We start from the raw sequence: 72,089 nt of genomic DNA, 5'->3' as shown, positions 1-72,089 counted from the left end.
AGCCGTAATCATGCACGTCGGGTAAGTCATCGACAGTGGCTATGAAGTGGGTGGCGGGTGGGAAGCGAAATTTCCCATCATCAGCCTCTGGCTCGAACAGAACATAGTTCGGCTGTGAGTCCTTCTCCAAGGACAAGTTCTTTAAAGAGTTTAGCACATCACCCAAAGGTGAGTGCTGAAAGATGTCTGCGGCGCTAAATTCGAAAATCGATAACCGATCCAGCTCGGTGTCCGCAGGCGTACCCGGTCCGGGACTTATAGCCGGAGACGAGTCCGGAGTTCCATTGCCGCAAATGTTGCGGGGTGCCGAGTCAGTGTGCGGCTCCAAAGCCGCGGACTTGGTGGCCCCAGATGGCACGATCTGCTCCGGTTCTAAGGCCGTTGCAGCAACTGGGACCATCTTCTGGATGTGATCCGATGACAGATTTAAGTCATGTTCATCGGGGCGAGGGGGAGCGATCGCTGCGGTCTCAAATCCATTGAAGATGAAGTCTCCACGGATATCCGCGACGTAGTTCAAGCTTCCGAATCTGACCTGGTGGCCAGGGGCGTAGCTATCGATCTGCTCAAGATGGCCAAGCGAGTTGGCCCGCAGTACGAAGCCACCGAACATGAAAATCTGTCCGAGGAGGAAGGTTTCTCCTTGGACAGCGTCGCTATAGACGATTGAAGTGGCCATCGAACCTTTCGTTGACGGCACAGTGGAACTCTCAATGAAAGCACAATGTTGGTGTCAAAACCAGCGGATCTCGGGTAGGGGGTCCCGAACTGTGCGTCTAGGATCGATGGTAACAGGAGGCGGGGGACACGATCTTTACCCAGGTTCGGGCCCTCTCTATGGAGGTAATACCCTACGTCCTGCTTGATTGATCTTGATGAATATGAGTGTTACAAGAGTTGATCTACCACGAGATCGTAATGGCTAAACCCTAGAAGCCTAGCCTGTATGACTATGGTAATGAGTATATATCCTTTCCGGACTAACCCCTCCAGTTTATATAGACACCGGGGGGGGGGGGGAGGAATCTAGGGTTACATAGAGTTGGTTACATAAGAAGGAATGTTCATAGTCGGTCGCCAAGCTTGCCTTCCACGCCAAGGAGAGTCCAACCCAGACACAGGTACATTCTTCGGCCTTCATGTCTTCACAGCCCCTCAGTCCGGCCCATGGACAACAGGTTGGACGCCCGAGGACCCCTTAGTCCAGGAGTCCCTCAGTGCCCGGTAGTGGGTTCGATCTTACGGTGCTTGATCCCAGTGACAGAAAAGGGAACCGACACATAAGTATCGTTGCTACTAAAGATAAAAATACGGGATCTATATCTACGCAATAGATAAACGGATCTTGTCTACATCACGTCATCGTTCTTGTTGCATTACTCCATTTTTCCATGAACTTAATACACTAGATGCATGCTGGATAGCGGTCGATGTGTGGAGTAATAGTAGTAGTTGCAGGCAGGAGTCGGTCTACTAATCTTGGACGTGATGCCTATGTAATGATCATTGCCTGGATATCGTCATAATTATTTGAGGTTCTATCAATTGCCCAACAGTAATTCGTTTACCCACCGTTTGCTATTTTCTCGAGAGAAGCCACTAGTGAAACCTACGGCCCCCGGGTCTTCTTCCTCATATATTTGCTTGCGATCTACTTTTCCTTTGCATTTTTATTCAGATCTATTAAACCAAAATACAAAAAGACTTTGCTGCAATTTATTTTATTTGAGATCTATTATTCCAATCTACTACAATTTTCTGGCATCGTTACCTGAAAGGGATTGACACCCCCTTTAACACGTCCGGTTGCGAGGTGTTGTTATTTGTGTGCAGGTGCTGTTTACGTTGTGTTGCTTGGTTCTCCTACTGGTTCGATAACCTTGGTTTCTTCACTGAGGGAAATACCTACCGTCGCTGTGCTGCATCATCCCTTCCTCTTTGGGAAAATACTGACGTAGTCCTAGCAGACATGAGCTTTTCTGGCGCTATAACCAGAGAGCAATCAGTAATACATGGACTTATGTGACGATAGGAATTCTTGGACTAGCACGCGACGGTAGAGCACCCACGATAAACATTCTGAAGTCATCTAAGCTACAACATTTGGCAAGAACGAGCTACCTACAAATGAACATGAAACATAGTAAAAATGGTGCTCCATTGCACTGAGTCAATTTAGCAAACACATGGCATGCACCTCATGAGCCGCTGGTTGAAGTTGATGGAGCAGAGCAGCGTCGAATGGCGCCAGTCACTAGCTTCCATGTGCGGGGCAGGGGAGGAAGAGGTGCCGGGGGGCATATCCAGTCCCGTGCATGACAGACGTAGCCGATGGGCGATGTTGGTGGTAGGCGGGTGGCGCGACTGGAGGAAGGCCGGCGGGAACGTGGGATAGAGGGTGGCCGGGGGCGCGTGATACGTCTCCAACGTATCTATAATTTTGATTGTTCCATGCTATTATATTATCTGTTTTAGATGTTTAATGAGCTTTATTATGCACTTTTATATTATTTTTGGGACTAACCTATTAACCGAAGGCCCAGTGCAAATTGCTGTTTTTTTGCCTATTTTAGTGTTTCGCAGAAAAGGAATATCAAACGGCATCCAAACGGAATGAAACCTTCACGAGGATCTTTTTTTGGAACAAACGCAATCTAGGAGACTTGGAGTGGACGTCAAGGAAGCAGCGAGGCGGGCACGAGGTAGGGCGGCGCGCCTAGGGGGGCCAGGCGTGCTCCCCACCCTCGTGGGCCCCTCGCAGCTCCACCGACCTACTTCTTTCGCCTATATATACTCTTATACCCTGAAAACATCCAGGGGAGCCAGGAAACCACTTTTCCACCGCCGCAACTTCTGTACCCATGAGATCCCATTTGGGGACCTTTTCCGGCGATCTGCCGGAGGGGGATTCGATCATGGAGGGCTTCTACATCAACACCATAGCCTCTCCGATGATGTGTGAGTAGTTTACCACAGACCTTCAGGTCCATAGTTATTAGCTAGATGGCTTCTTCTCTCTCTTTGGATCTCAATACAAAGTTCTCCTCGATGTTCTTGGAGATCTATTCGATGTAATTCTTTTTGCGGTGTGTTTGCCGAGATCAGATGAATTGTGGGTTTATGATTAAGATTATCTATGAACAATATTTGATTCTTCTCTGAATTCTTATATGCATGATTTGATATCTTTGCAAGTCTCTCCGAATTATCAGTTTGGTTTGGCCTACTAGATTGATCTTTCTTGCAATGGGGGAAGTGCTTAGCTTTGGGTTCAATCTTGTGGTGTCCTTTCCCAGTGCCAGCAGGGGCAGCAAGGCACACATTGTATTGTTGCCATCGAGGATAAAAAGATGGGGTTTATATCATATTGCTTGTGTTTATCCCTCTACATCATGTCATCTTCCCTAATGCGTTACTCTGTTCTTATGAACTTAATACTCTAGATGCATGCTGGATAGCGGTCGACGTGTGGAGTAATAGTAGTAGATGCAGAATCGTTTCGGTCTACTTGACACGGACGTGAAGCCTATGTTCATGATCATGCCTAGATATCATCATAACTATGCGCTTTTCTAACAATTGCTCGACAGTAATTTGTTCACCCACCATAATATATGCTATCTTGAGAGAAGCCACTAGTGAAACCTATGGCCCCCGGGTCTACTTTACATCATATAAGTTTCCGATCTACAATTCTAGTTTACTATTTATTTTGCAATCTTTACCTTTCAATCTATACAGCAAAAACACCAAAAATATTTATCTTATTATCTCTATCAGATCTCACTTTCGTAAATGACCGTGAAGGGATTGACAACCCCTTTATCGTGTTGGTTGCAAGGTTCTTGTTTGTTTGTGCAGGTACCACTACAAAAAAAGACACATCCGTGACATTTTGGGCCAAACGAATTTTGTTTGTCATACTTATGACACTTCTGTGACAATAATTGTGACAAAACCCGGTATCATCATATATGTGGTGGGGTCGTACTTCTATGACAAAAAATCATGACATAAAATGAGCTTTTCGTCCTGGGCGGGCGGGAGACGCAGCTGCATGACATTCTTTGGGCCGTCCATGACAGAAAAAACCGTGGTAGAAGCGAGGGTGAGGAAAATATCGGGGAGTTCCCGGTTACGATTGGTGGTCGGGGGCCGAGCGATGCGCGTTTCTCTCGTACGTACGCGCGTGTGTGCGAGGCGTTGCGCTCTAACTGAACCCAAGCGAGGTGTTGGGCTCTAACTGAACCCGAGCGATTGCACTGCAGGCTAGGCGTTACTGAACCCGAGCGATCGATCGATGGCTGTTAAGTGAACCCGATGGAGCGATTCCTTCGCCACTGCTGCTAACTGAAGCCGATTGATGCTGCCTCTGGATGAACAGTGAGCGTTGTTTGGGGGTTTGGATGAATAGTTCCCGGTGGGGGTTGGATGAACAGGAACCCGTGGTAGTGGAGGCCGTTGCCACTGGATGAACAGTACCTCGATCGATCGAGCCGGTGGATGAACAGGATCCGGTGGAGGGCTAGATGAATAGGACCCCGTGGAGGGCTGGTTGAACAGTAGCCAGTGGAGGGCTGGTTGAACAGTAGCTGGTGGAGGGCTGGATGAATAGTAGCCCATGGAGGGGTGGTTGAACATGACCCCGTGGAGAGGGCTGGTTGAACAGTAGCCGGTGGAGGCTGCATGAACAGGAGCCAGTGGATGAACATCGCAGGTGGAGGCTGGAGGAGGTCGACGGTGGATGAACAGTAGCCCGTGGAGGCTGGAGGAGGTCAACGGTGGAGATGAACAGTATCCCGTGGAGTCCCATTTTGCGGTACGCCACACCCCTCCCGATGAACATGACCCCCGTTTCGACCGTAGCGCTCCAACACAAGTCCGTTTCCTCCGTTTTGCGGTACGCCACACCCCTCCCGATCAACAAGACCCCATTTCAACCGTAGGATGTCCGTTTCATCTGTTCTGCGGTACGCCAGACCCCTCCCGATGAACAGGATCCCGTTTCCATCGTGGCCGGTCGAACGCAAGTAGGGATGGCAATGGGGACAATCCCCTATGGTAATACCTACAACATCCCCATCCCCATCTATTCCCTATCATCCCATCCCCATCCCTGTTTACATGACTGGGGATGAAATTTCCCCTACCCATGCCCCACTGGGGAACGGGGCCCCATTAGGGTCCCTATCCCCATAAACAAATACTCATATACATAATATGACACCCTATAATCAACATACATAAATGGTGTTGTCCTTGTCCTGCTAATGCCTATCTAGGTCGTACTTATTCTTGGTCATGGTGGCAGCTGAGGTGAGGACGTGAGATAGGTTTAAGGTTTTTTTCCAGAGCTTTTTGTTTTGTTTTTGCAAGTTTGTTCGTGAGTATTTTAAGGTTGACCGCTGTGTCACCGTTACTAACCAGGTCCCCGATGGGTATTGGGTCTGGGGAATAGGATATCGTCCCCATCACCGTTGTACCCTATGGGGAATAAATTAGTTTTGCAAATATCCCCATGGGGATGTTTTTCGCCCATCCCCACCCCCTAATAGATGAAATCCCCATGGGTTTGGCGGGTATGGGGCCCCATTGCCACCCCTAAACGCAAGGCCATTTCCTCCGTTCTGCGGTACGCCAGGCCTCGTTTCCATCGGCTGTTCCGTCCAAGCCGGTTGGCTCCCGATGAACAGCACACGTTCCGTTGCCTCCCGATGAACACGACGCATTCCGTTGCCTCCCCATGAACACGACGACGACGCAGTTTCTCCGTTCCGACCCAGCCACAACCATGTACACGAGCCCTGGCCGTACGTATGCACGAGTAGGCGTTCGAGACCCCGCCCGTATGTACGTACGTGGCCGTATTTACTTTCTTGCACCCTGGCCGCTGTAGGTACGTGTACATGCTACGTGCGCATTTCTACAACGACCAGTATGTACGTACACGTTCGTGACCAGAATGACAACGCTACATACGCTTCGACCAGGTGGGTCCCGACTGTCAAGCACTTGCTTGTGTGTGAAGATGTAGCTGGTGGGTCCCAGCAGTCAGGGGAAACGTTTTTTCGCAAAATACGGTGGCCCATCCGGCGGGTCCCTGCTGTCAGGTGGAGGAATAATTATTTTGCACGTAATAAGGAGGCACTTCCTTGCTGCGGCCGTGGACCCAGCTGTCAGCCTCTCCATGTACAGTACTCTTATGATGGAAGTCGTTCCTTGACCACGTTGACCATGTCGCACCGAGAGCACCACGGCGGTGGACGATGGTGAGGCCTAGGAAGGGGACAACGCGGAGCCGGGGAAGACACGGCAGTGGAAGCCCACGCGGAGAGGAGTATGAGGGTTCACTGGTTCGGATGAGGTGTGAGGCTGCCGTCGCCGCAGAATAACAAGGGGTCTGGGTGACTAGAGGCGGATGGCCTGGCCAGCAGTGGGAGTAGTAGGGGGCAATGAGGCCTCCGTGGCATCACGGCCGACCACGGGAGGCAGGAGCACGCGGCACGACCGACGCTGGTTTGGGCGGCTGGAGCAAGAAGACCAGAGGTTGAAGAAGCACTACGGCCATTGGATGGACATCGTACGGTCAATGGAGCTAGAATCGTTCATATTGACTAAGTTGACAAAGCTCTTCGTCCCCGTCAACTTAGTAGGCCCACAAGTCAGCCTCCCACGCAGGGGGTATTCATTTTTTTGTGCGTAATAAGGAAACGCTTCCTTGCGTGCGAAGATATAGCTGGTGGGTCCGAGTTGTTAGCGGGGGGAACATTTTTTTTTGTGAAATACAAAGGCCCTTCCGGTGGGTCCCAGATGTCAGGTGGAGGAATCATTATTTTGCGCGTAATAAGGAGGCATTTCCTTGTGTGCGGCAGTGGACCCAGCTGTCAGCCTCTCCACATACAGTCCACTTTCGGTGGATGTCGTTCGTTGACCACGTTGACCACGCCGCGCCGAGAGCACCGGGGCGGTGGAAGACGGCGAGGCCTACGAAGGGAATGATAGGGAGCCGGGGAAGACACGACAGTGGCTTCCCACGCCGTGGGGAGTACGAGGGTTGACTAGTTCGGCTGCCATCGCTGGAAAATAACAGGAGGTGTGGGTGAGTAGAGGGATAGACAGGCCAGGGATGCGAGTATGGTGGGGCTGTGAGGCCTGCCCGGCAGCATAGCCGGCCACGGGAGGCGGGAGCAGGCAGTTCCGCCGGCGCTGGTTTCGGCGGCTGGAGCAGGAAGACCAGAGACTGAAGAAGCAACGATTGCCGTTAGATTGACATCTAACGGTCTGACGCTGGTAGAGTCGATTATTGACTAAGTTTCTTTTTGTAACATCCCAAATTTTCAATTTTGTATGTTATACATAGATCATCATTGCATATCATATTTTATTGCATTTTGACAAATCCTCGATAAATCGTAAGCAACTCAAGGACCCTCGGAGAGAGTTGGGGATTTTCTCAAATTTTCATATTTGATTTTCATCAAATAATAAGACGAGGATTTTGGTTTTAATTATTTTCTCTCCGGAAAAATATTTCATTTTTAAAAATAAATGAGAGGAGAAAATATGACTTCTCAAAAACAATTGAAATACTGGAGGGAAAATGTTAAAATCATTTATTAGAATTTATTCGGATTTTATTTGCAATTTGATTGCATTATAAAAATATGCATGTTTTCAAAAATTTATTTTTGTGTTAAAACAATGTTCACCCTATTCTAGATTTTCTAACTAGACGGGGAAAATTTATTTTATATTTTTTGGACTTTTATTTATTTTCCTACGAATTATTTTCCGTGGAACGTTTAAAAGAAAACTACGCGACGCCCGACTGGGCCGAAGCCCAGCCGAGCGCCGGCCCACCCCGTGCCTCTCCTTATCCAGCACGCGCCGCCGCCGCCGGTGTCCATGGCGGACACGGGAGCCCCGCCGCTCGGCTTGCCCCTCCCCCAAGCCACCGGACGCCCCCCTCCTATTTATACCCCCGGACCCCCTCCCTCTTCTCTCACCTCGCCCGCCGCCGCCCGCACTTGCCCGCCCCGCCGCCGCCGGAGCCCTCGCACTCCCCCCGAGCCCCGCACCCCCGCTGCCCCACCGGAGCAGCCGGAGCCCGCCGGAGCACGCCCCCGACGAGGTACTGCCTCGCCTCGTTCGTCGCCGGTTTTCGTTAAAAAAAACCGTTCGTTAAAAAAACCCTAGATTGGTTTTTTTTCGGTTTTGTTATTTTGCGAGCGTTCACCGAACCGTTCATTTTAACGAACGCGTTCGTCAGTTTTTCTCTGAGAACGAACGTCCGTTCTTTAAGCGTTCGTCCGTTTTTCTTTTTCGTCGAATTTTTCTGCGATTATCTCAGATTCGATTTCTGATCGAATCTTCGTTTCTGTTTAACTTCTCGCTCGTTTATCGGAATCAGGCGATTCAAGCGCCTAGAGTTTCGTCTCGAAATTCTCTTTCCGTTTAACCTACTCAAACAAGTTTTTGCTACAGTAAAATTTGACCTAGATCCAGATTAGTAAATGAAGCTTCTTTCTTTCGCAGTTTGACTTTCGTTGCTTCTTTCGAGTTGATTCTTTTTGCAAACCGGAGTTCTTAAGTTGAACTTTCTGGTTGGATCTTTTATTCGAGTTTTATCTGTGCATTAGATGAGTACTGATTGTATGCTTGTTTGTTTGCGATAGAGTACCCGGAGTGTGCCGCTTGTTACTTCGAATCGCTAGGTTTTGCGGATCATCGGCAAGGCAAGTAACACTTTGATCATATACCTTCCATACCCAGTTTTTATTGCATTAGTTCTATTCCTCAAACATTGCATGATTAGGATCTGATTAAATTGTGGGAACTGGGAAGTAGTTGAGGTAGTACCTATTACCTGTTTTATTTATCAAACCCTTGGGAGTTACTTCTACGTTGCTATTATATTGCCATGCTATGCTCGTAGACGTGGATTGGGTTTGAGAGATGTTCATGACAGATGTGAGATGTTTATTAATGGTTCAACTTAAGGTGGCAACTAAAACTCACATCTGGGTGGATTGAGGCACCTGGAGAACCCAGTGTTGTCTGATTTTATAAGGTCCGCCACCCAGGCTCAAAGGGATCATAAGATTGTTCATGCTAGAAACTTCCGTGTGCAGACACAAGCTATTATGGGCTCTAGCATAGTTGAGTAGGTTACATGATCTCTTGAAGAGGTGGGCTAGCAGATGTAGGGGAAAGTAGGTGTACCGGTCCATCCAGAGTAAAGAGTGATTGTTTCTGAAAGACTGTGTCTCGGTCATACGTTTCTCAAACATCATGCAGTGCGAGAATCAAGCGGAGGCGATCGAGTCTTGTGGGGAAAAGTGCGCAAACCTCTGCAGAGTGTACAAACTAATCATGGTTAGCCGTGTCCCCGGTTATGGACAACTTGAGTATCTAGTACCTGGATTATCATTTGAATCTCATCACCATGTTACTTTTAATTAATTTTGTTGCGTTAATGATGACACTTAATTGGGATTGAGTTGGAGGTACCTTCTCAATGTTTAACAACCACCATGATAGTTAAATAAAATTTATTCCTTTGAAGTAGGATAAAATTGGCTTTTCGCAAAATTGTAACCATAGAGCTTTCCACCAGCCATATATGCATGTAGTATAGCCTTATTACTGTTCATTATTCTCTATGTGTTACTCTGATAGCATATTCTATGTGCTGACCCGTTTTCGGGCTGCAACGTTTCATGTTGCAGACTTTTCAGACGACGAGTAAGGTGCCTTAGGTCGTGGTCTTATACTCAGTGATGCCGCTGGAGTTGATGGACTCACTTATCTTCCAAGTCTTCCGCTGTTATCGATTTTAGATGGCCTTAAGCCATGTTTATCATACTTATTCTCTTTGGAGATATTCGATGTAATAAGTGTGTGATTGCTACTCTGTTATAAATCCTCCATTTGTACTATGCGTGTCAGCATTACTGATCCAGGGATGACACTGGTGCACAGCAGCACAGACCATTTGACGTCTGGTCGCTACAAAGTTGGTACCAGAGCACACGCTGACTGTAGGACACGACCACTAAGCTTAAGCCCTAGAAAGCTTCTCTCTTCTCATTTCTGACCCCTCTCCACTTTCTACTCTTTTAGGAATGGCGAATGCAAGGAGCAAGTTCATGCAACCAGATGAAGACACGCCGTTTGGTCGACACTTGAAGGAAGTCACCAAGTACTTGAACATAGGAATACCAAGCATCACCGGAACCTACAATGCCACATTACCCGAAGAGGAGAGCTGGAAGATTCAAGTTCTCATTCCAGGAAGGATGTTTGTGCCAGTTACTGAACCCATAAGATTGGTTTTTGAAGCACCAACCTGGAGTTTAGGGAAGAGCATGGCCGCACACATCGCCATGGGACGTATTGGAGAAGTCTACCACTAGGAGCTTAAGGATACAATTTACCAAATTTGTGGACGCCGAGACGCGCAATGGGAGATGATCAGAACCAAGAAGGATGGATCAATTGGAGCTTTCATCCAGGAGCAGAACCAACATATTCGTCGCCAGGAGAACCAGATGTGGACGGACAAGGAAGAACTGAAGAAGGCGTTAACGAAGATCAACGAGCTCCAAGAAGAACTCAAGGCTACACGCGAGGATTATTTGGAGGAAATCAACGCACTAGTAGGGAAGAATGACGACCTGGAGAAGAAGATTGGAGTATTCATGGGAAATCCAGTGCCAAAAGCAGAAGTCGACGAATGCACTTGCCCGGATAACTACATCATCATCGACGACACCGACTCCGAACCAAGTGAAGATGACCGGGTTGACGAAGCTGGAGCAGACATCATGGAGTCTTCAACGGAGTAGAATTTTATTAGACCACCATATCAGTAGTAGTTTTCCCCCATTTAATAGTATAGTTCAAGCACTTTGTAACGCTAGTTAGATCGATTGTTATGCCTTGTTTGAATTGATTGAGTGATATTGATTGTATTTGTCTCATGAGCATATGGGTAGTGTTTTCTCTCTAGACCTCATTCTATTCTAAACTCTCATCTTTTCTAAACCTATCAGATGCCTCCGAGACGCGACACCGGATTTGTTTTTCCGCCAGAGATCACCCAGTTGATTCAGCAACAGAATGCCCTGATGCAAGTGTTAGTGCAGAACCAAGGCAACAACAACAACAACCCACCGCCACCACCACCTCTTGATCACTTAGCCCGTTTCTTAAGGCTAAACCCGCCGGTGTTTTCCAGTAGCACCGAGCCGATTGTTGCAGATGATTGGCTCCGCAAAGTTGGAAGGGAGTTGACCACTGCAGGATGCACAGATGCGGAAAGAGTGCGTTTTGCCGCACATCAGCTTGATGGACCCGCAGCATCATGGTGGGAAAATTATACAGCCACGCACCCTATTGACACTGTCACATGGGACCAGTTTCAGCAAGCTTTCCGTACAACACATGTTTCAGCAGGAGCTATGGCTATGAAGAAGCGTGAGTTTCGTAACCTACGCCGCGCTGGTGTCGACCAGGAGCGCCGGGACGGTGAGGGCGGAGAAGCGCGGGGGCTCGACGATGCGCACGGACGCGCCGAGTGCTGCCGACTCGGTGGCCGTTGTCGCCTAGTCGACCAAGATCCAGGGAGGGCGGGAGGAGGCGGCCGTGGAGGTGGAGAGGGAGCGGCTTAGGCGGCCGGACACGGCGGCGGGGAGGCCTAGGAGGCGCCGCAGCGGCATGGTGGAGAGAGAGAGAGCACAATGATTTCCGATGGTAAAGGGGCCTCGGTTCACGTGGACTCGGTGCACACAGTTGGGAGAGATATGGGGCTGGTGGTGGCAGCCATGGATGGAAGCTGCGTGGGGTTGTTCCACTGCGTGCTCACGTTAGAGTTCTTTCAGGCCCACCGGTCGGTGACGCCGATCTACATGGGCCTGGTCTATGCATATATGGCTTTGGACCGCGTTGCCCCATTGGCTGCGCAGCCTGCGCTGAGCACACGTCATCATTTTTCCCGCCAAAATTTCCTGCGCTAGCAGGAGGTACCGCTAAAAAAAAACAGGAGGTGGCTTTAAGGTCTATTATACGGTTGTCCGCTAGAAGCCTAGAACCGGAAGTGTGCCCAATCATATTCCACCGTCCCGATTCCGATCCAACACACTCAAAACATAAGTTGGTAGTCCCAAAAATAAAAATCAACAGGAGAGATTCAGCCTGTGATTTTTCAGAAACTTCAGTGAGCGAGGATGGTGAGTCTGGTGAAGAACATGGGATCGTCAAGGTGGAAATATGTGTTTGGTGACGACGCCCTTCACTTGTCCAGGTTCATGAACTAGATGAGGCCTCACGGGTGAAAGATCATGAATGTCGCCTAGAGGGGGAGGATGAATAGACGCTTTAAAATAATTACGGTTTAGGCTTGAACAAATGCGAAATAAAACTAACGTTTAATTTGTCAAGCACAAAACCTAAAACAAACTAGTCTCACCTTTGTGCACCAACAACTTATACTAAGTCAAAAGAATGTTGCAGAGAGAGTGGAAAGGAATGCATCATACTAAGACAAACTGCTCAAACAAAAAAGCACTTAATAGTAAAACAAACTAAAATGTCACATACAAAAGTAAAAGCAAGGTAGCATATGACACGTCGAAGGAAAACCAAAACATAACAAGTGCGAGAGAGTGGAAAGGAATGCATCATAGTCTTCGCAGAGGATAACATAGAGGGAGTAAGAACTTCACAATACAAAGTACGACAGTAAATTCAGAGCGAGGAAGTAGAACCCAAAGGCTTGGTGAAGACAATGATTTGTTCACCTAGTTCAAGTTGTTGGCATAGCTCTACGTCTGGATGGAAAGACTGAGATTTAACTCGGAAGACAAAGTCTTCGCCCTATTCTCCTTTAGCTACGGTCAACTATGACTACGCCAATCACTCATGGTAAATCTTCAAGACCTTCACAGACTTGTTTTTTAGGCAGTCCACAATTACTCTTAGATGTTGTCACTGCCGAGAATAATTTAGTTATTATATTTGCCTATTTTTATTTGTGCATCATCATGAAGTCATCATCATTGCAGCGTTAGCACGTCGCCTTCATGTCAGATTATCCGGATGTTTTTTTATTAAACTTATAGGCCTATTTTGTTTTTCGTTGTTCTTTGGAAAGGTGAATAGTACTCTTGAAATTTTTCCTTTCTGCTCGGAGACCAACCAGACACTTGCACATGGCCACGAGACACTAATTGAAATTATTTTATAAATGTAAAATAAATATTATTGAAATTAGTTAGAAGGTTGCGTGTGATCTTGTTATGTTATATTTCAGCTGCACGTCGAATCTCGTCCAATTCGGAGTCTGTTTGCTACACGAACATTTGAATATGCGAGGCGTAGTACCGTTTAAATAATAAATGCTTTTTGAAAGAAAAAATTGCTGTCAGGCCAACCACTTTCCCTCTTTTTTTGTAAGCCCAAGAGCCTCTAAAATTAAAATCGGCCCAACCACTTCCCTCTTTTCTCTAAGCCCAAGAGCCTCTAAAATCAGCCCAAAAACCCTCCTACCCCCTCTATTTAAGAGGTAGCCAAACCCTACAAAAAATGGACAAACCCTAGCCTCCTACCCCCTCTATTTAAGGTAGCCACCCCCTACAAGAAATGGACAAACCCTAGCCTCCTACCCCCTCTATATAAGGTAGCCAAACCCCTACAAAAAATGGAAAAACCCTAGCCTCCTAACCCTAATCCCCAACCCTAGCGGCCACCAGGTCGTCTCCCACCTCAGGATCTCCCCAACGAGATGAAACCCTAACCCAGTCCAGCCCCCACTGGGCAGCACCCAATGCCCTAGTTCACCCCCAGCAACCTCCCACCAGCGCCGCAACCCGCCTGGCACGAGGAGGCCCCTTAATGCCCATTTAGCACCCAGAAGTAGCCCGTAGCCGCGCAACCCGCTTGGTTCCCAATCGCCAGGAGAGGAGCTCCTGATCGCTGTCCGGCAGCGATGACGAGCAGCCTCTACCCTCCCTCCTCCCTCCTTCCCCATTCTCTTTTTCACCTCCCTACCTCGCTAAGGACCGCCGTCGCACGCTCCTGTAGGTCAAGCGGAGATCCATGGAGGGCCAACCGCCGCGTCCTTCGAGTTCGACCCAACGTTGGTCTACTACACGCCGTTGTTGGCCACCCAAGATGTTCGACGCCGCCCTCCCCGTCTCCCCATCGTCCAACGGCAGTAGCGGTCCCGCCTATGCATGTCCTCGGGGTCTGCTCTCATTTCGCGGAGTCGTGTCGCCACCGGCTTCGTCCTCCTTTGCAGAGGTCAGTTTGTTGTTGGCGTCCTCTTGATCGGATATCGATAATAGGTCTGCCATGTCGATGTTGCAGTATGAAATTGTTTTGTCGAGGAAACAGTCCTCTGGCGTGTGGTCGATATGGCAGTTGTCGCAAACCATGGCGACGAACTATACATTTTTCTGCAGTTGTTGATGAAGCATGTGCCGATAAGTAGCCCCACGTTCCATAATCCAAACGAGAAGGGCTTGTCAAGGCCGAATGGGGAGGTCGCTGATATCGAAACCTCATCACATGTTTCGTGCCGAATATGTGGTAGGCACAGTCGGAGATCACCGCAAGCGTTTGTGATGAAAGCGATGTTGCCGATGTAGATGGTTTGTGCGGGGCGAGTCGGCGGGTTGATGTCGACCCGGACTGCCCCATCAGTGATGAACATGAAGGAGCCAAAGGTCGGGCTCTCACCCGGTGAAAGGCTGACTGAAGTAGAAAAAGATCTGATCCAAGACCGGTCTCCAGCCGGCTTGGTGCTACTTCTTGAGCTTGCGTTGGTTTTTCCCTTGAAGAGAAAAGGGTGATGCGGCAAAGTAGAGATAAGAGCATCTCCAGTCGTTGGCCCCCCAGGCGGCGATTTTACGTGCCCCCTGGGGGCGAGCCGGCGCTAAAATCGGCGGGGGGGGCGAGCGGGTTCCCAGCCGCTCGCCCCAGACGCATTTTTTTTAGTTTAAAAAATCTGAATTCGGCAAAGTTCGGCTAAAATTTGGCAAACTTGACATTCATATTCAACATGTTCGGCGTTTACATAGATTATTAAAAAAACATCTACGGGGTGAAGAAGTCGATGAGCGCGGTGAAGTTGCCGACATTGCCGTCGTCCTCGTCGGCGTCATCGTCCGCCTTCTCCTTCTTGATGGCGTGGCCGCCCCTGCTGGACCCCTGCCCGGCGTCTCCATGGCGGACCGGCGGCGGCGGCGTGTCATCGTCGTCGTCACTGTCGTCGAGGACGACGATGCCTCCCATGGAGACGAGCTTCAAACCGCGTGAAGGAGGCGCACTGGCGCTCCATCTCTGTGTGCGCCCAGTCGTCGCGCGCCCATTTGAGGGCCGCTTCGTCGTCGAGCTCCTCCTCCTTGACGCCGCCGGCGAGCCCGGGCTCCGTCTTCACGACGGGGAGCCCTGGCTCCGGCTTGACGGCGGCGAGCCCCGGCTCCGTCTTTGGCTTGACGAAGCGCGGAGGAGCTGAGGAGGAGGCGTGCCGGCCGCCCTCGTTGATGAAGATGCCAGCGCTGCGGGTGCGTCGGCCGAGCGGTGTCTCCATGACGGGCTCGGCCTTGACGCCAAGGAGCTCCGGCGAGCCGTAAGAGTGGGAGGAGGAGCGGGAGGAGGAGGAAGAGTGGGAGGAGGAGGAGGAGGAGCCGGCGAACCTCCTGGGCACCCATGGCCCGGCGCTCCGGCGGGGGGTCGGGACGGCCGCCGCGGTATGGTATGCCAGCGGCGAGTTATTGCCGCCCTCGAGGTATTCCATCACCTCGAGTAGGGTGCGGCCGGGGACGCCCCAACAGACGCGGCGGTCGTCGCTGTTCTTGAGGCCGCCGACCACCGACGCCCCGTTCGTGGATGCCAGCCGCTGCGCCTGCCGCCGCTGGAAATAGTCCGCCCACGCCGTGTGGTTGTCGGCGGCGTACTGGGGGAAGGCGCGCTGCTCCTCCGTCAGGGACGACCGCACGCGGTCGACCTCGGCGGTGAAGAGGCCGGGGCGCGCGTCGACGTCAGGCACCGGGGGGTGGGGACGCCACCGTTGCTGAGCCTCCACCCCGTCGGCCCGGCGCGCATGTCCGGCAGCGCCAGGATGTTGGCCTCGAAGAGAAGCCATGCCTCGCCCTCCTGGAGCGAGCGGCGGCCGAAGCCGTTGGCCGCCGCGGCATCGTCGGGGAAGCGTTCGGCCATGGAAAGGGGAAGGGGAAGGGGAGGAAGGGGAGAGCGGCAGAGCTCAACGGCGAACGGGAGGGACGACGGCTGGTTTGGGCTCGGCGGACTCGGGCTGGTGTGGCCAGCGGCGAGGGGAAGCCTCTGGTTTTATAGCCCAGGTCGTGTGAACGCATGGCGGAAGGGGAGGCGTCGCCGCGCCTGCCAGCCCGTGACGCGCCGCCCGTGAGGAATCAATGGCAAGGCTGACCGGCGGCATCTTTGCCATTGATTCCCCGTGGGAAACCGAGGCGTTCTAGGGAAGACGAGGCGCGTGCCGCTGACTCGGCGGGCCAGCCGCGCTTTCGCGCCAAAACCCTCGCCCGACGTCCCCGAGCGCCCCCAGCGCGCCGGGTTCGACCTGAGGCCGCCGGCGCCGATTTCGGCCCAAGCCGACGAAAGACAGGCTCCGGGAGCGCGACTGGGCTGATTTTTGGGCGCCGGCGTGGCAAAAATGCCTGGGGAGGGCCTGTTGGGGGCGCGGCTGGAGATGCTCTAAGTATTTCCCTCAGTTAAGAACCAAGGTATCAATCCAGTAGGAGATACACGCAAGTCTCCAATCTATGCACCTGCACAAACAAACAAACACTTACACCCAACGCGATAAAAGGGGTTGTCAATCCCTTCACGGTAACTTGCAAAGGTGAGATCTAATAGAGATAGATATAAAAGATTACTAAAACATAAAACAAAATAAAAGTAAATAAATTGCAACAAGGTATTTTTGGTTTATAAATCTGAAAATATATGATGGAAAATAGACCCGGGTCCATAGGTTTCACTAGAGGCTTCTCTCTTGAAGGAAAATAATACGGTGGGTGAACAAATTATTGTCGAGCAATTGATACAAAAGCGCAAAGCTATGACGATATCCAAGGCAATGATTATGAATATAGGCATCACGTCCGTGTCAAGTAGACTGAAACGATTCTGACTACTACTATTACTCCACAAATCGACCGCTATCCAGCATGCACCTAGAGTATTAAGTTCATAAGAATGGAGTAATGCCTTAAGCAAGATGACATGTAGAGGGATAAACTCAAGCAATATGATGAAAACCCCATCTTTTTACACTTGAGGGCAACAATACAGTGCCTGATACGTCTCCAATGTATCTATAATTTTTGATTATTCCATGCTGTTATATTATCATTCTTGGATGTTTTATAATCATTTTATATCATTTTTTGGTACAAACCTATTGACATAGTGCCAAGTGCCAGTTGCTGTTTTCTGCATGTTTTTTACATCGCAGGAAATCAATACCAAACGGAGTCCAAACGCAGCGAAACTTTTATGGATTTTTTTTGGACCAGAAGACATCCAGTGGGCCGGAGAAGCACCTGGGGGTGCTTTGAGGGGAGCACAACCCACCAGGGCGCGCCCAGGTGGGTTGTGCCCACCTCGGGTGCCACACCTACCTAGCAGTAGCGTGTGTTCAACCAGCACTACTGCTAAAATTTCCTGTATTTTTATTTTCTTTTGCGTATTGACGTTGTATTTGTATAGGTTTTATACATTAGTCTCATCCTATAATTTTATGATCATGATGAGTTATTATATCAGTGGGTGAAAGAGACGTGGTTAGATCATGTAGTCTGATCATATGATTTTATGATCATGATTGGTAGTACTTTGGATCTGCACCATGATGCCTCCACTTGGATCTAACCACGTCTCTTTCACCCACTGATATAATAACTCATCATGCTCATAATGATATAACAATTCAGCATCATCATCATCATAATAACTCATCATCATTATCATAAGAACAAGTCATACTCATCATCATAATAGGCATCTAACAACTCATCATTATAGCACATCACTCATCAGCATAATCATAATAACAACTCCTTCTCACATGATCATGAGTACTAGCTAGCTAGGATCTGCTACCCTCTCTAAGGTAAAATAGCATAAAACAGGATAGCTCCCGACTCTCCATTATGTTGAATGGACATTATCCTGTCTCCAATTCGTGGGCTTCACACCATCTTGCCTCCAAGTAGCTCCCTGTGATTATTCATAACTTTTTTCCATTCTTTGATTGTGAGGTCTTCATCTCTTTTAGAAATCATGTATGCACAATGGAGAACCATAGGCAGACTTGGCCGTAAACTCATAATATCACTGTGACCTTTCGTATGCATCATATGAGGCACATAATCCTTCGGGATTTTCTATTGAAGAGCATAATAATAACGTAGTAAGCATAGTTTAGCTTTAATCAGAAGGATGCAGTAGTGTCATAATAGTAAAAAATCTTACCATGCCATTTCCATGGATGTTTCCGTAGTTCAACACGTGGACTAGTGGCACGTATTGACCATAATGTGGAGGAATTTCATAATTATTATTGAAAGTCTCAACATCAATAATAAATAAGACAAGATGATCTTTCTCCTCATAAGTTAGTTCAAAGCCATCAGTGTAGTAGGTTTTGTATACTATCTTTCGCACATTTCTTGAAGAATGGAAATAAGTTGTCAATGAAAATGTGCCGTCAATGATTTTTTAAATAAACAATATAAATTACTTAACACATTTATTTGACAAGCCCACAAAGAGGTGGAATTGGAAGTGTGTCCACATCCACCCAAATGTTGATATTATCGTCAATTTCCTCTTCGAGTCGAATATCGAAGGTTATTTTCATATCCTCCTTCAATTCAAGGCCTTGAAAATTCCTCTAGAAGTAGATTAACCAGAAAAGTGAAACCATGCTTTGTCCTAAGGTGAGCTCTCTTCGTCTCTGTTCTCTCCCTATCTCCGAAACCCAGCTGTTCCAAGACATACGGTCTTGCATGGCATGGGATGAACTATTCGAATTGTAAAAAATGGAAATTACACGTTGAAGCCAAAAATCACAAGTCTTGCTTAATTATGGAAAATACTTGTCGTTGTTACGTACCGTGAAAACGTCGAGAGTCTCCTTCAGCATGATGGTGAAGCACCTACCATTTTGCAGATGAGGCATCCTATCGCACATACCCCATGCGTCTTTGTAGTAGTCATACTCAGGGGTCATATCGTCATCAGATATTTCCTGTGTTCACAAGTCAAAGATTACAAATCAACGGCAAACAACATGAACTCAACACACAGATCATTAATATTCATCACGGGTTGACTGTCGGTCTGTCGAGACTTTTGTTGAAAACTCTTATCTCACGTGGTGTATATGGTGGGCACTCCCTCACTGATATATTCGACCATCGATGATGGTCGCTCCTCCGTTCATCCCCAAGTGCATTACACGAAAATGTCTAGCACACGGGAACGAAGGAGAAGCGACCCCCACGATAACAGTCGGGATTCTTCCTCTCTGACATTTGCGACCGTCGGTGGTGGTAGATCATCCTTTTCATTCCAACGTGCATTACACCAAAATGTCTAGCACCTTGGAATGAAGAAGAAGCTACCCCACTACAACAGTCGGGATTATTTGTCCTCTCTCATATATGGTGGACACCCCCTCACTGATTTTTTGACCATCGGTGATGGTCGCTCTTCTCTTCCTTCCCGTTCATTACCAAAAGGTCGTCTATCATGAGAAGGAAGAGGAAGAGCGACCCCCATGAAAATAGTCGTCATTCTTCTTCTTTCATATATGGTGGACACTCTCCCTCACTGATATTTTGACTGTCATGTAAGGAGCCCCGACAGACTTAAAGTCAACCCAAAATGTCCTTTAATTCTCTTTCCGACAAATCCAAGGCACTCAATATTTCCTACATTCTAGCACAAGTCATGCTAAAATTCACGGAAAAATCCGGCATGACCTTTGCTAAGGACATATATATCGAGCGCCTGAAATTTGCCGGAACAAAAATGAATCAACATTCCGGTAAAACATAGGCCATTCGGAGGTGTTCCCTGCAAACAATAAAAGCGAAGATAACACATACACTTGTAGTAGACATATCCATCATATCATATTTCCAAAATATCAATGTGTGACAACACTAGTACTACACAACACTATTCCATGTATCACATGTCCAAATAGACAACCTTTACTCACTAGATGTCTGTCGAGGATGCGGGTGTCGTCAGTCATCTTCTCGGCGTCGTCGAGCGGCTCGGCGGTGATCTACCCTGCACCACATGAGCACTCAACATTCCTCTCCATGTAGAACTAGCAAATGCGAAAATGTGATTCCAACTCAAAATTGTGATTTTGTTTTAATTTCCTTCCCACCATTTTTTCAACTTCTATATCGTATCACAAGAGAGCGAGAAATTGTAATGCCTATTCTCCCATGTTTCAAAATCATTCAAAGGACCTACTATAGTCAACTATTGTTGCTCCTTTCTAATGTCAAAAATACTAGCTTCAATTTTTCATTTAAAAAAATACTAGCTTCACATTTTCATGTCAAAAGAATACTAGCTTCACATTTTTATTTCAAAAAATAATAACTTCACATTTTGAAAGCTACTTATCTACTACTACTGCATCTATGAAAACCTATAAAAACATGCATATAGCAGGACCATTTAGAAATTCATTTCCATTTAGACCTACAACTCGAAGAAATGCTAGAACTTAAAAAAATCTATGGGGACCATTTAGAAGTTCATTTCCATTTAGACCAACGTAGTGGGTTTAGAAGTAGCGCTAGTCCACGACACGCGCTGCTACTTTGGCCAGCCCGTGCGGACACAACGGGGCCAACATAGTAGTAGCGCTGGAACCGGCGTCCCGCGCTACTGCTAAATCGCACCTGCAGCGCCGGTTCGAGGCCCGCGCTACTGCTAAATAGTAGTAGCGCGGCCCATTATCCCTGCGCTACTGTTAACCCTCTACCTATAAGGTATTTCCTAGTAGTGCGTGTTGATCCCACATCTCCTAGCGCCTCCCTCGCGTCACCGAGACCACCAACGCTGCCAACTTGCTCTTCCATGTGTTCCTTGCCCCAAATGTCATGGGGGGGGGAGAGGGGGGAGTACGAGAGAGACGGGAGGGGGAGAGGGATCGAGAGGTCAATTTGGGGGCCTTTTTTGCCATGTTAGCATGAAGCGTTCAAAACCAGCGCGAGTCAACACCAATCGGTCAAAACCGAGAGGAGGCATGAGTCAACACCAATCGGTCAAAATCGAGAGGAGGCATGAAACTTGTCCGGTTTCAATATTTGGGGGTGCAAGTTGTCCGGTATAGTAGTTGAGGGACGAAATCTAGACTCCATGAAGAGTTGAGGGACGAAAAGCATAGTTTATCTTAAAATAATTTTCACGTGTTTCAAAAGAATGTACATGATATCTTTTAAAATGTTTTTACAATGTAAAAAATGTTCATATTTTTTTAAATTAGTGCCACTAAAAATGTATGCTACACTAAAAATCATGTTTCAAAAAATTGTTCGTGAAATTTTCTAAAAATGTTTATATGATGTAAAAAATATATTTGCATAGTTTAAAAGTTTCATGTCATTCAAAAATTGTTATAGTGTGTATTTGATCTTTTTAACACTTATTCAAAGCATATATTTGAAAAATATTAATCACGTACTATTTGACACATGTCAGTGTGCATAAAAAATGTTTCCGGTGTACATGAAAAATGTACAACGGTCTGCTGAAACAATTAGACATGGAGTATTAAGAAGAAAGAAAAAAAAGAAAGGGAAAAGGAAAATAAAAACGGAAAAGAAAATAGGAAATCGCCGATTTGGCCCACTTAGCCCTATCTGGCCCAGCAACCCACGGTAGAAGGCGTTAGGGTAGGAATCGCACCGGATCTCCTCCCTCTTCAGTCTTCCTTGCGCCGCCACTAGTATAAAACAGCGCTCCTCCCCAAGCATCCCCAATTCTTCGCCAACAAAATATCGATCTTGTTCTTGGCTGCGTGGTTGAGAGCTGATAGTCTCCATTCCAGAAATTGTCGGGTTCAATTGGATCCCATCCCCACTCCTCAGGTACTCGGTGAATCTCTGATGATAATCTCCGTGTCTGTACTGTACATGGTTCTTTGATATTACGAAGAGAAGAAACGAGAATCATCATCACAAACATTCAACGAGTTCCTTGTTCTTTCTTCTGATTATCAGGAGGTCCGCCCGCCATCGCCATGGGTAGCTGGTTTGTGAATCTGTTGGCCATGAGCTGCAACGGCGGCCCCAGACACTTCAGCCTTCACTGCTTGAACCCGGCAAACTTATTTCGCCCAGCCCGGTCACGGCCAGCGGTTCGAGCAGTTCATCGACGGCCAGCGGACGCCCCGCTGCCTCCGCCGTCCCTGTCATTCGACTGGCCCTGCAGGAAGGGCGAACAGGCGTGGATGAATTTCATGGCTTTCGACCCCGGCCGGGAAAACCTCCTCGCCGTGGACCAAATCGGCAGGAGCTTCTTGTACAACCACGACTCGCGCTTGCTCCGCACTAGGATGCCCAAGATGCGCAAGCCCATTATCGACCCCATCTCCGTTGCCGTGGGCGACAGCCTATACGTCATGAGCGGCAACCCTGGCCGGCTGCCCGATCGGGACTGCTTCCAGGCTCTCCTCCACACCCGCCTACCTGCTAGCTACGCCCAAGACTGGTGCTGGTATTCCCTCCAGCCACCGCCTTTCTTTGCCGCCGACGACGACGGGGTGGATCGATCCAGCTGCCGCGATGCCCCAATGCCCTTTGAAATCAGTGCCTACGCCGTGGTTGACGATTCACAGATCTGGATATCCACATCTGGCGCCAGCACATACTCGTATGACATCGCGAGTGGCGCGTGGAGCAAACTAGGCAACTGGGCACTGCCGTTGAGAGGTCGCGCCGAGTACATCCCTGAGCACAACTGTGAGACCCAAAATTTTTATTTTGGGTTTATCAAAATCTTTTATTTGATTTGAGGAGGGTATTTAAACTTTCTTCTAAAGAACTCTCCCTCTCAAAAAAAAACTTTCTTTTATGACAAATGTTTTGTTTGGTTTCATCCTATACTTGATTGTTGGTCTTGGAGGTTTTTCATCTCATGTTGGCTCAAATGTTTTTCATTTGGAAAAAATATATTTGAAAATCTTTTAAATAGCCCTATGGCATTTGGAGTGATCTTTTCCCCTTTCAAAAAAATCCCTCTTGCCATGACCCAAGTGGAAACCACCTCCCATAAGCCATCTCCCATCTTGTGTCAAGATATACTTCAAATCCAGCAAGTTGAACCTCCCCATAATTTCTCTTCCATTTATTTCTTATCAAAAATAATTTCTGCCCTCTACTTTGGCTCTTGGAGATTTACAAAGGAGCTACCATTTCTACTTTGAGTTTGGCCTCCAAACAAATTTCCCTAGTTAGTCCTTAGAGCCCTCAACCAAGATCCATGAAGATCCACTGGCCTCCAGTTCAAATATTTCAAATTGTGCTTGCTGCAAGTTTGGACCATGTTTGCCAAATTTGATGAAATTCAATTGTTTTCTCGTCCTAAAAATCTGACAAAATTCAGGCAACCTCTGGATGCATTGAGAGGTCACCTCACCAAGTCCCAGCTCCAGAATTTTTTTTCTTCATGCCAAATCATTTCGTCGAACACCTGATGGACACTGTTGCTGCCAATGTTCAGAGTTCAGATAAACAGTTTCAGAAAGCACTGTCGTTTTCTTTAGAGCTCGTTCTCGATCTCGCCAGTACCACGGTGGCGCCTTGCTCCCTGTTCCCTCCTTGTTATCCCTGCGCCGCACGATCGCCTGGAAGTTTGCGGGCATCGGCGACGAGCAGGAGGAGGCGCGCCACCCCGTGAGCGACGGCAGCAGCGGCTTTGCGGCTGCCAGAGAGAGGCGCAGTGTTGGACGGCGCCGTCTAGCGCCGCCCAAGCCACCGGAGGCCGCTGCGTGGCAACCCACTCACCCGTGCACGCTGCCATCCGTCGTCGTGAACTGCTAGGCGCGGAGCGCGCTCTCTGCCGCCGCCGTGCCCGTACGGCCGCCCTGTCGAGGATCTGCGCATTACGCCAAGCCCGACCAAGGTTTAGCGGGGGAACGGCACCAGTGATCCTCCCTGATGGTGCCTAGCCACTTAAACTCCCTGCCCAACCCATGCCTCGCCGTAATCGCTCGCCGGAGCTACCCCGTTCACGGCCACCCCCTCGGATCGCCTATAAAAGGGCGCCCCGAGCTCGAACTCGAACCCACACCACCTCTGCACTCCACCAATACCACGCCAAGCCACTGGAAGAGCCCCGAGGGAGCCTTCTTCCCCAACTCCGGCCGCCTCGACCCGCCACGGGATCCAGCGCGATTCACTCCCGTGCGTGCACCCCTACCCCTCAGCTCTTGCCAGTAGCTTCCTAATGCATCCACTCTTCTGACCCGCGCTTCAATTTGGAGTTTGCAGCGCCCACCGGAGTACTCCACCATCGCCCGAACCACCGTCCGCCGGACAAAGTGTCGCCGTTGACGTGGTGCTCTCCGACGTCCAAGTCCACCACCCACCGACGCGGAAGAATACCCTGAACCTCTTGGTACCCTCCGATCTCCCTGCCTCGCCGTGGTTCGACGCCGGCGACCACCGCAGCCTTCGGGCGCCGGCGAGCTCCTTTGGAGCTTTAAACCTGACGGGTGGGACCCCCCCGTCAGCCTCTCTTCTTTCCCCCCCTCGAACCGTTTTCTAATGGCGCCTTCGGGCAAATGCGTTTTCTCCTTGGGCTGGCGCATTTCATACTGAACCGTTTTCTGTTTTCTCAAACAAGCCCCTGGATCTTTTCTGTTTCATCACAGATTGGTCCTTGGACTAAAATCCTTATATCTTTTTAATAAAAGGTGCTTTTTGATTGATTCTTTTTCTGTCAGTCTTGTATTTGTGCCTAGTTTTTTATAGTATTTATTTGGAAATTTTTTGGAACAATTTTTATGCACGCTAAGATGTTCACGTTAGTATACGATTTCGTTATGCCGTAGGTTCCGGAGGAGGTGACGGAGCCACGAACTTCGCCGAGCTAGAGTCCGACTTCTCCGAACCAGGCAAGCAATGTTTGAACCTTTGATATGATAGGTGTTTTGCATGTTTGCTTGAATGGTTTGTGCATGGCATATGAGCATCGGTGAGTATTACGTTGCATGCAAGGCAACGGACCGTGTGTTTTCGAAGTTACCGTGATCTTTGATGAGAGATGACCTGATCATGTGGTGACATGAAAGGTAGTAAGATGGTATTGTTGTAGCATGCCAGTCTTACGTCATCCGATAAACTCCGACGTTAACGTGGACTGAGTCACGTTACCGTTCTTCCCCTTTCGTGCTGCGACATGTTTTCTGCAAAGAATACGGTTTAGTAAGTTGTTAACCTCTTTCCGTGTACACACCAAACAGAGGGGCCGGGATGAGGGTTCCATGGCCCTGGATTAAAGCCAGTCATCCGGTCAGGGGGCATGGGTGTTTCCGGTTGGGACCGAGAAGGGGGCACCCCTTAGAGCGCGCGTATATAAATTTGATCCCATGCTACGCGAGGTTGTAGCCTCCCCGTCTCAAAGTTTTTCTTGAACGTTGCCGAGGGTGATTCCTGGCATCGGAATGTTGAATGGGTGTGTACTGGTTAGATGTGTTTCTCCTAAAACACCGTAAACGGAACTAGTCCCTGTGACTACTGAAATCCGTTGGTTGTGGTTAAAGTACAAACTCTGCAGAGTCAAATCCTTCCGAGTCATCGTGTCCATGGTCACGGACCATGGCTAGTATATCCATATCTATGACAGTCCCCGTGGTAAATCCCCGGTGAACAAGCTTGAGTGGTATACCCGTTTGAATTGTTATTCCTGTGGATGGACTAACCTTTTGTTTATCTCGTACTTAAATATTCCCTTGAAATGAATTAAATTCATGAGCTACTGAATTATTAAGTTGTGAAATATAAGCCCTTTATGTGATGTCGCTCAGACGTCCGACTGTGGCATTCTTGTCATTTACTTTTAAATATGGGCCCTTTATGTGATGTCGCTCAGACGTCCGACTGTGGCATTCTTTTCATTTACTTTTAAATATAAGCCCTTTATGTGATGTCGCTCAGACGTCCGACTGTGGCATTCTTGTCATTTACTTTTAAATATAAGCCCTTTATGTGATGTCGCTCAGACGTCCGACTGTGGCACGCTCGTTATTTACTTTTGATATAAGCCCTTTCTGTGATGTCGCTCAGACGTCCGACTGTGGCACGCACTGTCATTTATTTTCCATTATAAGCCCTTTATGTGGTGTCGCCTTGACGCTCGACTGCGGCATTATTATTTCATTTGTATCCTTTCGAGGAGTCATTCAGACACTCGATTGGCCTTCAGCATTACTTTGGGATTTCGGGAGGACTACCGCCCGACTTCCCTTTTATTTCCCATGCATTGCCATCTCGTTGTTTGAGTGCGCTCTATTAATCTGTTCATATGCATCATGTTTACATTTGTTATATCTTATGTCCGAACTGTCTTGCGAGTACTTTCATAGTACTCACCTGGCTTGTTGATTTGGCCAGATGTTGACGAAGGCGATCTCATGGATGAAGAGTTTGATAGTGAGTCCGACGCCTAGAGGAATCCCAGGCAGTCCCGTGCGATCCTGGATATTGGTCACTTGTTTTACATACGCTTCCGCCACCCACAATAAGTATCCTCGAGCCTCACTCCGACGCTCGAAGAGCTGTTAGATTCAGGAGTCATGTCACCCACTTCACTGTGATATATCCACCACCGCGTTTATTGTGAGTCAGTAGTATGCCACCCTATCCGCCTTTATGTGTAATATTGACGCGTTTGTAATAAATTGTTGAGCAGTCCCCGCTCAACCTTGTATTATATTTAGTACTCCTGGTTTTTGTTCTGTGATCAAGAATTTGTCTACCAGTGAGAAGGATTCTTCTCTACTGGTCTGTAAAAGGGATCGGTTTCTCAATAAATATTTTTATTGGAAAATCCGGTCGTGACAAGCTTGGTATCAGAGCCAGGCTGACTGTAGGAAGCCACTAGGTGCGATCGCTAATCGGTTATTAGCATCTTTAGTGCTTTTTCAGCATTTTGCAAATGTAGCTATTTTCTGTTGGTCATCATAAATTTATGATATGACTACTCAGAATTTTTGCCTACGTTTGTAGATGGCTGGCAGCAACTGCGAGACTCGGGTGTTCACTAATGTGCCCGAGGGGTTTGTCAAACTCCTCGTCTCCATCACCAAGCTCGCGATCGAGCCAGCTACTCGTCCGGAGTTCACGCTTTACCAGCACAAGCTCAGCGACGACGTGTCTATGCACCAGGCCGTGGTGCAATTCCAGGGAGGACGTTCTGCGTCTCGCCACTTCCGTTTTGTGGGAAGGGCCATGCCTACGGAGAGGCATGCCATGCAGATGGCTGCCCGTGAGGCGATAGCTCGCCTTCGGGACATTCTTCCTTCGATGAAGACTCGTCGCTACCGCTACCTCCCATGCCATGTGCCATATACTTGTCACTATGCATTCGCCTGCCATAGGGGAGAGCGAGATGAAGCTATCGAGATGCTTGTTGAGTATCTCAAAGCTCTGAAGGAAGATTTCGACAACCTCGTGGACGATCTTGTGGCTGCCCGCATGGACTTAGTTCGGGGCGGTTCTGCCAGCAGGAAGGAGCTTCTCCACATGGCACCGCCACTGACGTACGTCTCGTCCTCAGCGTCCTATTCACCTGCCATTTTGGCCACTGCTCGCCGTCTGCCTACCACTGAGGAGTTCGACCGGGTCATTGCTCCTACTCGAGTCAGAGCTGCACCGCCTGCCGCACCCGCACTACCGCCTGTCGCACCCGCGCCATCACCTCAGTGCAGTGCTACGCGCCTGGAGCCTCTTAGGGAGGAGGTGGAGGTTGAGTCTCCTGCACCGTTGGGCCTTACCCTCGGCAAGGGGAAGGATATCTTCACCATCTCCGACTGAGTGCGCCTAGTCGCCGCGCGATGTGTCTGCATGTATGATATGTTTCATATGTACGTTAGTTCGTAGTATTTGTGTGCGCTTCATGTAGGATCCCGGAGTAGTGTGCTAGCCTTAATAACATGTCAGGAGTGTGTACGCACGTCCTGAGTGATGTATCGTATGTTTGCGTATCGCGTGTAAGATATGTGCTAAGCAGTCCTTCTCCGTGCGAAATCGTTTATGCTCTTGAAAAATCTTGAGGTCTTTCAAAGTTTTCGTCTTTGCAAAATTTTCCTTGTGCCACACAGTTCTTCTCATAAATTTTTCAAAATAATACCCCCAGAGTGGAAAATGTCTCGTCTGTGGACTCGTTCCATGCCAAATCCAACAGAAGAAGTTTATGGAACACAGACAAGCAACAACTTCACTCAGGGACAGTCTAGTCAACAGGACAGTGAGGCAGCCTTATCTCAAGTATGCCGCCTTTTCGAACAAAGCCAACAGCAACACCAAGAGATGATGAATCATGTCATCAATATGGGAAATCACCGTGAGCCATACCAACCACACTCCAAGTTGTCTGAACTGCAGAAGACACGCCCTCCAATGTTTGCTCACACTGATAGGCCGCTTGAAGCCGATGATTGGCTTCGTGACATCGAAAGAAAGTTGATTATTGCTCAATGTTCTGACCATGAGAAGGTGCTTTATGCACCCCACTACCTTACTGGAGCAGCTGCAGCATGGTGGGAGAACTTCCTACACATGCACCCCAGTGAACATAACATCACCTGGGAAGAGTTTAAGGAAGGCTTTCGTGGGGCACACATTCCCAGGAGCATCATAAAAATCAAGAAAAGAGAATTTGATGACCTCAAGCAGAGAGGCATGTCAGTGACGGAATACAACAGTGAGTTTACCCAGCTATCTCGTTATTCCTACGATGAACATATGACTGAGAACAAAAGGATGGAAAAGTTTTTGGACGGCCTGGCACCGGCACTAAAATGCCAACTGGTCGTACACACTTTCACGGATTTCAAAACTCTAGTTGACAAGGCCATTACTTTGGAGAATGAGCGCCACAGTCTGGAGGATATTCGTAAGCGAAAGAGGGACAAGACGACTCTTGCTCGCAACAACCGAAGCAAGACTGATGTTCAGAGGATTGAAGCGAGAAAATCCACGCCTACTGCTCCTAGGCCAACCAGACAGTTTCATTCAAGGGACAAGGACTTTACATACCGTCCAGGGGTCACTTGTTATGCTTGTGGTGAAGAAGGGCACTATGCCAAACAGTGCCCAAAGCCAAGGAACTCGGCCCCCAAGCCGAACAATGGTGGGAATAATCCAGCCCCCAAGCGCAACAATTTCAATTCCAACAACAACCACACGAAGGGTCACCTGAACCATGTGACCAGGGAAGAAGCGCAGAATGCCCCAGACATCGTGCTCGGTACGTTCCCTGTCAACACAGTACCTGCCACGGTTTTGTTTGATTCTGGAGCTTCTCACTCATTCATTTCGAAGAGTTTTGTTTTGCAACATGGTTTACCGATACTTCCTTTGGAAAAATCTATGATCATCAAGTCCCCCGGAAATAAGCATATCACTCAGAGTTACTTCCAAGGAGTGATTATTGAATTCGAAGGACTAAAGTTTTAGGCTAATCTCATCGTGTTGGAAAATAAAGGACTGGATGTCATCCTAGGGATGGACTGGTTGACCACCAACAAAGGATTTATTGATTGTTTCAACCGGACTGTAATCCTCACTCATCATCACGGCAAGACAATAAAAGTTACAGCTCAAGAGAGACCACGGTCATGGCAACCAAAGTTGAACAAAGTAGACCTTTCAGAATTGAGAAAAGTTCCAGTGGTGTGCGAGTTTCCAAACGTACTTCCTGAAGAACTACCAGGCATGCCACCAGACCGAGAGATAGAGTTCAGCATTGAACTAGCACCTGGCACCACTCCCATCTATAAGAAGCCTTATAGAATGGCATCCTCAGAGTTGGTAGAATTGAAAAAGCAAATAAAGGAATTACTGGACAAAGGATTTATTCGAGCCAGCTCCCCACCATGGGGTTCGCCAGTATTATTCGCCAAGAAAAAGGATGGGACACTGAGATTGTGTATAGACTATCGAGCTCTCAATATGGTCACCATCAAAAACAAATATCCGATGCCATAGATAAATGATTTGTTTGACCAGCTCGCACAAGCCAAGGTGTTCTCAAAAATTGATTTGAGATCGGGATATCATCAATTGAAAGTACGGACAGAAGATATCCCTAAGACAGCATTCACCTCCAGGTACGGATTATATGAGTTCACAGTAATGCCGTTTGGACTGACGAACGCCCCCGCATATTTCGTCCACCTCATGAACAAAGTGTTTATGAAATTTATGGACAAATTTGTTGTGGTGTTCATTGATGATATTCTGGTATACTCAAGGACACCAGAAGAGCATGCTGAACATCTCAGAATTGTTTTGGGAGAATTAAGGAAACATCAATTATACGCCAAATTTAGCAAGTGTGAATTTTGGCTAAGACAAGTTGGTTTCCTAGGCCATATATTGACCCAAGAAGGCGTGGCCGTAGACCCAGAAAAAGTCAAAGCCATACTTGACTAGAAACCACCAGCCAACGTGACAGATGTGCGGAGTTTCCTGGGAATGGCCGGATATTACAGAAGATTTATTGAAGGATTCTCCACTATGGCAAAACCAATGACACAGTTGCTCAAGAAAGACAAGAAGTTTGTATGGACGGAAGCGTGCGAGAAAAGCTTCCAAGAACTCAAGAAGAAACTAACAACAGCACCAGTTTTGATCGTGCCAGACATACACAAGAGTTTTGAAGTGTATTGTGACGCATCGCGGAAGGGTCTCGGGTGCGTGCTGATGCAGGATGGCAAAGTTGTCGCGTATGCTTCCAGGCAACCACGGAAGCATGAGCAAAATTATCCAACTCATGACTTGGAGCTAGCAGCAGTCATCCATGCACTCAAGGAATGGAGGCACTTTCTGTTGGGAAATCGTTGTGAAATATATACGGACCATAAGAGCCTTAAATATATTTTCACCCAACCAGAGCTAAATTTACGCCAACGACGCTGGTTGGAATTGGTCAAGGATTATGATGTCGGCATTCACTACCATCCAGGGAAAGCAAATGTAGTGGCAGATGCTCTTAGTTGGAACCCCAGCCCGGGCAACGACAGTCCACAGAACTTGAGGCCTGAGTTTCAGCAGGAGTTCGCTAGACTCAACATGGTGTTAGTCTCTGAGGGCAATGTATCAAATCTGGAGATACGACCCACCCTAATGGAACAAATTAAGAAGGCTCAACATGGACATCCCAGCATCGAAGGTATAAAGAGGAAGATGAGCCTTGGTAAGGCTTCAGAGTTCGTCACAGACAATGAAGGAATATTATGGTACGGGCACAGACTTTGCGTACCAAACATTGAGGAACTCAAGCATCAAATCCTAACCGAAAGCCACACCGCCCCATATTCGATCCACCCTGGAGGAACCAAAATGTACAAAGACATTCATGAAAGATTTTGGTGGCACGGTATGAAAAGAGACATAGCCGCATTTATTGCTTGTTGCGATTCTTGTCAGCGCATTAAGGCCGAGCATCAAAAGCCAGCAGGGCTACTCCAGCCAAACAGGATACCTGAGTGGAAATGGGATGAAATTGGAATGGACTTCATCGTCGGACTACCTCGATCGCAACGCGGAAATGATGACATATGGGTCATCACAGATAGGCTAACCAAGGTAGCACATTTCATTCTCGTGAAGACGACCTACTCCACTCAAAGGCTTGCTAAGCTTTACCTCTCCCGTATAGTTTGTTTGCATGGAGTCCCAAAGACTATAATATCCGACCGAGGCACTCAATTTGTCTCTAAATTCTGGGATCACTTACAACAAGCTCCGGGCACCCTCCACACCGGCCTGCCTGCTAGCTACGCCCAAGACTGGTGCTGGTATTCCCTCCAGCCATCGCCTATCTTTGCCAACGACGACGACGGGGTGGATCGATCTAGCTGCCGCGATGCCCCAATGCCCTTTGAAATCAGTGCCTACGCCGTGGTTGATGATTCACAGATCTGGTATCCACATCTGGCGCCGGCACATTTTCGTATGACATCGCGAGTGGCGCGTGGAGCAAACTAGGCAACTGCGCACTGCCGTTCAGAGGTCGCGCCGAGTACATCCCTGAGCACAACCTCTGGTTTGGCTTCACACCCGACGATTTGCAGCTCTGCACATCGGACCTCACTGCCTCGTGTGAGTTGAGGCCGCCCGTGCTGCAGGATGTGTGGACAGATGTGAACAGGCCAGAAGATTGGACCCTGACAGACGCCAGCATTGTGCCGCTCGGCTCCGGTCAAAACCTCCTCGCCGTGGACCAAATCGGCAGGAGCTTCTTGTACAACCACGACTCGCGCTTGCTCCGCACTGGGATGCACAAGCCCATTATCGACCCCATCTCCGTTGCCGTGGGCGACAGCCTATACGTCATGAGCGGCAACCCTGGCCGGCTACCCGATCGGGACTGCTTCCAGGCTCTCCTCCACACCCGCCTGCCTGCTAGCTACGCCCAAGACTGGTGCTGGTATTCCCTCCAGCCACCGCCTTTCTTTGCCGACGACGACGACGGGGTGGATCGATCCAGCTGCCGCGATGCCCCAATGCTCTTTGAAATCAGCGCCTACGCCGTGGTTGACGATTCACAGATCTGGATATCCACATCTGGCGCCGGCACATACTCGTATGACATCGCAAGTGGTGCGTGGAGCAAACTAGGCAACTGGTCACTGCCGTTCAGAGGTCGCGCCGAGTACATCCCTGAGCACAACCTCTGGTTTGGCTTCACACCCGACGATTTGCAGCTCTGCACATCGGACCTCACTGCCTCGTGTGAGTTGAGGCCGCCCGTGCTGCAGGATGTGTGGACAGACGTGAACAGGTAGAAGATTTGACCCTGACAGACGCCAGCATTGTGCCGCTCGCCTCCGGTCAAGTCTGCGTTGCCAGGTTCTTTCTTACCTGCCCAGAGGAGAGCATTGAGGATGTGTATGGCTATGCCCTTGAGAAAACAGAGAATTTTGCTGTTCTCGAGGGCGTCAAATTGTTAAGGCTGGGTGGGCTCAGCTCCGGATGGTTAAGCACAAGTCGGAGCGTTACGTATTCGGCCGTGACCTTGTCATACCGCATTGATATATTGTAGTACTTCATCTATGCCAAGTGAGCTCTCTTAGATCAACCGGTGTAGTCTAGTCCCGCGCGGCTGGCTTTATGGCGTCGATGGAATCAATGCATGGAAAACGAAACAACGAAACGACGGCAGTCTGCACGTAGTAGTAGTGCCTCAAATCCAATCCAACCGAAACAATCAAAAGAAGCGATCTAAAGAAACCCTCTCCAACTACAGGCGCGTCCAAGCCAAGCGAATCAAAACAAGTCCGGCCGGGTCTTCCCTCTTCCGCCCAGCCGCACGTGCACCTTTTTCTTTTTCTTCGATTGATTTGATTTGAGGGAGTGCACGTACACCTCATACGTACGTACATGCGTGCTTACCCTCTTTTATTCTTCCTCTTTTTCTTTTTTATAACGCATCGTAGCTGCTTCAAACCTTCAACCGCATCACGTCAAAAAAAACCCTTCAACCGCATTACGTCAAAAAAAAAACTTCAACCGCATGCACATGCGTGCATGCATGCTGGACTAGGCACGTACACGCACACACAACTTTTACACGTGCACATTCGCAAAAATAAAAGACAGGACTTTTACACGTACACGTATGTACGTGCTTTTTTTCTTTTGCAATTCACCTAGCTAGACGCGACTGCGCGCACAACACTTTTCCACATCGTTCCTGTTAAAAAAAACTTTTGCACGTCCTTCCTGTAAAAAAAAGAACTTTTGCACGTCGTTCGTGCTCCTATCCGTCTATCTCCCTCGTACTACCTCCGGTCCTTTTTAGTATGCATACAAGTTTTGTCTGAAGTTGAAGTATCTCTGCTTTGACCAAACTTCTAGAAAAAAATTCAATATTCACAATGCCAAATCAATATTGGAAATGTACCTTTATATTATATATATATATATTCGTATTGTAGATGCTGATATTTTTTAACATAAATTTGGTCAAACTCTGCAATGTTTGACTCAACACAAATCTAATACACGTAGCAAAAAGGACCGGAGGGAGTACCAGTGACACACACACATGCGTCACTAGCTAGCTACGCACATGCGAATCAACTTATTGTATCCCCAACTCACATAGTTCAACTCCTAGACTTAACATTCACTAGTACAAAACAGCGCTTTCGTCACAGGGCAATATTCACATTAGTCCCGGTTTAGTCACGAACCGGGAATAATGTGAGCATTGGTCCCGGTTCGTGCGGCTAAGGCATTAGTCCCGGTTCACCTGGGCCCTTTAGTCCCGGTTGGTGCCACGAACCGGGACTAAAGGGTGCGATGCCCATTAGTACCGGTTGGTGGCACCAACCGGGACTAAAGGTTAGTCCTTTAGTCCCGGTTGGTGCCACCAACCGGGACTAAAGGATCATTTAGTCCCGGTTGGTGCCACCAACCGGTACTAATGGGCTTTGAGGCATTAGTACCGGTTCATGGCATGAACCGGTACTAAAGGGCCCATCAAACTCTACCCCCCGCCCCCCCGTGGACCGCCTTTTCAGTTTTAGAAAAAACAAAAGAAAATGATTGAAATGTCAAAAAAATAAAAAAAATAAGTTTCCCATGTGATTCGTGGTCTAGTTGTTGGGAAAATTAACAAATATGAATTTTGACTTTATTTGCAAAATCTTTCTGGAATTTCTTAAAATGGGCATAACTTTTGCATACGAACTCGGATGAAAAAGTTTTTTATATGAAAAATCATCTACTCGAAAAGTTACATACGAATTTAACCCACGGTAGAAGGCGTTACGGTAGGAATCGCACCGGATCTCCTCCCTCTTCAGTCTTCCTTGCGCAGCCACCAGTATAAAACAACGCTCCTCCCCAAGCATCCCCAATTCTTCGCCAACAAAATATCGATCCTGTTCTTGGCTGCGTGGTTGAGAGCTGATAGTCTCCATTCCAGTGTCGGGTTCAATTGGATCCCAACCCCACTCCTCAGGTACTCGGCGAATCTCTGATGATAATCTCCGTGTCTGTACTGTACATGGTTCTTTGATATTACCAAGAGAAGAAACGAGAATCATCATCACAAACATTCAACGAGTTCCTTGTTCTTTCTTCTGATTATCAGGAGGTCCGCCCGCCATCGCCATGGGCAGCCGGTTTGTGAATCTGTTGGCCATGAGCTGCAACGGCGGCCCCAGACACTTCAGCCTTCACTGCTTGAACCCGGCAAACTTATTTCGCCCAGCCCGGTCACGGCCAGCGGTTCGAGCAGTTCATCGACGGCCAGCGGACGCCCCGCTGCCTCCGCCGTCCCTGTCATTCGACTGGCCCTGCAGGAAGGGCGAACAGGCGTGGATGAATTTCATGGCTTTCGGCCCCGGCCGGGAAAACCTCCTCGCCGTGGACCAAATCGGCAGGAGCTTCTTGTACAACCACGACTCGCGCTTGCTCCGCACTGGGATGCCCAAGATGCGCAAGCCCATTATCGACCCCATCTCCGTTGCCGTGGGCGACAGCCTATACGTCATGAGCGGCAACCCTGGCCGGCTGCCCGATCGGGACTGCTTCCAGGCTCTCCTCCACACCCTCCTGCCTGCTAGCTACGCCCAAGACTGGTGCTGGTATTCCCTCGAGCCACCGCCTTTCTTTGCCGCCGACGACGACGGGGTGGATCGATCCAGCTGCCGTGATGCCCCAATGCCCTTTGAAATCAGCGCCTACGCCGTGGTTGACGATTCACAGATCTGGATATCCACATCTGGCGCCGGCACATACTCGTATGACATCGCGAGTGGTGCGTGTAGCAAACTAGGCAACTGGGCACTGCCGTTCAGAGGTCGCGCCGAGTACATCCCTGAGCACAACCTCTGGTTTGGCTTCACACCCGACGATTTGCAGCTCTGCACATCGGACCTCCCTGCATCGTGTGAGTTGAGGCCGCCCGTGCTGCAGGATGTGTGGACAGACGTGAACAGGCCAGAAGATTGGACCCTGACAGACGCCAGCATTGTGCCGCTCGCCTCCGGTCAAGTCTGCGTTGCCAGGTTCTTTCTTACCTGCTCAGAGGAGAGCATTGAGGATGTGTATGGCTATGCCCTTGAGAAAACAGAGAATTTTGCTGTTCTCGAGGGCGTCAAATTGTTAAAGGCTGGGTGGGCTCAGCTTCGGATGGTTAAGCACAAGTCGGAGCGTTACGTCTTCGGCCGTGACCCTGTCATACTGCTTTGATATTTTGTAGTACTTCATCTATGCCAAGTGAGCTCTCTTAGATCAACCGGTGTAGTCTAGTCCCGCGCGGCTGGCTTTATGGCGTCGATGGAATCAATGCATGGAAAACGAAACAACGAAACGAGGCCAGTCTGCACGTACTACCAGTGCCTAAAATCCAATCCAACCGAAACAATCAAAACAAGCGATCGAAAGAAACCCTCTCCAACTACAGGCGCGTCCAAGCCTAGCGAATCAAAACAAGTCCGGCCGGGTCTTCCCTCTTCCGCCTAGCCGCACGTGCACCTTTTTCTTTTTCTTCGATTGATTTGATTTGAGGGAGTGCACGTACACCTCATACGTATGTACGTGCGTGCTTACCCTCTTTTATTCTTCCTGTTTTTCTTTTTTATAACGCATCGTAGCTGCTTCAAACCTTCAACCGCATCACGTAAAAAAAACCTTCAACCGCATCACGTCAAAAAAAAACCTTCAACTGCATGCACATGCATGCATGCATGCCGGACTAGGCACGTACACGCACACACAACTTTTACACGTGCACATTCGCAAAAATAAAAGACAGGACTTTTACACGTACACGTATGTACGTGCTTTTTTCTCTTGCAATTCACCTAGCTAGACGCGACTGCGCGCACAACACTTTTGCACATCGTTCCTGTTAAAAAAAAACTTTTGCACGTCCTTCCTATTAAAAAAAGAACTTTTGCATGTCGTTCGTGCTCCTATCCGTCTATCTCCCTCGTACTACCTCCGGTCCTTTTTAGTATGCATACAAGTTTTGTCCGAAGTTGAAGTATCTCTGCTTTGACCAAACTTATAGAAAAAATTCAATATTCACAATGCCAAACAATATTGGAAATGTACCTTTATATTATATATATATATATTTTTTTCGTATTGTAGATGCTGATATTTTTTAACATAAATTTGGTCAAAATTTGCAATGTTTGACTCAATAAAAATCTAATACGCGAAGAAAAAAGGACCGGAGGGAGTACCAGTGACACACGCACATGCGTCACTAGCTAGTTACGCACATGCGAATCAACTTATTGTATCCCCAGCTCACATAGTTCAACTCCTAGACTTAACATTCACTAGTACAAAACAGGGCTTTCGTCACAGGGCAATATTCACATTAGTCCCGGTTCAGTCACGAACCGGGACTAATGTGAGCATTGGTCCCGGTTCGTGCGGCTAAGGCATTAGTCCCGGTTCACCTGCGCCCTTTAGTCCCGGTTGGTGCCACAAACCGGGACTAAAGGGTGCGATGCCCTTTAGTACCGGTTGGTGGCACCAACCGGGACTAAAGGTTAGTCCTTTAGTCCCGGTTGGTGCCACCAACCGGTACTAATGGGCTTTGAGGCATTAGTACCGGTTCATGGCACGAACCGGTACTAAAGGGCCCATCAAACTCTACCCCCCCTGTAGACCGCCTTTTCAGTTTTAGAAAAAACAAAAGAAAATGACGGAAGTGTCAAAAAAAAAATAAGTTTCCCATGTGATATGTGGTCTAGTTGTTGGGAAAATTAACAAATATGAATTTCGACTTTATTTGCAAAATCTCTTTGGAATTTCTTAAAATGGGCATAACTTTTGCATACGAACTCGGATGAAAAAGTTTTTTATATGAAAAATCATCTACTCGAAAAGTTACATACGAATTTAACCCACGGTAGAAGGCGTTAGGGTAGGAATCGCACCGGATCTCCTCCCACTTCAGTCTTCCTTGCGCCGCCACCAGTATAAAACAGCGCTCCTCCCCAAGCATCCCCAATTCTTCGCCATCAAAATATCGATCTTGTTCTTGGCTGCATGGTTGAGAGCTGATAGTGTCCATTCCAGAAATTGTCTGGTTTAATTGGATCCCAACCCCACTCCTCAGGTACTCGGCGAATCTCTGATGATAATCTCCGTGTCTGTACTTTACATGGTTCTTTGATATTACCAAGAGAAGAAACGAGAATCATCATCACAAACATTCAATGAGTTCCTTGTTCTTTCTTCTGATTATCAGGAGGTCCGCCCGCCATCGCCATGGGCAGCCGGATTGTGAATCTGTTGGCCATGAGCTGCAACGGCGGCCCCAGACACTTCAGCCTTCACTGCTTGAACCAGGCAAACTTATTTCGCCCAGCCCAGTCACGGCCAGCGGTTCGAGCAGTTCATCAACGGCCAGCGGACGCCCCGCTGCCTCCGCCGTCCCTGTCATTCGACTGGCCCTGCAGGAAGGGCGAACAGGCGTGGATGAATTTCATGGCTTTCGGCCCCGGCCGGGAAAACCTCCTCGCCGTGGACCAAATCGGCAGGAGCTTCTTGTACAACCACGACTCGTGCTTGCTCCGCACTGGGATGCCCAAGATGCACAAGCCCATTATCGACCCCATCTCCGTTGCCATGGGCGACAGCCTATACGTCATGAGCGGCAACCATGGCCGGCTGCCCGATCGGGACTACTTCCAGGCTCTCCTCCACACCCGCCTGTCTGCTAGCAACGCCCAAGACTGGTGCTGGTATTCCCTCCAGCCACCGCCTTTCTTTGCCGCCGCCGACGACGGGGTGGATCGATCCAGCTACCGCGATGCCCCAATGCCCTTTGAAATCAGTGCCTACGCCGTGGTTGACGATTCACAGATCTGGATATCCACATCTGGCGCCGCCACATACTCGTATGACATCGCGAGTGGCGCATGGAGCAAACTAGGCAACTGGGCACTGCCGTTCAGAGGTCGCGCCGAGTACATCCCTCAGCACAACCTCTGGTTTGGCTTCACACCCGATGATTTGCAGCTCTGCACATCGGACCTCACTGCCTCGTGTGAGTTGAGGCCGCCCGTGCTGCAGGATGTGTGGACAGACGTGAAAAGGCCAGAAGATTGGACCCTGACAGACGCCAGCATTGTGCCGCTCGGCTCCGGTCAAGTCTGCGTTGCCAGATTCTTTCTTTCCTGCCTAGAGGAGAGCATTGAGGATTTGTATGGCTATGCCCTTGAGAAAACAGGGAATTTTGCTGTTCTCGAGGGCATCAAATTGTTAAAGGCTGGGTGGGCTCAGCTTCGGATGGTTAAGCACAAGTCGGAGCGTTACGTCTTCGGCCTTGACCTTGTCATACCGCTTTGATATTTTGTAGTACTTCATCTATGCCAAGTGAGCTCTCTTAGATCAACCGGTGTAGTCTAGTCCCGCGCGGCTGGCTTTATGGCGTCGATGGAATCAATGCATGGAAAACGAAACAACGAAACAAGGGCGGTCTGCACGTACTACCAGCGCCTCAAATCCAATCCAACCGAAACAATCAAAAGAAGCGATCGAAAGAAACCCTCTCCAACTACAGGCGCGTCCAAGCCAAGCGAATCAAAACAAGTCCGGCCGGGTCTTCCCTCTTCCGCCCAGCCGCACGTGCACCTTTTTCTTTTTCTTCGATTGATTTGATTTGAGGGAGTGCACGTACACCTCATACGTACGTACGTGCATGCTTACCCTCTTTTATTCTTCCTGTTTTTCTTTTTTATAACGCATCGTAGCTGCTTCAAACCTTCAACCGCATCACGTCAAAAAAAAACCTTCAACCGCATCACGTCAAAAAAAAAACCTTCAACCGCATGCACATGCATGCATGCATGCCGGACTAGGCACGTACACGCACACACAACTTTTACACGTGCACATTCGCAAAAATAAAAGACAGGACTTTTACACGTACACGTATGTACGTGCTTTTTTTCTTTTGCAATTCACCTAGCTAGACGCGACTGCGCGCACAACACTTTTGCACATCGTTCCTGTTAAAAAAAAACTTTTGCACGTCCTTCCTGTAAAAAAAAAGAACTTTTGCACGTCGTTCGTGCTCCTATCCGTCTATCTCCCTCGTACTACCTCCGGTCCTTTTTAGTATGCATACAAGTTTTGTCCGAAGTTGAAGTATCTCTGCTTTGACCAAACTTATAGAAAAAAATTCAATATTCACAATGCCAAATAAATATTGGAAATGTACCTTTATATTATATATATATATATTTTTCGTATTGTAGATGCTGATATTTTTTAACATAAATTTGGTCAAACTTTGCAATGTTTGACTCAACACAAATCTAATACGCGAAGCAAAAAGGACCGGAGGGAGTACCTGTGACACACGCACATGTGTCACTAGCTAGCTACGCACATGCGAATCAACTTATTGTATCCCCAGCTCACATAGTTCAACTCTTAGACTTAACATTCACTAGTACAAAACAGCGCTTTCGTCACAGGGCAATATTCACATTAGTCCCGGTTGAGTCACGAACCGGGACAAATGTGAGCATTGGTCCCGGTTCGTGCGGCTAAGGCATTAGTCCCGGTTCACCTGGGCCCTTTAGTCCCGGTTGGTGCCACGAACCGGGACTAAAGGGTGCGATGCCCATTAGTACCGGTTGGTGGCACCAACCGGTACTAATGGGCTTTGAGGCATTAGTACCGGTTCATGGCACGAACCGGTACTAAAGGGCCCATCAAACTCTACCCCCCCATGTGGACCGCCTTATCAGTTTTAGAAAAAACAAAAGAAAATGATGGAAATGTCAAAAAAATAAAATAAAATAAGTTTCCCATGTGATATGTGGTCTAGTTGTTGGGAAAATTAACAAATATGAATTTCGACTTTATTTGCAAAATCTCTTTGGAATTTCTTAAAATGGGCATAACTTTTGCATACGAACTCGGATGAAAAAGTTTTTTATATGAAAAATCATCTACTCGAAAAGTTACATACGAATTTAACCCACGGTAGAAGGCGTTAGGGTAGGAATCGCACCAGATCTCCTCCCTCTTCAGTCTTCCTTGCGTCGCCACCAGTATAAAACAGCGCTCCTCCCCAAGCATCCCCAATTCTTCGCCAACAAAATATCGATCTTGTTCTTGGCTGCGTGGTTGAGAGCTGATAGTCTCCATTCCAGAAATTGTCGGGTTCAATTGGATCCCAACCCCACTCCTCAGGTACTCGACGAATCTCTGATGATAATCTCCGTGTCTGTACTGTACATGGTTCTTTGATATTACCAAGAGAAGAAACGAGAATCATCATCACAAACATTCAACGAGTTCCTTATTCTTTCTTCTGATTATCAGGAGGTCCGCCCGCCATCGCGATGGGCAGCCGGTTTGTGAATCTGTTGGCCATGAGCTGCAACGGCGGCCCCAGACACTTCAGCCTTCACTGCTTGAACCCGGCAAACTTATTTCGCCCAGCCCGCTCACGGCCAGCGGTTCGAGCAGTTCATCGACGGCCAGCGGGCGCCCCGCTGCCTCCGCCGTCCCTGTCATTTGACTGGCCCTGCAGGAAGGGCGAACAGGCGTGGATGAATTTCATGGCTTTCGGCCCCGGCCGGGAAAACCTCCTCGCCGTGGACCAAATCGGCAGGAGCTTCTTGTACAACCACGACTCGCGCTTGCTCCGCACTGGGATGCCCAAGATGCACAAGCCCATTATCGACCCCATCTCCGTTGCCATGGGCGACAGCCTATACGTCATGAGCGGCAACCATGGCCGGCTGCCCGATCGGGACTGCTTCCAGGCTCTCCTCCACACCCGCCTGCCTGCTAGCTACGCCCAAGACTGGTGCTGGTATTCCCTCCAGCCACCGCCTTTCTTTGCCGCCGGCGACGACGGGGTGGATCGATCCAGCTGCCGCGATGCCCCAATGCCCTTTGAAATCAGTGCCTACGCCGTGGTTGACGATTCACAGATCTGGATATCCACATCTGGCGCTGGCACATACTAGTATGACATCGCGAGTGGCGCGTGGATCAAACTAGGCAACTGGGCACTGCCGTTCAGAGGTCGCGCCGAGTACATCCCTGAGCACAACCTCTGGTTTGGCTTCACACCTGATGATTTGCAGCTCTGCACATCAGACCTCACTGCCTCGTGTGAGTTGAGGCCGCCCGTGCTGCAGGATGTGTGGACAGACGTGAACAGGCCAGAAGATTGGACCCTGACAGACGCCAGCATTGTGCCGCTCGGCTCCGGTCAAGTCTGCGTTGCCAGGTTCTTTCTTACCTGCCTAGAGGAGAGCATTGAGGACGTGTATGGCTATGCCCTTGAGAAAACAGAGAATTTTGCTGTTCTCGAGGGCGTCAAATTGTTAAAGGCTGGGTGGGCTCAGCTTCGGATGGTTAAGCACAAGTCGGAGCGTTACTTCTTCGGCCGTGACCTTGTCATACCGCTTTGATATTTTGTAGTACTTCATCTATGCCAAGTGAGCTCTCTTAGATCAATCGGTGTAGTCTAGTCCCGCGCGGCTGGCTTTATGGCGTCGATGGAATCAATGCATGGAAAACGAAACAACGAAACGAGGGCAGTCTGCACGTACTACCAGCGCCTCAAATCCAATCCAACCGAAACAATCAAAAGAAGAGATCGAAAGAAACAATCTTCAACTACAGGCGCGTCCAAGCCAAGCGAATCAAAACAAGCCCGGCCGGGTCTTCCCTCTTCCGCCCAGCCGCACGTGCACCTTTTTCTTTTTCTTCGATTGATTTGATTTGAGGGAGTGCACGTACACCTCATACGGACGTATGTGCATGCTTACCCTCTTTTATTCTTCCTGTTTTTCTTTTTTATAACGCATCGTAGCTGCTTCAAACCTTCAACCGCATCACGTCAAAAAAAAAACCCTCAACCGCATCACGTCAAAAAAAAAACCTTCAACCGCATGCACATGCATGCATGCATGCCGGACTAGGCACGTACACGCACACACAACTTTTACACGTGCACATTCGCAAAAATAAAAGACAGGACTTGTACACGTACACGTATGTACGTGCTTTTTTTCTTTTGCAATTCACCTAGCTAGACACGACTGCGCGCACAACACTTTTCCACATCGTTCCTGTTAAAAAAAAACTTTTGCACGTCCTTCCTGTAAAAAAAAGAACTTTTGCACGTCGTTCGTGCTCCTATCCGTCTATCTCCCTCGTACTACCTCCGGTCCTTTTTAGTATGCATACAAGTTTTGTCTGAAGTTGAAGTATCTCTGCTTTGACCAAACTTATAGAAAAAAATTCAATATTCACAATGCCAAATCAATATTGGAAATGTACCTTTATATTATATATATATATATATTTCGTATTGTAGATGCTGATATTTTTTAAGATAAATTTGGTCAAACTTTGCAATGTTTGACTCAACACAAATCTAATACGCGAAGCAAAAAGGACCGGAGGGAGTACCTGTGACACACGCACATGCGTCCCTAGCTAGCTACGCACATGCGAATCAACTTATTGTATCCCCAGCTCACATAGTTCAACTCTTAGACTTAACATTCGCTAGTACAAAACAGGGCTTTCGTCACAGGGCAATATTCACATTAGTCCCGGTTCAGTCACGAACCGGGACTAGTGTGAGCATTGGTCCCGGTTCGTGCGGCTAAGGCATTAGTCCCGGTTCACCTGGGCCCTTTAGTCCCGGTTGGTGCCACGAACCGGGACTAAAGGGTGCGATGCCCATTAGTACCGGTTGGTGGCACCAACCGGTACTAATGGGCTTTGAGGCATTAGTACTGGTTCATGGCACGAACCGGTACTAAAGGGCCCATCAAACTCTACCCCCCCATGTGGACCGCCTTTTCAGTTTTAGAAAAAACAAAAGAAAATGATGGAAATGTCAAAAAAATAAAATAAAATAAGTTTCCCATGTGATATGTGGTCTAGTTGTTGGGAAAATTAACAAATATGAATTTCGACTTTATTTGCAAAATCTCTCTGGAATTTCTTATAGCATACGAACTCGGATGAAAAAGTTTTTTATATGAAAAATCATCTACTCGAAAAGTTACATACGAATTTAACCCACGGTAGAAGGCGTTAGGGTAGGAATCGCACCGGATCTCCTCCCTCTTCAGTCTTCCTTGCGCCGCCACCAGTATAAAACAGCGCTCCTCCCCAAGCATCCCCAATTCTTCGCCAACAAAATATCGATCTTATTCTTGGCTGCGTGGTTGAGAGCTGATAGTCTCCATTCCAGAACTTGTCGGGTTCAATTGGATCCCAACCCGCCTCCTCAGGTACTCGGCGAATCTCTGATGATAATCTCCGTGTGTGTACTGTACATGGTTCTTTGATATTACCAAGAGAAGAAACGAGAATCATCATCACAAACATTCAACGAGTTCCTTGTTCTTTCTTCTGATTATTAGGAAGTCCGCCCGCCATCGCCATGGGCAGCCGGTTTGTGAATCTGTTGGCCATGAGCTGCAACGGCGGCCCCAGACACTTCAGCCTTCACTGCTTGAACCCGGCAAACTTATTTCGCCCAGCCCGGTCACGGCCAGCGGTTCGAGCAGTTCATCGACGGCCAGCGGATGCCCCGCTGCCTCCGCCGTCCCTGTCATTCGACTGGCCCTGCAGGAAGGGCGAACAGGCGTGGATGAATTTCATGGCTTTTGGCCCCGGCCGGGAAAACCTCCTCGCCGTGGACCAAATCGGCAGGAGCTTCTTGTACAACAACGACTCGCGCTTGCTCCGCACTGGGATGCCCAAGATGTGCAAGCCCATTATCGACCCCATCTCCGTTGCCGTGGGCGACAGCCTATACGTCATGAGCGGCAACCCTGGCCGGCTGCCCGATCGGGACTGCTTCCAGGCTCTCCTCCACACTCGCCTGCCTGCTAGCTACGCCCAAGACTCGTGCTGGTATTCCCTCCAGCCACCGCCTTTCTTTGCCGATGACGACGACGGGGTGGATCGATCCAGCTGCCGCGATGCCCCAATGCCCTTTGAAATCAGTGCCTACGCCGTGGTTGACGATTCACAGATCTGGATATCCACATCTGGCGCCGGCACATACTCGTATGACATCGCGAGTGGCGCGTGGAGCAAACTAGGCAACTGGGCACTGCCGTTCAGAGGTCGCGCCGAGTACATCCCTGAGCACAACCTCTGGTTTGGCTTCACACCCGACGATTTGCAGCTCTGCACATTGGACCTCACTGCCTCGTGTGAGTTGAGGCCGCCCGTGCTGCAGGATGTGTGGACAGATGTGAACAGGCCAGAAGATTGGACCCATACAGACGCCAGCATGGTGCCGCTCGGCTCCGGTCAAGTCTGCGTTGCCAGGTTCTTTCTTACCTGCCCAGAGGAGAGCATTGAGGATGTGTATGGCTATGCCCTTGAGAAAACGGAGAATTTTGCTGTTCTCGAGGGCGTCATATTCTTAAAGGCTGGGTGGGCTCAGCTCCGGATGGTTAAGCACAAGTCGGAGCGTTACGTCTTCGGCCGTGACCTTGTCATACCGCTTTGATATTTTGTAGTACTTCATCTATGCCAAGTGAGCTCTCTTAGATCAAATGGTGTAGTCTAGTCCCGCGCGGCTGGCTTTATGGCGTCGATGGAATCAATGCATGGAAAACGAAACAACGAAACGAGGGCAGTCTGCACGTACTACCGGCGCCTCAAATCCAATCCAACCGAAACAATCAAAAGAAGCGATCGAAAGAAACCCTCTCCAACTACAGGCGCGTCCAAGCCAAGCGAATCAAAACAAGTCCGGCCGGGTCTTCCCTCTTCCGCCCAGCCGCACGTGCACCTTTTTCTTTTTCTTTGATTGATTTGATTTGAGGGAGTGCACGTACACCTCATACGTACGTACGTGCGTGCTTACCCTCTTTTATTCTTCCTGTTTTTCTTTTTTATAACGCATCGTAGCTGCTTCAAACCTTCAACCGCATCACGTCAAAAAAAACCTTCAACCGCATCACGTAAAAAAAAAACCTTCAACCACATGCACATGCATGCATGCATGCCGAACTAGGCACGTACACGCACACACAACTTTTACACGTGCACATTCGCATTAATAAAAGACAGGACTTTTACACGTACACGTATGTACATGCTTTTTTCTGTTGCAATTCACCTAGCTACACGCGACTGCGCGCACAACACTTTTCCACATCGTTCCTGTTAAAAAATCTTTTGCACGTCCTTCCTGTTAAAAAAAAGAACTTTTGCACGTCGTTCGTGCTCCTATCCGTCTATCTCCCTCGTACTACCTCCGTTCCTTTTTAGTATGCATACAAGTTTTGTCCGAAGTTGAAGTATCTCTGCTTTGACCAAACTTATAGAAAAAAATTCAATATTCACAATGCCAAATCAATATTGGAAATGTACCTTTATATTATATATATATATATTTCGTATTGTAGATGCTGATATTTTTTAACATAAATATGGTCAAACTTTGCATTGTTTGACTCAACACAAATCTAATACGCGTAGCAAAAAGGACCGGAGGGAGTACCAGTGACACACGCACATGCGTCACTAGCTAGCTACGCACATGCGAGTCAACTTATTGTATCCCCAGCTAACATAGTTCAACTCCTAGACTTAACATTCACTAGTACAAAACAGGGCCTTCGTCACAGGGCAATATTCACATTAGTCCCGGTTCAGTCATGAACTGGGACTAATGTGAGCATTGGTCCCGGTTCGTGCGGCTAACGCATTAGTCCCGGTTCACCTGGGCCCTTTAGTCCCGGTTGGTGCCACGAACCGGGACTAAAGGGTGCGATGCCCATTAGTACCGGTTGGTGGCACCAACCGGTACTAATGGGCTTTGAGGCATTAGTACCGGTTCATGGCACGAACCGGTACTAAAGGGCCCATCAAACTCTAGCCCCCCCCTGTGGACCGCCTTTTCAGTTTTAGAAAAAACAAAAGAAAATGATGGAAATGTCAAATGAAATAAAATAAAATAAGTTTCCCATGTGATATATGGTCTAGTTGTTGGGAAAATTAACAAATATGAATTTCGACTTTATTTGCAAAATCTATCTGGAATTTCTTAAAATGGGCATAACTTTTGCATACGAACTCGGATGAAATAGTTTTTTATATGAAAAATCATCTACTCGAAAAGTTACATACGAATTTAACCCACAGTAGAAGGCGTTAGGGTAGGAATCGCACCGGATATCCTCCCTCTTCAGTCTTCCTTGCGCCGCCACCAGTATAAAACAACGCTCCTCCCCAAGCATCCCCAATTCTTCGCCAACAAAATATCGATCTTGTTCTTGGCTGCGTGGTTGAGAGCTGATAGTCTCCATTCCAGAAATTGTCGGGTTCAATTGGATCCCAGCCCCACTCCTCAGGTACTCGGCGAATCTCTGATGATAATCTCCGTGTCTATACTGTACATGGTTCTTTGATATTACCAGGAGAAGAAACGAGAATCATCATCACAAACATTCAACGAGTTCCTTGTTCTTTCTTCTGATTATCAGGAGGTCCGCCCGCCATCGCCATGGGCAACCGGTTTGTTAATCTGTTGGCCATGAGCTGCAACGGCGGCCCTAGACACTTCAGCCTTCAGTGCTTGAACCCGACAAACTTATTTCGCCCAGCCCGGTCACGGCCAGCGGTTCGAGCAGTTCATCGACGGCCAGCGGACGCCCCGCTGCCTCCGCCGTCCCTGTCATTCGACTGGCCCTGCGGGAAGGGCGAACAGGCGTGGATGAATTTCATGGCTTTCGGCCCCGGCCGGGAAAACCTCCTCGCCGTGGACCAAATCGGCAGGAGCTTCTTGTACAACCACGACTCGCGCTTGCTCCGCACTGGGATTCCCAAGATGCGCAAGCCCATTGTCGACCCCATCTCCGTTGCCATGGGCGACAGCCTATACGTCATGAGCGGCAACCCTTGCCGGCTGCCCGATCGGGACTGCTTCCAGGCTCTCCTCCACACCCGCCTGCCTGCTAGCTACGCCCAAGACTGGTGCTGGTATTCCCTCTAGCCACCGCCTTTCTTTGCCGCCGACGATGACGGGGTGGATCGATCCAGCTGCCGTGATGCCCCAATGCCCTTTGAAATCAGTGCCTACGCCGTGGTTGACGATTCACAGATCTGGATATCCACATCTGGCGCTGGCACATACTCGTATGACATCGCGAGTGGCGCGTGGAGCAAACTAGGCAACTGGGCACTGCCGTTCAGAGGTCGCGCCGAGTACATCCCTGAGCACAACCTCTGGTTTGGCTTCACACCCGATGATTTGCAGCTCTGCACATCGGACCTCACTGCCTCGTGTGAGTTGAGGCCGCCCGTGCTGCAGGATGTGTGGACAGATGTGAACTGGCCAGAAGATTGGACCCTGACAGATGCCAGCATTATGCCGCTCGGCTCCGGTCAAATGTGTCACGACCGGTTTTTCAATAAAATATTTATTGAGAGACCAATCCCATTTACGGACCAGTAAAGAAGAATTCCTTCTCGCTGGTAGACAATATCTTGGTCACAGAAGAAAAATACTAGGAGCACTGAATATAATACAAGGTTGAGCGGAGACTGCTCAACAATTTATTACATGTACGCCGATAAAACATAACGGCGGATAGGGTGGCATAACTAATAACTCACGATAACAACGGTGGGGGAAATATCACCGCGAAGTGGGTGATATGACTCCTGAAAACTACAGCTCTTCGAGCGTCGGAGTGAGGCTCGAGGAGACTTATTGCGGGTGGCGGGAGCGTATATAATACAAGTGACCAATATCCAGGATCGCACGGGACTGACTGGGACTCCTCTAGTCGTCGGACGCACTATCAAACTCTTCATCCAAGAGATCGCCTTCGTCAACATCTGGCCAAATCAACAAGCTAGGTGAGTACTATGAAAGTACTCGCAAGACAGTTCGGACATAAGATATAACAAATGTAAGCATGGAGCATAAGAACAGGTTAACAATCGCATTCAGGCATCGAGACAATAATGCGTGGGAAATAAAGGAGAAGTCGGTCGGTAGTCCTCCCGAAATCCCAAAATAAATGCTGGGTGCCAAACGAGGGTCTGAATGACTCCTCGAGAGGAAAATGCAAGAATAACAATGCCGTAGTCGGGCGTCAGGGCGACACCAAATAAAGGGCTTATAATTGAAAATAAAAGATAGTGCGTGCCACAGTCGGACGTCTGAGCGACATCGCAGAAAGGGCTTATATCAAAAGTAAATAACATAAGTGCCACAGTCGGACGTCTGGGCGACATCACATAAAGGGCTTATATCGAAAGTAAATAACCAACATGCCACAGTCGGACGTCTGAGCGACATCACATAAAGGGCTTATACAAAAGTAAATAACAAACATGCCACAGTCGGACGTCTGAGCGACATCACATAAAGGGCTTCATAACTTAACATCTTCGTAGCTCAAGAATTTAAATCATATCCAGAGAATAATCAGGCATGAGATAAACAACAGGGTTAGTCCATCCACAGGAGTAACGTTCAGCCCAGTTTACTACTCATGCTCGCTTACCGGAAAGAAGAATAAACCACGAGGGCTTGACATAGATATGGATACACTGATCACGATACTTGACCATGGATACGATGACTCGGAAGGATTTGACTCTGCAGAGTTTGTACTTTAACCACAGCCAACGGATTTCAGTAGTCACGGGGACTAGTTCCGTTTACGGTGTTTTGGAAGAAACACGTCTAACCAGTACACACCCATTCAACATTCCGAAGCAAGGAATCACCCTCGGCAACGTTCAAGAAAACCTTGAGACGGGGAGGCTACAACCTCGCGTAGCATGGGATCAAAATTTCTATACGCGCGCTCTAAGCGGTGCCCCCTCTCGGTCCCAACCGGAAACACCCATGCCCCCTGACCGGATGACTGTCTTTAATCCAGGGCCATGGAACCATCATCCCGGCCCCTCTGTTTGGTGTGTACACGGAAAGAGGTTACCAACTTACTAAACCGCATTCTGGCAGAAAACAAGTGGTAACACGGAAGGGGGAAGAACGATAACGTGACTCCGTCCACGTTAACGTCGGAATTTATCGGATGACGTAAGGCTGGCATGCTCCAAAAGTACCACCTTACTGCCCTTCATGTCACCACATGACTAGGCCATCTCTCATCAGAAATCACAGTACCTTTGGAGCATATGCCATGCACAACCTTTCACGCAATCATGCAAAACACCTATCATATCAAAGGTTCAAACATGCTTGCCTGGTTCGGAGAAGTCAGAGTCTAGCTCGGCGAAGTTCGCGGCTCCGTCACCTCTCCCGGAACCTACGTTATAGCGAAAAATGCATACTAACGTGAAAACCAACGCGTGCATAAAATTTTTCCAAATTTTTTTCAAATAAATCCCATAAAAAACTAGACAAAATGATAAGACTGTCAGAAAAAGAATCACTCAAAAATCACTTTTTATTAAAAAGTTATATGGGTTTCTGTCTAGGGACTCATCTGTAATGAAACAAAAAAGTTCCAGGGGTTTAACTGAGAAAACAGAACACGGTTCGAATAGAAGTGCGCCAGCCCACAGAGAAAACGTACTCTGCCCGAAGGCGCCAACAGAAAACGCTTCGGGGGTGAAAGAAGAGAGGCCGACGTGGGGGGTCCACATGGTCAGGTTTGAAAAACCTCGCCGGCGCCCGAAGGCTGCGGTGGTCGCCGGCGTCGAACCACGGCGAGTTAGGGAGATCGGAGCGTACCAAGAGTATCAGCGTGTCCTTCCGCGTCGGTGGGTGGTGGACTCGGGCGTCGGGGAGCACCACGTCGACGACGACACTTTCTCCGGCGGACGGCGGCTCGGGCGGTGGTGGGGAACTCCAGTGGTGTGCTGCAAACTTCGAATTGAAGCGCGGGTCAGAAGGAGGGATGCACTAGAGAGCTACTGGCAAGAGATGGGAGGCAGAGGTGCACGCACGGGAGTGAATCGAGCTGGATCCCGTGGCGGGTCGCGGCGGCCGGAGTTGAGGAAGGAGACTTCCTCGGGGCTCTTCCAGTGGCTAGTCGGGGTCTTGGTGGAGTGCAGAGGTGGTGTGGGTACTAGCTGGAGCTCGGGGCCTCTATTTATAGGCGGCTCGAGGGGGTGGCCGTGAACGGAGAATCTCCGGCGAGCAATTACGGCGAGGCAGTGGATTAGCAGGGGGTTTAGGTGGCCAGGCAGCATCAGTGGGAGTTACTGGTCCCGTTCCACTGCTAAACTTGGTCGGGCATGGCGTAATGGCTCCGGTCTTCGTCGGGGTCGCCGTACTGGCACGGCGGCGGCACAGAGCACGCTCCGCGCCCAACGGTTCACGACGAGGGTGGCAGCGCGCACTGGGGAGTGGAAGACCACGCGGCGACCTCCGGTGGATTGGGCGGCGCCGGACGGCGCCGTCTACGCTGCGCCACTCTTCTAACGGCCGCAAAGCCGCCGCTGGCGTCGGTCACGGGGCGGCGCACCTCCTGCCGCTCGTCGCCGACGTCCGCAAGCTTCCAGGCGCTCGTGTGGTGTAGAGGACAAGGGGGAGGGGACAGGGACCACGGCGACGCCGGGGCACTGGTGGGATTGGCAACGGACACTGAAGAAACGACAGTGGTTCAGACACTGTTAACTGAATTTGACTGAACATGATATTGATAGTGCTCTGAAGGTGTTCGATGAAATGATAAGGTGTGAAGAAAATTTTTCCTGGAGCTGGGACTTGGTGAGGTGACCTCTCAATGTACCCAGAGGCTGCCTGATTTTTCTTAGAATTTTTGGAGGAGGATTTGAATGAATTTCATCAAATTTGGCAAATCTGGTCCAAACTTGCAGCAAGTCTAGTTTGAAAAATTTGAACTGAAGACCAGTGGATCATCATGGATCTTGGTTGAGGGTTCAAAGGACTAGGAAGGGAAATTGGTTTGGGGGCAAAAATCAAAGCAGAAGGAGTAGTTCCTTTGTAAACCTCCAAGGATCAAGATATAAGGCAGAAATTGTTTTTGATAAGAAATAAATGAAAAATAAATATATGGAGAGGTTCAACTTGCTGTAGTTGAGGTACATCATGATCCAAAGGTGGGGAAAGGTTTATGGAAGAGGATTTGTACATAGGTCATGGCAAGGGAGATTTGTTGAAAGTGGGAAAAGATCATTCCAAAACTATAGGGCTTTTCAAGAAATTGTCAAAAGACATTTTTCCAAGAGAGAAGTATTTTGGTTTGAGTCCAAATAAAAAGATAGAATCTCCAAGACCAAAATCAAGTCTTGGGTGAAACCAAATAAAACTCTTGCCATAAAAATATTTTGAAAGGGAGGGTTCTTTTGAAGGAAAAATTTAAATCACCTCCCTCAAGACAAATAAATTTTTTGAAAAATCCAAATGAAATTTTGGGTGTCACAACACCTACCCCCTTAGGAAAAATCTCGTCCTCCAGATTTCAGCTAATCCTCGAATAGATATGGATACTCTGCCTGGAGAAAATTTTCCCTTTCCCATGTCGCTTCATCCTCAGTGTGGTTGCTCCACTGAACTTTGAAATTTTTTGTTGTTTTCTGACGGGTCCTCCTTTCAGACTCTTCCAAAATCTTTACTGGCCTCTCTCTGTAGGTGAGGTCTGGTTGTATATCAATGCTTTCATGAGATACATGCTTCTCCAGGTTACTTACACATTTCCTCAATTGTGAGACATGGAACACGTCATGGACGTCTGACAGCTCCTTGGGTAAGTCTAGTTTGTAGGCCACTGTGCCTCTATACAGAATTGTCCGATAAATCTCGGGGCTAGCTTCCCCTTAATTTTGAACCGTTGCAGGCCCCTCATAGGAGACACTCGTAGGTATACGGAATCACCGGGTTCAAAGCTGACCTCATGATGTTTTTGATCGTAGTAGCTCTTTTGTCGGCTCTGCGCTGTCTTGAGTCTGTCCCTGATCTGCTTAACTTTCTCCTCGGCCTCTTTAAGCATGTCTGGGCCGAAGATACGGCTGTCACCTGTTTCTGACCAATTCAGTGGGGTACGACACCTCCGTCCGTACAATGCTTCAAAGGGTGCCATTTGCAAGCTGGCTTGGTAACTGTTGTTGTAAGCAAACTCGGCATACGGCAAACTCTCTTCCCAACTGGATCCATAGGTGAGCACACAGGCTCTCAGCATATCCTCTAGGATTTGGTTCACACATTCTGTTTATCCATCAGTCTGAGGGTGGTACGCTGTACTGAAAGCTAGCTGCGTGCCCAGAGCTTGTTGCAGGTGATCCCAAACTTTGGAGACAAATTGTGTGCCTTGGTCGGATATTATAGTCTTTGGGACTCCATGCAAACAAACTATACAGGAGAGATAAAGTTTGGCCAGCCTTTGTGTGGAGTAGGTAGTCTTCACGGGAATGAAATGAGCAACCTTGGTTAGTCGGTCTGTGATGACCCATATGGCGTCATTTCCGTGTTGTGATCGTGGTAGTCCGACGATGAAGTCCATTCCTATTTCATCCCATTTCCACTCCGGTATCCTGTTTGGCTGGAGTAGCCCTGCTGGCTTTTGATGCTCGGCCTTGATGCGCTGACATGAATCGCAACAAGCAATAAATGCGGCTATATCTCTTTTCATACTGTGCCACCAAAATCTTTCCTGAATGTCTTTGTACATTTTGGTTCCTCTAGGATGGATCAAGTATGGAGCGGTGTGGCTTTCGGTTAGGATTTGTTGCTTGAGTTCCTCAATGTTAGGTACGCAAAGTCTGTCTCCGTACCATAATATTCCTTCACTGTCTGTGACGAACTCTGAAGTCTTACCAAAGTTCATTTTCTTCTTTATTCCTTCGATGCTGGGATGTCCCTGTTGAGCCTTCTTAATTTGTTCCACTAGGGTGGGTTGTATTTCCAGATTTGATACGGTGCCCTCAGAGACTAACACCATGTTGAGCCTAGCGAACTCTTGCTGAAACTCAGGCCTCAAGTTTTGCGGACCGTCGTTGTCTGGGCTGGGGTTTCGACTAAGGGCATCAACCACTACATTTGCTTTTCCTGGATGGTAGTGAATGCCGACATCATAGTCCTTGACCAATTCCAACCAGCGTCGTTGGCGTAAATTTAGTTCTGGTTGTGTGAAAATATATTTAAGGCTCTTATGGTCCGTATATATTTCACAGCGATTTCCCAACAGGAAGTGCCTCCACTCCTTGAGTGCATGTATGACTGCTGCTAGCTCCAAGTCATGTGTTGGGTAATTTTCCTCATGTTTTCGCAGCTGCCTGGAGGCATACGCGACAACTTTGCCATCCTGCATTAGTACACATCCGAGGCCCTTTCGGGACGCGTCACAATATACTTCAAAACTCTTGTGTATATCTGGCACGGTTAATACCGGTGCGGTTGTTAGCTTCTTCTTAAGCTCTTGGAAGCTTCTCTCGCATGCTTTTGTCCATACAAACTTCTTGTCTTTCTTGAGCAACTGGGCCATTGGTTTCGACACAGTGGAGAATCCTTCAATAAATCTTCTGTAATATCTGGCCATTCCCAGGAAACTCCGCACATCAGTAACATTGGCGGGTGGCTTCCAGTCAAGTATGGCTTTGACTTTTTCTGGGTCTACGGCCACGCCTTCTTGGTTCAATATATGGCCTAGGAAACCAACCTGCCTTAGCCAAAACTCACACTTGCTAAATTTGGCGTACAACTGATGTTTCCTTAATTCTCCCAAAACAATTCTGAGATGCTCAGCATGCTCTTCTGGTGTCCTTGAATATACCAGAATATCGTCGATGAACACCACAACAAATTTGTCCATGAATTTCATGAACACTTTGTTCATGAGGTGGACGAAATATGCGAGGGCGTTCGTTAGACCAAAAGGCATCGATGTGAACTCATATAATCCGTATCTGGAGGTGAATGCTGTTTTAGGGATATCTTCTGTCCGTACTTTCAATTGATGATATCCCGATCTCAAATCAATTTTTGAGAACACCTTGACTTGTGCGAGCTGGTCAAACAAATCATTTATCCGTGGCATCGGATATTTGTTTTTGATGGTGACCATATTGAGAGCTCGATAGTCTATACACAGTCTCAGTGTCCCATCCTTTTTCTTGGCGAATAATACTGGCGAACCCCATGGTGAGGAGCTCGCTCAAATAAATCCTTTGTCCAATAATTCCTTTATCTGCTTCTTCAACTCCACCAATTCTGAGGGTGCCATTCTATAAGGTTTCTTATAGATGGGAGCGGTGCCAGGTGCTAGTTCAATGCTGAACTCTATCTCTCGGTCTGGTGGCATGCCCGGTAGTTCTTCAGGAAATACGTCAGGAAACTCGCATACCACTGGAACTTTTCTCAGTTCTGACATGTCCACTTTGTTCAGCTTTGGTTGCCGTGACCGTGGCCTTTCTTGAGCTGTAACCTTTATTGTCTTGCCGTGATGGTGAGTGAGTATCACGGTCCGATTGAAACAATCAATGAATCCTTTGTTGGTGGTCAACCAGTACATCCCTAAAATGACATCCAGTCCCTTATTTTCCAACACGATGAGATTTGCTTGGAATTTTAGTCCTTTGAAGTCAATGATCACTCCTTGGCAGTAACTCTGAGCGATCTGCTTATTTCCGGGGGACTTGATGATCATAGATTTTTCCAAGGGAAGTATCGGAAAACCATGTTGCAAAACAAAATTCTTCGAAACGAACGAATGGGAAGCTCCAGAATCAAACAAAACCGTGGCAGGTACTGTGTTGACAGGGAACGTACCGAGCACGATGTCTGGGGCATTCTGCGCTTCTTCCCTGGTCACATGGTTTAGGGTGACCCTTCCTGTGGTTTTTGTTGGGATTGAAATTGTTGCGCTTGGGGGCTGGATTATTCCCACCATTGTTTGGCTTGGGGGCCGAGTTCCTTGGCTTTGGGCACTGTTTAGCATAGTGCCCTTCTTCACCACAAGCATAGCATGTGACCCCTGGACGGTACGTGAACTCCTTGTCCCTGGCATGAAACTGCCTGACTGGCCTTAGATCAGTAGTCGTGGATTTCCTTGCTTCTGTCCTTGGAACCTTAGTCTTGCTTCGGTTGTTGCGAGCAAGAGTCGTCTTGTCCCTCTTTCGCTTACGGATATCTTCCAGACTACGGCGCTCATTCTCCAAGGTAATGGCCTTGTCAACCAGAGTCTTAAAAGCCGGGAAAGTGTGTACAACCAGTTGGCATCTTAGTGCCGGTGCCAGGCCGTCCAGGAATTTTTCCATCTTCTTGTTCTCTGTCATGTGCTCGTCGTAGGCATAATGAGATAGCTGGGTAAACTGACCGTTGTATTCTGTCACTGACATGCCTCTTTGCTTGAGGTCGTCAAATTCTCTCTTCTTGATTTTTATGATGCTCCTGGGGATGTGTGCCCCACGAAAGCCTTCCTTGAATTCTTCCCAGGTGATGTTGTGTTCACTGGGATGCATGTGTAGGAAGTTTTCCCACCATGCTGCAGCTGCTCCAGTAAGGTAGTGTGGTGCATAAAGCACCTTCTCATGGTCTGAGCACTGAGCGATAATCAGCTTTCTCTCGATGTCACGAAGCCAATCATCGGCTTCCAGCGGCCTATCGGTGTGAGCAAACGTTGAAGGGCGAGTCTTCTGTAATTCAGACAACTTGGAATGTGGTTGATAGGGTTCACGGTGGTTTCCCATATTGATGACGTGATTTATCATCTCTTGGTGCTGTTGCTGGCTTTGTTCGAAGAGACGACATACTTGAGACAAGGCTACTTCGCTGTCCTGCTGACTGGACTGTCCCTGAGTGAAGTTGTTGCTAGTCTGTGTCCCATAAACTTCTTCTGGTTGATTGGGCATGGAACGAGTCCACGGACGAGACATTTTTCCAGTCTGGGGTATTATTTTGCAAACTCATATGAGAAGGACTATGTGGCACAAGGAAAATCTTGCAAAGGCAAAAATTTAAAAGACCTCAAGATTTTTTTCGAGAAAGCATGAACGATTTTGCACGGAGAAGAGCTGCTTAACACCAATCTTACACGCGAAAAGCAACCACACGATACAGCACTCAGGATGTGCGTACACAATCCTGACATGTTATTTAGACTAGCATACTCCTCCGGAAAGCAGCGAACACACTAATACAAACTAGCGTACAGATAAAACACATCATACAAGTAGACATAACGCGCGGCTACTCGGCGCTCTCTGTCGGAGATGGTGACGATGTCCTTTCCCTTGCCGAGGGCAAGACTCAGCGGTGCAGGAGATTCAACCTCCACCTCCTCTCTAGCTGGCTCCTGGCGCGTAACACTGCGCTGCGGTGATGGCGCGGGAGCGACAGGCGGTAGTGCGGGTGTGGCAGGCGGTGCAGCTCTGACTGGAGTAGGAGCGATGACTCGGTCGAACTCCTCAGTGGTAGGCAGACGGTGAGCAGTGGCCAAAATGGCCGGTGCATAAGAGGCTGAAGACGAGACGAATGTCAGAGGCGGTGCCGTGTGGAGAAGCTCCTTCCTGCAGGCAGGACCGCCCCGGACTAAGTCCATGCGGGCAGCCATAAGATCATCCACGAGGTTGTCGAAGGATTCCTCCAGAGCCTTGAGGTACTCCACGACCATCTTGATGGCTTCACCTCGCTCTCCCCGATGGCAGGCGAATGCATAGTGACAAGTGTATGGCACATGGCAGGGGAGGTAGCGGTAGCGACGAGTCTTCATCATTGGAAGGATGTCCCGAAGACGAGCTATCGCCTCACGGGCAGCCATCTGCATGGCATGCCTCTCCGTAGGCATGGCCCTTCCCACAAAACGGAAGTGGCGGGATGCAGAACGTCCTCCCTTGAATTGCACCACGGCTTGGTGCATAGACACGTCGTCGCTGAGCTTGTGCTGGTAAAGCGTGAACTCCGGACGAGTCGCTGGCCCGATCGCGAGCTTGGTGATGGAGACGAGGAGTTTGACAAACCACTCGGGCACGTTCGTGAACACTCGAGTCTCGCAGTTGCTGCCAGCCATCTACAAAAGTAGGCAAAAATTCTGAGTAGTCAAGTCATAAATTTATGATGACCAACAGAAAATAGCTACAATTGCAAAATGCTGAAAAAGCACAAAAGATGCTAATAACTGATTAGCGATCGCACCTAGTGGCTTCCTACAGTCAGCTTGGCTCTGATACCAAGCTTGTCACGACCGGTTTTTCAATAAAATATTTATTGAGAGACCAATCCCTTTTACGGACCAGTAAAGAAGAATTCCTTCTCGCTGGTAGACAATATCTTGGTCACAGAAGAAAAATACCAGGAGCACTGAGTATAATACAAGGTTGAGCGGAGACTGCTCAACAATTTATTACATGTACGCCGATAAAACATAACGGCGGATAGGGTGGCATAACTACTAACTCACGATAACAACGGTGGGGGAAATATCACCGCGAAGTGGGTGATATGACTCCTGAAAACTACAGCTCTTCGAGCGTCGGAGTGAGGCTCGAGGAGACTTATTGCGGGTGGCGGAAGCGTATATAATACAAGTGACCAATATCCAGGATCGCACAGGACTGACTGGGACTCCTCTAGGCGTCGGACGCACTATCAAACTCTTCATCCAAGAGATCGCCTTCGTCAACATCTGGCCAAATCAACAAGCCAGGTGAGTACTATGAAAGTACTCGCAAGACAGTTCGGACATAAGATATAACAAATGTAAGCATGGAGCATAAGAACAGGTTAACAAGCGCATTCAGGCATCGAGACAATAATGCGTGGGAAATAAAAGATAAGTCGGGTGGTAGTCCTCCCGAAATCCCAAAATAAATGCTGGGTGCCAAACGAGGGTCTGAATGACTCCTCGAGAGGAAAATGCAAGAATAACAATGCCGTAGTCGGGCGTCAGGGCAACACCACATAAAGGGCATATAATTGAAAATAAAAGATAGTGCGTGCCACAGTCGGACGTCTGAGCGACATCGCAGAAAGGGCTTATATCAAAAGTAAATAACATAAGTGCCACAGTCGGACGTCTGAGCGACATCACATAAAGGGCTTATATCGAAAGTAAATAACCAACATGCCACAGTCGGACGTCTGAGCGACATCACATAAAGGGCTTATATCGAAAGTAAATAACCAACATGCCACAGTCGGACGTCTGAGCGACATCACATAAAGGGCTTATACAAAAGTGAATAACAAACATGCCACAGTCGGACGTCTGAGCGACATCACATAAAGGGCTTCATAACTTAACATCTTCGTAGCTCAAGAATTTAAATCATATCCAGAGAATAATCAGGCATGAGATAAACAACAGGGTTAGTCCATCCACAGGAGTAACCTTCAGCCCAGTTTACTACTCATGCTCGCTTACCAGAAAGAAGAATAAACCACGAGGGCTTGACATAGATATGGATACACTGATCACGATACTTGACCATGGATACGATGACTCGGAAGGATTGGACTATGCAGAGTTTGTACTTTAACAACAGCCAACGGATTTCAGTAGTCACGGGGACTAGTTCTGTTTACGGTGTTTTGGAAGAAACACGTCTAACCAGTACACACCCATTCAACATTCCGAAGCCAGGAATCACCCTCGGTAACGTTCAAGAAAACCTTGAGACGGGGAGGCTACAACCTCGCGTAGCATGGGATCAAAATTTCTATACGCGCGCTCTAAGGGGTGCCCCCCTCTCGGTCCCAACTGGAAACACCCATGCCCCCTGACCGGATGACTGGCTTTAATCTAGGGCCATGGAACCATCATCCCGGCCCCTCTGTTTGGTGTGTACACGGAAAGAGGTTACCAACTTACTAAACCGCATTCTGGCAGAAAACAAGTGGTAGCACGGAAGGGGGAAGAACGATAACGTGACTCCGTCCACGTTAACGTCGGAATTTATCGGATGACGTAAGGCTGGCATGCTCCAAAAGTACCACCTTACTGCCCTTCATGTCACCACATGACTAGGCCATCTCTCATCAGAAATCACAGTAACTTTGGAACACACGGGTAGTTGCCTCACATGCAACTAGATACTCACCGATACTCATATGCCATGCACAACCTTTCACGCAATCATGCAAAACACCTATCATATCAAAGTTTCAAACATGCTTGCCTGGTTCGCAGAAGTCGGAGTCTAGCTCAGCGAAGTTCGCAGCTCCGTCACCTCTCCCGGAACATACGGAATAGCGAAAAATGCATACTAACGTGAAAACCAACGCGTGCATAAAAGTTGTTCCAAATTTTTTTCAAATAAATCCCATAAAAAACTAGACAAAATTATAAGACTGTCAGAAAAAGAATCACTCAAAAATCACTTTTTATTAAAAAGTTATAAGGGTTTCTGTCTAGGGACTCATCTGTAATGAAACAGAAAAGTTCCAGGGGTTTAACTGAGAAAACAGAAAACGGTTCGAATCGAAATGCGCCAGCCCACAGAGAAAACGTACTCTGCCCGAAGGCGCCAACAGAAAACGCTTCGGGGGTGAAAGAAGAGAGGCTGACGTGGGGGGTCCACATGTCAGGTTTGAAAAACCTCGCCGTTGCCCGAAAGCTGCGGTGGTCGCCGGCGTCGAACCACGGCGAGTCAGGGAGATCGGAGCGTACCAAGAGTATCAGCGTGTCCTTCCGCGTCGGTGGGTGGTGGACTCGGGCGTCGGGGAGCACCACGTCGACGACGACACTTTCTCCGGCGGACGGCGGCTCGGGCGATGGTGGGGAACTCCGGTGGTGTGCTGCAAACTTCGAATTGAAGCGCGGGTCAGAAGGAGGGATGCACTAGAGAGCTACTGGCAAGAGATGGGAGGCAGAGGTGCACGCACGGGAGCGAATCGAGCTGGATCCCGTGGCAGGTCGCGGCGGCCGGAGTTGAGGAAGGAGACTTCCTCGGGGCTCTTCCAGTGGCTAGTCGGGGTCTTGGTGGAGTGCAGAGGTGGTGTGGGTACTAGCTAGAGCTCGGGGCCTCTATTTATAGGCGGCTCGAGGGGGTGGCCGTGAACGGAGAATCTCCGGCGAGCAATTACGGCGAGGCGGTGGATTGGAAGGGGGTTTAGGTGGCCAGGCAGCATCAGTGGGAGTTACTGGTCCCGTTCCACTGCTAAACTCGGTCGGGCATGGCGTAATGGCTCCGGTCTTCGTCGGGGTCGCCGTACTGGCACGGCGGCGGCAGAGAGCACGCTCCGCGCCCAGCGGTTCACGATGAGGGTGGCAGCGCGCACTGGGGAGTGGAAGACCACGCGGCGACCTCCGGTGGATTGGGCGGCGCCGGACGGCGCCGTCTGCGCTGCGCCACTCTTCTAACGGCCGCAAAGCCGCCGCTGGCGTCGGTCACGGGGCGGCGCACCTCCTGCCGCTCGTCGCCGACGTCTGCAAGCTTCCAGGCGCTCGTGTGGTGTAGAGGACAAGGGGGAGGGGACAGGGACCACGGCGACGCCGGGGCACTGGTGGGATTGGCAACGGACACTGAAGAAACGATAGTGGTTCAGACACTGTTAACTGAATTTGACTGAACATGATATTGATAGTGCTCTGAAGGTGTTCGATGAAATGATAAGGTGTGAAGAAAATTTTTCCTGGAGCTGGGACTTGGTGAGGTGACTTCTCAATGTACCCAGAGGCTGCCTGATTTTTCTCAGAATTTTTGGAGAAGGATTTGAATGAATTTCATCAAATTTGGCAAATCTGGTCCAAACTTGCAGCAAGTCTAGTTTGAAAATTTTGAACTGAAGACCAGTGGATCATCATGGATCTTGGTTGAGGGTTCAAAGGACTAGGAAGGGAAATTGGTTTGGGGGCAAAAATCAAAGCAGAAGGAGTAGTTCCTTTGTAAACCTCCAAGGATCAAGATATAAGGCAGAAATTGTTTTTGATAAGAAATAAATGAAAAATAAATATATGGAGAGGTTCAACTTGCTGTAGTTGAGGTACATCATGATCCAAAGGTGGGGAAAGGTTTATGGAAGAGGATTTGTACATAGGTCATGGCAAGGGAGATTTGTTGAAAGTGCGAAAAGATCATTCCAAAAATATTTTTCCAAGAGAGAAGTATTTTGGTTTGAGTCCAAATAAAAAGAAAGAATCTCCAAGACCAAAATCAAATCTTGGGTGAAACCAAATAAAACTATTGCCATAAAAATATTTTGAAAGGGAGGGTTCTTTTGAAGGAAAAATTTAAATCACCTCCCTCAAGACAAATAAATTTTTTGAAAAATCCAAATGAAATTTTGGGTGTCACAAAGTCTGCGTTGCCAGGTTCTTTCTTACCTGCCCAGAGGAGTGCATTGAGGATGTGTATGGCTATGCCCTTGAGAAAACAGAGAATTTTGCTGTTCTCGAGGGCGTCAAATTGTTAAAGGCTGGGAGGGCTCAGCTCCGGATGGTTAAGCACAAGTCGGAGCGTTACGTCTTCGGCCGTGACCTTGTCATACCGCTTTGATATTTTGTAGTACTTCATCTATGCCAAGTGAGCTCTCTTAGATCAACCGGTGTAGTCTAGTCCCGCGCGGCTGGCTTTATGGCGTCGATGGAATCAATGCATGGAAAACGAACCAACGAAACGAGGGCAGTCTGCACGTACACCTCATACGTACGTACGTGCGTGCTTACCCTCTTTTATTCTTCCCGTTTTTCTTTTTTATAACGCATCGTAGCTGCTTCAAACCTTCAACCGCATCACGTCAAAGAAAAACCTTCAACCGCATCACGTCAAAAAAAAACCTTCAACCGCATGCACATGCATGCATGCATGCCGGACTAGGCACGTACACGCACACACAACTTTTACACGTGCACATTCGCAAAAATAAAAGACAGGACTTTTACACGTACACGTATGTACGTGCTTTTTTCTTTTGCAATTCACCTAGCTAGACGCGACTGCGCGCACAACACTTTTGCACATCGTTCCTGTTAAAAAAAACTTTTACACGTCCTTCCTGTTAAAAAAAAGAACTTGTGCACGTCGTTCGTGCTCCAATCCGTCTATCTCCCTCGTACTACCTCCGGTCCTTTTTAGTATGCATACAAGTTTTGTCCGAAGTTGAAGCATCTCTGCTTTGACCAAACTTATAGAAAAAAATTCAATATTCACAATGCCAAATCAATATTGGAAATGTACCTTTCTATTATATATATTTTTTTTTTCGTATTTTAGATGCTGATATTTTTTAACATAAATTTGGTCAAACTTTGCAATGTTTGACTCAACACAAATCTAATACGCGAAGCAAAAAGGACCGGAGGGAGTACCAGTGACACACGCACATGCGTCACTAGCTAGCTACGCACATGCGAATCAACTTATTGTATCCCCAGCTCACATAGTTCAACTCTTAGACTTAACATTCACTCGTACAAAACAGGGCTTTCGTCACAGGGCAATATTCACATTAGTCCCAGTTCAGTCACGAACCGGGACTAATGTGAGCATTGGTCCCGGTTCGTGCAGCTAAGGCATTAGTCCCGGTTCACCTGGGCCCTTTAGTCCCGGTTGGTGCCATGAACCGGGACTAAAGGGTGCGATGCCCATTAGTACCGGTTGGTGGCACCAAGTGGTACTAATGGGCTTTGAGGCATTAGTACCGGTTCATGGCACGAACCGGTACTAAAGGGCCCATCAAACTCTACCCCCCCCCCCCCGGTGGACCGCCTTTTCAGTTTTAGAAAAAACAAAAGAAAATGATGGAAATGTCAAAAAAATAAAATAAAATAAGTTTCCCATGTGATATGTGGTCTAGTTGTTGGGAAAATTAACAAATATGAATTTCGACTTTATTTACAAAATCTATCTGGAATTTCTTAAAATGGGCATAACTTTTGCATACGAACTCGGATGAAAAAGTTTTTTATATGGGAAATCATCTACTCGACAAGTTACATACGAATTTAACCCACAGTAGAAGGCGTTAGGGTAGGAATCGCACCGGATCTCCTCCCTCTTCAGTCTTCCTTGCGCCGCCACCAGTATAAAACAGCGCTCCTCCCCAAGCATCCCCAATTCTTCGCCAACAAAATATCGATCTTGTTCTTGGCTGCATGGTTGAGAGCTGATAGTCTCCATTCCAGAAATTGTCGGGTTCAATTGGATCCCAACCCCACTCCTCAGGTACTCGGCGAATCTGTGATGATAATCTCCGTGTCTGTACTGTACATGGTTCTTTGATATTACCAAGAGAAGAAACGAGAATCATCATCACAAACATTCAACGAGTTCCTTGTTCTTTCTTCTGATTATCAGGAGGTCCGCCCGCCATCGCCATGGGCAGCCCGGTTTGTGAATCTGTTGGCCATGAGCTGCAACGGCGGCCCCAGACACTTCAGCCTTCACTGCTTGAACCCGGCAAACTTATTTCGCCCAGCCCGGTCATGGCCAGCGGTTCGAGCAGTTCATCGATGGCCAGCGGACGCCCCGCTGCCTCCGCCGTCCCTGTCATTCGACTGGCCCTGCAGGAAGGGCGAACAGGCGTGGATGAATTTCATGGCTTTCGGCCCCCGCCGGGAAAACCTCCTCGCTGTGGACCAAATCGGCAGGAGCTTCTTGTACAACCACGGCTCGTGCTTGCTCCGCACTGGGATGCCCAAGATGCGCAAGCCCTTTATCGACCCCATCTTCGTTGCCGTGGGCGACAGCCTATACGTCATGAGCGGCAACCCCGGCCGGCTGCCCGATCGGGACTGCTTCCAGGCTCTCCTCCACACCCGCCTGCCTGCTAGCTACGCCCAAGACTGGTGCTGGTATTCCCTCCAGCCACCGCCTTTCTTTGCCGACGATGACGACGGGGTGGATCGATCCAGCTGCCGCGATGCCCCAATGCCCTTTGAAATCAGTGCCTACGCCATGGTTGACGATCCATAGATCTGGATATCCACATCTGGCACGAGCACATACTCGTATGACATCGCGAGTGGCGCGTGGAGCAAACTAGGCAACTGGGCACTACCGTTCAGAGGTCGCGCCGAGTACATCCCTGAGCACAACCTCTGGTTTGGCTTCACACCCGACGATTTGCAGCTCTCCACATCAGACCTCACTGCCTCGTGTCAGTTGAGGCCGCCCGTGCTGCAGGATGTGTGGACAGATGTGAACAGGCCAGAAGATTGGACCCTGACTGACGCCAGCATTGTGCCGCTCGGCTCCGGTCAAGTCTGCGTTGCCAGGTTCTTTCTTACCTGCCCAGAGGAGAGCATTGAGGATGTGTATGGCTATGCCCTTGAGAAAACAGAGAACTTTGCTGTTCTCGAGGGCGTCAAATTGTTAAAGGCTGGGTGGGCTCAGCTCCGGATGGTTAAGCACAAGTCGGGGCGTTACGTCTTCGGCCGTGACCTTGTCATACCGCTTTGATATTTTGTAGTACTTCATCTATGCCAAGTGAGGTCTCTTAGTTCAACCGGTGTAGTCTAGTCCCGCGCGGCTGGCTTTATGGCGTCGATGGAATCAATGCATGGAAAACGAAACAACGAAACGAGGGCAGTCTGCACATACTACCAGCGCCTCAAATCCAATCCAACCGAAACAATCAAAATAAGCGATCGAAAGAAACCCTCTCCAACTACAGGCGCGTCCAAGCCAAGCGAATCAAAACAAGTCCGGCCGGGTCTTCCCTCTTCCGCCCAGCCGCACGTGCACCTTTTTCTTTTTCTTCGATTGATTTGATTTGAGGGAGTGCACGTACACCTCATACGTACGTACGTGCGTGCTTACCCTCTTTTATTCTTCCTGTTTTTCTTTTTTATAACGCATTGTAGCTGCTTCAAACCTTCAACCGCATCCCGTCAAAAAAAACCTTCCACCGCGTCACGTCAAAAAAAAACCTTCCACCGCATGCACATGCATGCATGCATGCCGGACTAGGCACGTACACGCACAGACAACTTTTACACGTGCACATTCGCAAAAATAAAAGATAGGACTTTTACATGTACACGTATGTACGTGCTTTTTTCTTTTGCAATTCACCTAGCTAGACGCGACTGCGCGCACAACACTTTTGCACATCGTTCCTGTTGAAAAAAAACTTTTGCACGTCCTTCCTGTTAAAAAAAGAACTTTTGCACGTCGTTCGTGCTCCTATCCGTCTATGTCCCTCGTACTACCTCCGGTCCTTTTTAGTATGCATACAAGTTTTGTCCGAAGTTGAAGTATCTCTGCTTTGACCAAACTTATAGAAAAAATTCAATATTCACAATGCCAAATCAATATTGGAAATGTACCTTTATATATATATATATATATATATATATATATATATATATATATATATATATATATATATATATATATATATATATAATTTCGTATTCTAGATGCTGATATTTTTTAACATAAATTTGGTCAAACTTTGCAATGTTTGACTCAACACAAATCTAATACGCGTAGCAAAAAGGACCGGAGGGAGTACCAGTGACACACGCACATGCGTCACTAGCTAGCTACGCACATGCGAATCAACTTATTTTATCCCCAGCTCACATATTTCAACTCCTAGACTTAACATTCATTAGTACAAAACAGGGCTTTCGTCACAGGGCAATATTCACATTAGTCCCGGTTCAGTCACGAACCGGGACTAATGTGAGCATTCCTCCCGGTTCGTGCGGCTAAGGCATTAGTGCCGGTTCACCTGGGCCATTTAGTCCCGGTTGGTGCCACGAACCGGGACTAAAGGGTGTGATGCCCATTAGTACCGGTTGGTGGCACCAACCGGGACTAAAGGTTAGTCCTTTAGTCCCGGTTGGTGCCACCAACCGGTACTAATGGGCTTTGAGGCATTAGTACCGGTTCATGGCACGAACCGGTACTAAAGGGTCCATCAAACTCTACCCCCCCCCCCCCCCCGGTGGACCACCTTTTCAGTTTTATAAAAAACAAAAGAAAATGATGGAAATGTCAATAAAATAAAATAAAATAAGTTTCCCATGTGATATGTGGTCTAGTTGTTGGGAAAATTAACAAATATGAATTTTGACTTTATTTGCAAAATCTCTCTGGAATTTCTTAAAATGGGCATAACTTTTGCATACGAACTCGGATGAAAAAGTTTTTTATATGAAAAATCATCTACTCGAAAAGTTACATACGAATTTAACCCACGGTAGAAGGAGTTAGGGTAGGAATCACACCGGATCTCCTCCCTCTTCAGTCTTCCTTGCGCCGCCACCAGTATAAAACAGCGCTCCTCCCCAAGCATCCCCAATTCTTCGCCAACAAAATATCGATCTTGTTCTTGGTTGCGTGGTTGAGAGCTGATAGTCTCCATTCCAGAAATTGTCGGGTTCAATTGGATCCCAACACCACAACTCTGGTACTCGGCGAATCTCTGATGATAATCTCCGTGTCTGTATTGTACATGGTTCTTTGATATTACCAAGAGAAGAAACGAGAATCATCATCACAAACATTCAACGAGTTCCTTGTTCTTTCTTCTGATTATCAGGAGGTCCGCCCGCCATCGCCATGGGCAGCCGGTTTGTGAATCTGTTGGCCATGAGCTGCAACGGCGGCCCCGGACACTTCAGCCTTCACTCCTTGAACCCGGCAAACTTATTTCGCCCAGCCCGGTCACGGCCAGCTGTTCGAGCAGTTCATCGACGGCCAGCGCACGCCCCGCTGCCTCCGCCGTCCCTGTCATTCGACTGGCCCTGCAGGAAGGGCGAACAGGCGTGGATGAATTTCATGGCTTTCGGCCCCGGCTGGGAAAACCTCCTCGCCGTGGACCAAATCGGCAGGAGCTTCTTGTACAACCACGGCTCGCGCTTGCTCCGCACTGGGATGCCCAAGATGCGCAAGCCTATTATCGACCCCATCTCCGTTGCCGTGGGCGACAGCCTATACGTCATGAGCGGCAACCCTGGCCGGCTGCCCGATCGGGACTGCTTCCAGGCTCTCCTCCACACCGGCCTGCCAGCTAGCTACGCCCAAGACTGGTGCTGGTATTCCCTGCAGCCACCGCCTTTCTTTGTCGACGACGACGACGGGGTGGATCGATCCAGCTGCCGCGATGCCCCAATGCCCTTTGAAATCAGTGCCTACGCCGTGGGTGACGATTCACAGATCTAGATATCCACATCTGGCGCGGGCACATACTCGTATGACATCGTGAGTGGCGCGTGGAGCAAACTAGGCAACTGGGCACTGCCGTTCAGAGGTCACGCCGAGTACATCCCTGAGCACAACCTCTGGTTTGGCTTCATACCCGACGATTTGCAGCTCCACACATCGGACCTCACTGCCTCGTGTGAGTTGAGGCCGCCCGTGCTGCAGGATGTGTGGACAGACGTGAACAGGCCAGAAGATTGGACCCTGACTGACGCCAGCATTGTGCCGCTCGGCTCCGGTCAAGTCTGCGTTGCCAGGTTCTTTCTTACCTGCCCAGAGGAGAGCATTGAGGATGTGTATGGCTATGCCCTTGAGAAAACCCTCTCCAACTACAGGCGCGTCCAAGCCAAGCGAATCAAAACAAGTCCGGCCGGGTCTTCCCTCTTCCGCCCAGCCGCACATGCACCTTTTTCTTTTTCTTCGATTGATTTGATTTGAGGGAGTGCACGTTCACCTCATACGTACGTACGTGCGTGCTTACCCTCTTTTATTCTTCCTGTTTTTCTTTTTTATAACGCATCGTAGCTGCTTCAAACCTTCAACTGGATCACGTCAAAAAAAACCTTCAACCGCATCACGTCAAAAAAAAACCTTCAACCGCATGCACATGCATGCATGCATGCCGGACTAGGCACGTACACGCACACACAACTTTTACACATGCACATTCGCAAAAATAAAAGACAGGACTTTTACACGTACACGTATGTACGTGCTTTTTTCTTTTGCAATTCACCTAGCTAGACGCGACTGCGCGCACAACACTTTTGCACATCGTTCCTGTTAAAAAAAACTTTTGCACGTCCTTCCTGTTAAAAAAAAGAACTTTTGCACGTCGTTCGTGCTCCTATCCGTCTATCTCCCTCGTACTACCTCCTGTCCTTTTTAGTATGCATACAAGTTTTGTCCGAAGTTGAAGTATCTCTGCTTTGACCAAACTTATAGAAAAAAATTCAATATTCACAATGCCAAATCAATATTGGAAATGTACCTTTATATTATATATATTTATTTATTTTTTCGTATTGTAGATGTTGATATTTTTTAACATAAATTTGGTCAAACTTTGCAATGTTTGACTCAACACAAATCTAATACGCGTAGCAAAAAGGACCGGAGGGAGTACCAGTGACACACGCACATGCGTCACTAGCTAGCTACGCACATGCGAATCAACTTATTGTATCCCCAGCTCACATAGTTCAACTCCTAGACATAACATTCACTAGTACAAAACAGGGCTTTCGTCACAGGGCAATATTCACATTAGTCCCGGTTCAGTCACGAACCGGGACTAATGTGAGCATTGGTCCCGGTTCGTGCGGCTAAGGCATTAGTCCCGGTTGGTGCCACGAACCGGGACTAAAGGGTGCGATGCCCATTAGTACCGGTTGGTGGCAACAACCGGGACTACAGGTTAGTCCTTTAGTCCCGGTTGGTGCCACCAACCGATACTAATGGGCTTTGAGGCATTAGTACCGGTTCATGGCACGAACCGGTACTAAAGGGCCCATCAAACTCTACCCCCCCCCCCCCGCCGTGGACCGCCTTTTCAGTTTATGAAAAAACAAAAGAAAATGATGGAAATGTCAAAAAATAAAATGAAATAAGTTTCCGATGTGATATGTGGTCTAGTAGTTGGGAAAATTAACAAATATGAATTTCGACTTTATTTGCAAAATCGGTCTGGAATTTCTTAAAATGGGCATAACTTTTGCATACGAACTCGGATGAAAAAGTTTTTTATATGAAAAATCATCTACTCGAAAAGTTACATACGAATTTAACCCACGATAGAAGGCGTTAGGGTAGGAATCGCACCGGATCTCCTCCCTCTTCAGTCTTCCTTGCGCCGCCACCAGTATAAAACAGCGCTCCTCCCCAAGAATCCCCAATTCTTCGCCAACAAAATATCGATCTTGTTCTTGGCTGCGTGGTTGAGAGCTGATAGTCTCCATTCCAGAAATTGTCGGGTTCAATTGGATCCCAACACCACTCCTCAGGTACTCGGCGAATCTCTGATGATAATCTCCGTGTCTGTACTGTACATGGTTCTTTGATATTACCAAGAGAAGAAACGAGAATCATCATCACAAACATTCCACGAGTTCCTTGTTCTTTCTTCTGGTTATCAAGAGGTCCGCCCGCCATCGCCATGGGCAGCCGGTTTGTGAATCTGTTGGCCATGAGCTGCAACGGCGGCCCCAGACACTTCAGCCTTCACTGCTTGAACCCGGCAAACTTATTTCGCCCAGCCCGGTCACGGCCAGCGGTTCGAGCAGTTCATCGACGGCCAGCGGACGCCCCGCTGCCTCCGCCGTCCCTGTCATTCGACTGGCCCTGCAGGAAGGGCGAACAGGCGTGGATGAATTTCATGGCTTTCGGCCCCGGCCGGGAAAACCTCCTCGCCGTGGACCAAATCGGCAGGAGCTTCTTGTACAACCACGGCTCGCGCTTGCTCCGCACTGTGATGCCAAAGATGCGCAAGCCTATTATCGACCCCATCTCCGTTGCCGTTGGCGACAGCCTATACGTCATGAGCGGCAACCTTGGTCGGCTGCCCGATCGGGACTGCTTCCAGGCTCTCCTCCACACCCGCCTGCCTGCTAGCTACGCCCAAGACTGGTGCTGGTATTCCCTCCAGCCACCGCCTTTCTTTGCCGACGACGGCAACGGGGTGGATCGATCCAGCTGTCGCGATGCCCCAATGCCCTTTGAAATCAGTGCCTACGCCATGGTTGATGATTCACAGATCTGGATATCCACATCTGGCGCGGGCACATACTATCGCGAGTGGCGCGTGGAGCAAACTAGGCAACTGGGCACTGCCGTTCAGAGGTCGCGCCGAGTACATCCCTGAGCACAACCTCTGGTTTGGCTTCACACCCGACGATTTGCAGCTCTGCACATCGGACCTCACTGCCTCATGTGAGTTGAGGCCGCCCGTGCTGCAGGATGTGTGGACAGACGTGAACAGGCCAGAAGATTGGACCCTGACTGACGCCAGCATTGTGCCGCTCGGCTCCGTTCAAGTCTGTGTTGCCAGGTTCCTTCTTACCTGCCCAGAGGAGAGCATTGAGGATGTGTATGGCTACGCCCTTGAGAAAACAGAGAATTTTGCTGTTCTCGAGGGCGTCAAATTGTTAAAGGCTGGGTGGGCTCAGCTCCGGATGGTTAAGCACAAGTCGAAGCATTACGTCTTCGGCCGTGACCTTGTCATACCGCTTTCATATTTTGTAGTACTTCATCTATGCCAAGTGAGCTCTCTTAGATCAACCGGTGTAGTCTAGTCCCGCGCGGCTGGCTTTATGGCGTCGATGGAATCAATGCATGGAATAAAAAAACAACGAAACGAGAGCAGTCTGCACGTACTACGAGCGCCTCAAATCCAATCCAACCGAAACAATCAAAAGAAGCGGTCGAAAGAAACCCTCTTCAACTACAGGCGCGTCCAAGCCAAGCGAATCAAAACAAGTCCGGCCGGGTCTTCCCTCTTCCGCCCAGCCGCACGTGCACCTTTTTGTTTTTCTTTGATTGATTTGATTTGAGGGAGTGCACGTACACCTCATACGTACGTACGTGCGTGCTTACCCTCTTTTATTCTTCCTGTTTTTCTTTTTTATAACGCATCGTAGCTGCTTCAAACCTTCAACCGCATCACGTCAAAAAAAAACCCTTCAACCGCATCACGTCAAAAAAAACCTTCGACCGCATGCACATGCATGCATGCCGGACTAGGCACGTACACGC

At 48.5% G+C, this 72,089-nt stretch overlaps 2 protein-coding genes across 2 annotated transcripts; both read left to right on the top strand.

Annotated features, from left to right (window-relative positions):
* The first annotated feature begins 35,429 nt into the window (after positions 1-35,429).
* On the top strand, positions 35,430-36,512 carry LOC141034918 (uncharacterized). Its single transcript, XM_073506332.1, has one exon. The coding sequence runs from the start codon at positions 35,430-35,432 to the stop codon at positions 36,510-36,512; it is 1,083 nt and encodes a 360-aa protein (XP_073362433.1).
* Positions 36,513-44,721: 8,209 nt separating this feature from the next.
* LOC120972041 (uncharacterized) lies at positions 44,722-45,804 on the top strand. The gene has a single exon (XM_040397948.3). The coding sequence runs from the start codon at positions 44,722-44,724 to the stop codon at positions 45,802-45,804; it is 1,083 nt and encodes a 360-aa protein (XP_040253882.1).
* The last annotated feature ends 26,285 nt before the right edge of the window (positions 45,805-72,089 follow it).

This window comes from Aegilops tauschii, chromosome 1 (genome assembly GCF_002575655.3).
Source record: "Aegilops tauschii subsp. strangulata cultivar AL8/78 chromosome 1, Aet v6.0, whole genome shotgun sequence".
Lineage (NCBI taxonomy): Eukaryota > Viridiplantae > Streptophyta > Magnoliopsida > Poales > Poaceae > Aegilops > Aegilops tauschii.
The sequence above is the reverse complement of the archived record's forward strand: the minus strand, read 5'-3'. Positions and strand labels throughout refer to the sequence as shown.

What these genes read in the sequence shown, in the direction of transcription:
- LOC141034918 (XM_073506332.1), top strand. Translation starts at nt 35,430, where the DNA reads ATGGGCAGCCGGTTTGTGAATCTGTTGGCCATGAGCTGCAACGGCGGC.
- LOC120972041 (XM_040397948.3), top strand. Translation starts at nt 44,722, where the DNA reads ATGGGCAGCCGGTTTGTGAATCTGTTGGCCATGAGCTGCAACGGCGGC.